Source organism: Gadus morhua, chromosome 23 (genome assembly GCF_902167405.1).
Source record: "Gadus morhua chromosome 23, gadMor3.0, whole genome shotgun sequence".
Taxonomy (NCBI): domain Eukaryota; kingdom Metazoa; phylum Chordata; class Actinopteri; order Gadiformes; family Gadidae; genus Gadus; species Gadus morhua.
In genome coordinates, this window is record NC_044070.1 from 4,346,040 (window position 1) to 4,418,128 (window position 72,089).

General features: G+C 42.7%; 3 protein-coding genes across 8 annotated transcripts in view; 2 read left to right on the forward strand and 1 right to left on the reverse strand.

Moving 5' to 3' along the window:
* Positions 1 to 34,392: 34,392 nt before the first annotated feature.
* LOC115537606 (beta-1,4 N-acetylgalactosaminyltransferase 2) lies at positions 34,393 to 39,953 on the forward strand. The gene is made up of 11 exons (XM_030349627.1): positions 34,393 to 34,578; positions 34,744 to 34,887; positions 35,564 to 35,670; positions 35,853 to 35,890; positions 37,147 to 37,213; positions 37,307 to 37,417; positions 37,629 to 37,715; positions 37,840 to 38,021; positions 38,241 to 38,384; positions 38,474 to 38,702; positions 39,469 to 39,953. The coding sequence occupies exons 1-11, from the start codon at positions 34,448 to 34,450 to the stop codon at positions 39,651 to 39,653; spliced, it is 1,425 nt and encodes a 474-aa protein (XP_030205487.1). The 5' UTR covers positions 34,393 to 34,447; the 3' UTR covers positions 39,654 to 39,953.
* Positions 39,954 to 40,698: 745 nt separating this feature from the next.
* Positions 40,699 to 55,599, forward strand: rbbp8 (retinoblastoma binding protein 8). 6 transcript variants are annotated; one of them, XM_030349471.1, is made up of 19 exons: positions 40,699 to 40,780; positions 41,699 to 41,869; positions 43,413 to 43,455; positions 43,586 to 43,681; positions 45,242 to 45,354; positions 46,661 to 46,733; positions 46,990 to 47,168; positions 47,259 to 47,363; positions 47,479 to 47,558; positions 47,728 to 47,795; positions 47,952 to 48,198; positions 48,600 to 48,702; positions 50,855 to 50,946; positions 51,262 to 51,403; positions 53,217 to 53,348; positions 53,688 to 53,727; positions 54,065 to 54,152; positions 54,709 to 54,850; positions 55,313 to 55,599. In XM_030349471.1, the coding sequence occupies exons 2-19, from the start codon at positions 41,749 to 41,751 to the stop codon at positions 55,408 to 55,410; spliced, it is 1,962 nt and encodes a 653-aa protein (XP_030205331.1). In that variant the 5' UTR covers positions 40,699 to 40,780; positions 41,699 to 41,748; the 3' UTR covers positions 55,411 to 55,599. The 6 variants fall into 6 exon arrangements, with proteins under 6 accessions (XP_030205331.1, XP_030205332.1, XP_030205334.1 ...); XM_030349472.1 differs by having other exon boundaries at positions 40,713 to 40,780; positions 41,696 to 41,869; XM_030349474.1 differs by having other exon boundaries at positions 40,726 to 40,904; positions 41,696 to 41,869; positions 54,728 to 54,850.
* Positions 55,600 to 66,723: 11,124 nt separating this feature from the next.
* acvr2ba (activin A receptor type 2Ba) overlaps positions 66,724 to 72,089 on the reverse strand; it is a 43,872-nt gene continuing 38,506 nt past the window's right edge. The window contains exon 11 of the mRNA XM_030349361.1: positions 66,724 to 72,089. This exon is cut by the window's right edge and continues 2,791 nt beyond it. The gene's annotated coding sequence lies outside the window, so the exon portion shown is untranslated.

Sequence of the window (72,089 nt, forward strand, 5' to 3'; positions counted from 1 at the left end):
GTGGTATGGTCTTCAGCTTATCTGCCGCCGATTGATCTATAACCTGTCTGACCTTGTCCATTGCTGCAGGTAAGAGAAGCTCTTCCCCTCTTGTGTGGGGTTTCTTGGTCTTTGCAATACGATAAGCTACGTAAGATGCGTGGAGTGCCTGTTATTGTTTGGAACATGATGATATTAAGCAATTCTGTGATGCCCACAGCTCATGGAGTCGTCTTCGAGAGGTGAGCATGGGGCAGAGCCAAAGTGCTTTCCTAGGAGTCCATAGATGGCTTCAGGGCCACGGTTGATGTCTATGGGTGCACTCAAACTATGCCATCTGGCCTTGGCCGTTGGCCGTTTTCACACCTAACCATGCTCAAATGGCCCCATTGTTCTCTGGCCTGCACTCACACTAGGCCATCTGGCCGTGGCCGGTGGCCGTCGCAACTGTGGCCTGGCCACGGTAGGCTCTTGTACATACGTCATCACGTCGTAAGTAACACGTCATCACCAAGCGTCCGCTGCATGGACCATAATAAGGTCTGCCGCCTTTCAGAGTTTTAACAACAATGGTCAACAACACAGAGAATACAGTTCGCACTTTGCTGAGTCTATTGCTTATTCGGATATATGTTTACCGTTTAATGGGAAAGAAGGCTCGTCGCCTTTATTATGTCCGTGGTCGTCGCATGGACTATACGTCATCCAGCTCAGGTTGCGTAGCCGTGCGTGTGCGCGTGTCGGCTCATTAGCATCTGTTCCGTAGCGGCCCGGACCGTAGCAGCACACCTCTCCCAAGTGGCCAAATTGGCCTGGTCTGGCCAGACTGGCCACACTCACACTGGCAGATTTGAGCATGGTTAGGTGTGAAAACGGCCACGGCCAGATGGCCTAGTGTGAGTGCACCCTATGTCATTGTTTCTAGTACCAACTACCAATCATGTCTTTAGCTTTACCTCTTAGGTGAACAAGGATCTCCTCAGCTTGTTCCTTAGCTTCAGGTTACTTTTCTTGATATAAGTGCTCATGAGATTCTTTTTATTTTTTCCTACACTCAAAATGTGCATACGACACAACAGTGCTCGGCTTGACCAGGAACAATGGTGAATCGACCTACAGGGAGGAAGTCCAGCACCTGGCAGTTTGGTACGCAAATAACAACCTTGCGCTCAACACCACCCAAACCAAGTAACTAATTGTCGACTTCCGGAAAGCAAAGGCAAGTATCCACACACCCAGTCAGATCAACGGAGCTGAAGTAGAGCGGGTCACCAGCCTCAAATTCCTGGGTGTCCACATTTCACAAGACCTCTCCTGGTCACTCAACACATCCACTCTGATCAAGAAAGCTCAACACCGCCTCTTCTTCCCCAGAAAACTGAAAAAAGCAGGACTCTCCCTTCAGATAATCTGTAACTTCTATTGCTGCACCGCTGAGAGCATCCTCACTAAGTGCTTCACGGTGTGGTATGGGAACTGCACAAAGGCTGACAAGAAAGCCCTACAGCGAGTGGTGAAAACTGCTCAAATCATTGGCACATCACTCCCTGCCATCGCTGACCCTCATCACTAACGGTGTTTGCGGCGTGCAGACAACATCATCAAGGACCACACACACCCCAGTCAGGGACTTTTCATACTCCCGTCTGGGAGACATTACAGCTGCCTCAGGAGTCAAAGCAGCAGGCTCAGAAATGGCTTCTCTCATAACACCGTAACACTGCTCAACACAAAGGCCCCATCACTGCTCCCGCAACTGCCACTGCCCCTGCTTCTGCCCTGCCCTGCCCCCTCTCCTTTTGAACAGGGAATATGGACTGTCAGACTACCTCTGACCACTGTGCACTTTATTAATGCACTTCAACAGTGCACTTTAATTGATATGATCATAATGCATTCTATTCATGGTCTATGGACTGTCTGATTCCTAATAACTCCATGCACTTTATAAATGGACTTGCATGACTTCAGTGTTTTATGTATGTTTTTGTTCAAGCACTTCAATAAGAAAAATCCCTTTTTAATGATTGCACTACTGGTTAGATGTATACTGCATTTCGTTGTTCTGGTTGTCCTTACTTGTGCACTGACAATAAAGTTTAATCTAATCTAACCCAATCATTAGTGTACCTTAGAATGATGCCAAATCATGTGCCTGTTTTAACAGTTGATAACCATATTTCCTCGCCAACGCAGGGTTAATAATATGTTTAGGGTTATTACCTGAGCAGTTCACAGTTTGGAGGCTTTAAAATTGTACATTTCGGGCAATAAACCTGTTCAGACCCTTAATTCAGACCATTAATTCCTTGTGTTCTAACGACTGCAGATCCTCCAATTTCAAAAACTGTTGTTCACCTCTAACACCGACCTTCCGCGATTCACAAGGTCCAGAATAAATTGAATTGCAAAATAGTTTTTGAGGCTTAACTCTTTGGTCAAAGTGCACAAGTTGAAGGCTTACTAAGCTTTGGCCACCCCCGTCTGATATCATCATCATTATGTTCAGTTTGGGCTTTCTCTTTCCTTCTTTCAACTTCCTCTTACTCGATTGCTGCTGGAATGAAACGTTTTTTCAATTCATTTACTTTTAATGTGAGGAATAGGCCTAGTTGTTGATTTTCAAACCTTCCATTTTGAAAACACTATGGTAGAGCGAGTACGGTTGAGACACTTTTGGCATTTTACACTACTGCACAAAAACTAGACACTGAAAATAAGTGATATTTGATATGCTGTTCCCTTTGATTGTATACTAAAATAGAATCAATCAATAATACCCCTAACCCATTTAATTTATTCATAATTTGCTCATATACATGAGGTGCGATTCAACCGTACCCATGGTGAGTACAGTTGAGACGGTACCCGGGTACAGTTGAGACACCCATTTAAACCCATTGATGGTGACTGACCAAGCATTGAAAAAACTTTAAACTTTATTGTAAAAAAACTGGACAAAATATTTAAGCAAGAAATTCATTTATTTAATTCCGTTATTTATTCACTTTATTATCTCACTCCTCACAGTGATGACAAACATACTGTTTGTCACCAGTGGTGCATTCAAAATGGGACCACAACCCACACCCGGAGCACGACACCCACTTCTCACCAGGCTTTGAGGCCGAAAACCGTTCAGCACGCACCAGACACTGAGTATCTGAATTTGTCTTCTTACTCCTTTTTCCTCCCTCCTTCGTTTCTATGATCTTCCGTTTTACTTTCAAAGAGGAGACTTTCTTCTCCTCTTCCAGGGGCTGCTTTTCCGGGGTGTCGGTTAAAATAGTGGAAGTCTTTTTCTTGCGTTGCTGCCGATTGGCCTTTCTCGGGGAAGCTTTCGGGTACGGCCGGACCGACTCTGGTGAAAACACTGCAGGCTCCTGGTTAAGATAAACACACAGAGATACACACACATGCACACACCCACACACAACCCCCCCCCCCCCCCCCCCCATCCCACACACACACACACACACACACACATAGACACACACACACACACACACACACACACACACACACATAGACACACACACACACACTCATGAATATTTTACTTTCAGAATGTGGCAGTCAATACATTACAAAAAAAAATATATATATAGTAAATATATTTTTTCTTACTTGGGTAGAAACTACTTCCTCTTCTAAAGATATAGGAACCAGGTTCAGAGTGACTTCTGGGACACCATCAGAGCTGACAGAAAAAATATGTTTGGGAAGCTCAGTAGGGATAGGGAAAAGAGGTGAAAGGTCACCCTCTGTGAGGGACCACTGAGATGCACTTGTTGCCAGCGTGGATGGCCCGGCTGTAGTGAGGGCAGGAGGGGACAACCCAGGTGGAAGGATGGCCAGCGTGGATGGCCCAGCTGTAGTGAGGGCAGGAGGGGACAACCCAGGTGGAAGGATGGCCAGCGTGGATGGCCCAGCTGTAGTGAGGGCAGGAGGGGACAACCCAGGTGGAAGGGTGGCCAGCGTGGATGGCCCAGCTGTAGTGAGGGCAGGAGGGGACAACCCAGGTGGAAGGGTGGCCAGCGTGGATGGCCCAGCTGTAGTGAGGGCAGGAGGGGACAACCCAGGTGGAAGGGTGGCCAGCGTGGATGGCCCGGCTGTAGTGAGGGCAGGAGGGGACAACCCAGGTGGAAGGGTGGCCAGCGTGGATGGCCCGGCTGTAGTGAGGGCAGGAGGGGACAACCCAGGTGGAAGGGTGGCCAGCGTGGATGGCCCAGCTGTAGTGAGGGCAGGAGGGGACAACCCAGGTGGAAGGGTGGCCAGCGTGGATGGCCCAGCTGTAGTGAGGGCAGGAGGGGACAACCCAGGTGGAAGGGTGGCCAGCGTGGATGGCCCGGCTGTAGTGAGGGCAGGAGGGGACAACCCAGGTGGAAGGGTGGCCAGCGTGGATGGCCCGGCTGTAGTGAGGGCAGGAGGGGACAAACCAGGTGGAAGGGTGGCCAGCGTGGATGGCCCGGCTGTAGTGAGGGCAGGAGGGGACAACCCAGGTGGATGGGTGGCCAGCGTGGATGGCCCGGCTGTAGTGAGGGCAGCCTGGTTTTCTGGGTTCGGCCTGTCAGTTACTAAAGCAGGGGCAAAGTCAGCTTCCTTAAAACCATTCATACACACATTCATAAAACAACGCGCAATACTGTATAGCAACCGTTATGTAAAGCAACGTTCTGCATAGCAACCGTTGAGGGCCATTGTGTTTGGGGTTCAATAAACAATTGAAAAGACACACACATGGTATGCAAACAAGTTTTACACGTTTAAGTCAATAGAAGCGTCTGCTAAATGCCCTCATATGTGAACATAAGGTAATTATGCAAAATTCCCCCAAGAGTTGATTTAGGCCAATTGCCTCGCTATCAGCCTTACAAGTAGAAAAACACCCAGTCCAACACCTTCTTGCACGTTGCTCTAGGTTTTGCGGATGCTGCAAGGCAATAGCTTTGGTCACTGCTTTGGTCAGTGAGTTTTTTGACTAACAACAAACTCAATAACATTTCTATGGAACAGACTAATGTAGATCGCTTACATTCGGTAGGAATGTATTGGTGTTTGAATGAAGTCTCCTGCCTTATTCACTTATTCACCAGGCCTATAGTAGAGATAATGAACTTTCAAACAAATCATTATTCAACATTGGGACCGATTCCGCCCTTATTGCAATTAAGAGGCTCCGTTATTAAACAATACGAGCCCAACTATTCAAAAGCAGAGCAAATGCAAAAATCCCCAATGATTGTTTTAATGCGAGATGAATGTACTTTAGGTGTAGTGACACCCCTCCCCTATATGTCTCAATAGGATCAACTCGGCCGGATGAACAGGATTTAAATTTCTGGCAGCTGGACTCCGTGAAGGGTAAGGAGATATTATGTTATTGAAGCTATTATGTAATTGTAGATGATTAAGCCTAGATATTATACCTATTGAAAATAATAATTGCTGAATTTGTTTATGGAAACAGCAAAAGACTCACTGTTTAGTTTTTTTTTAGGCTGTTAAATATGCCTACAGTTAATGCCTAAAGGTTTATGCCTTTGTGTCTTACACAAAATCGAACGGACTGAGATTTGGAATGGCCAAACTATAAAATAATTTAACCAAAGAATATTTATATAATAAAATAAAGTGCAAAAATATTTTTTTACAGTTTGTTTATAACCTTGCTCGGTTTGAATGTCCAACAGGAGGTTTTATTTATGCTACTAAATAATATCATGTCATTATGTGTATCAGAAAGTTTAATCTTTGTATAACAGGCTAAGTAAAAAAAAGAATAAGGTTAGGACGATTACTGTTATCATAAGCAAGTTCATGTGATTAACTTAGTCTTCGGGACATTTTTTTGCTTTTGCCCAGCGCCTACTCTATAGCACTGCTCCTTCAGCTCTGATCAAATGCTCGGTCTCTTTGGAAAGCTGAGAACCTGTAGAATTATCATCATCAGAATAACTGTATCTGTGTATTTAATTCAACCATCGTGGTTAAAATGTCCTCATATTGAACAATGACAGAAGACATAGGCTACTAGACATGCATCATGTTGAGACCAGCGGGTGTCGGAGAATTTCTGTAGGCGTTTATTGTTGCGATTGTTTGCATCAAGCACTGTAGGCGCTTCGGTGAGGCTGTGATGAAGTTTGACTTGATTTGATTGAAATTTATTAACATGTAAAAGAAAACAAAAAATATATATCATACAGAAATTAAGGATGTTAAACAAAATAGAAAGCATAATTAGATACATAAATGATAAATACTTGATAATTGTAACATGTTCGAAAAGGAGTGGGAAGAAGATTACACTTATTTAATCCCACCCTTCTCCGTAACTCATTGAAATTAAGATTCCTTATAGTCATAATAATTATTATTATTAACATTTTCATTTATTATTAATAAATACATATATATATATATATATATATATATATATATATATATATATATATATATATATATATATATATATATTAGATAAATACATTATTTAAAAAAAAAAAAGTATAACTTATATGTTCAAATCAGATATACCTACTATAATTTCTTACACATTTGTCAAAAAAAAAAAAAATGAATAAACAAAATAAACAAAAAACATTCATGAAAATATATAGATATTATCTCACTATTGATATATTTTAGTATCAAACGTATAATTTTAATTCAGAAAAATAATAAAAATAAAGTTCACTATTTATTGGACCCTATCTAGACAGTAACGAATATCCCTGACCATATTAATCGCGTTTGTAGTCCACACTCATAGTGAACTCATTATTGCATGCGGGTGTCTTCATTCATAAAAAAATGAAAACATTCGGGAGTATGCAATAATACAAATTATTCTAAAGAGGTCAGAGACTCCGTGCACAGCCCCGCCTTCCCCAGTGAACCAAGAAACCCCGCGCCGTGACGAACGGGGGATTTGACCCCCTCGGTTTTACACAGGAAACTTGAGATAAGAAGATGAAATCGCCGGGCGTGCCAAGCTGCGACCGAACCAGGGTTCGAGTTAGGTGGGAGCCAATGGAAGCTGAGCTCCCATAGAGGTATGGCTTCCATGAAAGTAGCAACTCAAATATCTGTGGGGGTCTCTGAAAATACAGCAGCATAATATTGTAATTACAAGTAAACTTATTTTCCCTTCCACATGCAGAGTAATATTGACGTTAAATGGGATAATCGAACGCAGGTCATTATCGGGAAAATAAGCCTGGACAGGGCGAACCGGATACCGACGCGAAACGGAGGTGCTTCGACCTGAAGGGGCTTAATTTCGATAATGACCCCCCCCCCCCCCCCCCCTCCGTCAAAATGCAGCGCAAGGCCGGTACGGTCTCCCCCCACCGTCAACAACTTGAGACCCCAAAAGAGATCATAACTCGAACCCTGCCTGATCTAGACCACGCTCTCCTAATCGGGTCAGCAATATGTTTGAATGATAATGAATGAGTGGAACGGGGGGGGGGGGGGGGGGGGGGGGGGGGTGGTGTAACTTGCCTGCCGTCGGGATTTGACGGTTAGGTGGTTAAAAATATTACCTATTTTAAATAGGCTAGATATATAATTCATACAATTATATCTATTAGAACATTACGAATGAATAAGCAGTTTGTTTCTCCGTTTTTGGCAACATTTATATTGACCCCCTCTTGACAGAGTTTGCTGGAATCCAGTCGTGCGCTTACAGGAAGAACGGATGGTGAAATGTCAGCAGATTAGACACGTCTTCGTCGAAGAAGTCGGGATAACAGGAACAAAAATTGAGGCAACAGAAACCTGAGAGGGTGAAGACAGTCAATCACCCATTTGTATCCGACAGTCAATCGTCCCAATATCTGATATAGATTAAATTCTACTTTGAAATCCATGAAACAGGAAATTAATGAATATATCGATATTTATCTCCATAGATGAATCAACAAATGTAGGAGACAAGTGCATAGACTGGTTACTGTGGTACGCGCACCAGTGGTACGCGAGCGCCCTCTAGTGTGAACGATTTTTTGAAGCAATATTTTGAAGTTGAAGTAACCGTTACTTTTTTTTTTTGCATGTACCCATCATATGCAATGATCTTAGACTTGCATTGACTAACAGCTGTGACGATGAGTAGTGGAAGCAAAAATGGTGCAAAATCGTCCTGTGACGAGACGTTGAAGTCTGCCTTCAGAGGCCAGACATTTCTGGACTTATGGGTGCAGCGACGCAGCGAATATCCTGCGCTTTCAGACAAGGCTGTGCGCTTTCGCATTCTATTTGCGACCTGGTATTTGTGCGAGAAAGGCTTCTCTTCCCTCGCCGTCATTAAGACTAAATATAGAAGCAAGCAGGTTGGATACTGAACCAAGTCTGAGGCTAAAGCTAACCTCAATCGACCCAGACATCACACCCCTCTCACTACGCATGATAGGCCCAGAGCCACCGTTACCAATTTATTTTTTATTCTTAATTTTCAATGTGTGCCTGAGTACATTCTCCCTCAAACCTAAACATAGTTTATATTCTGACCTTATGGCACTTACTGCAGTATTTTTTAATACTGAATATGTTGTTTTTCTATGATACACTTGTTCTTACTTATGATAGTTTGATTACAGTGTTTTCGCAGTAGGCCTACACATGATTTCTCTCTTTGCTGTGCATGATTAATGCTGCAATTGCTTATAACAGGATTTTTTGACTGCAGTATTCAAATATTCTTGTTCAATTCTTTGAATTGTTTGATGCAGTACAATTTACCTCACATGATTGGTTGACTGCAGTTGTTAAAATTAATATTCAGTGCTGTGAATGCTTTAATGCAGTATACTTGTTAATAACCTCACTAGATTGACTGGTATGTTGTATGCCAGATGATATCCCCATTTGCTGGGTTATAGACAGTTGGTTGCTTCAGTCAAGTAAAGTCACGTGAATAATAAACCGTATTATTAATATTAAGGCCTTCTGTGTAAACTCTATGTAGTTATAGGCCTACTCACTTTATTTTAATTCCGGTGGTACTCGGAGAGCCAAATCATTTCTAAGGCGGTACTCATGGTAAAAAGTTTGAGAACCACTGCCCTAGAGTATATGTGGTATAAAGGCTGGGACGAATTTCAAATGATAAATATGTAAACTTTGGACCCTATCTTGCATCCGGCGCAATTTACTTAATCACTGGCGCATGTGTCGATGCTAGTTTGCAACTGGCGCAGAGCATTTCTTTTCCCTCCTGCGCCATGCGTCGGTAAATTAGGGAATGATCTTGCGCCCCAAAGGGCGGTTCGGCGAAAGGAGGAGGCGTGTTCTGGCGCAAACATTCCCTGCTGCTATTTTGCAGTTTCAAAAACCACTTGCGCCACAAACCAGGAAATACCTCATTCAAAGTCAGATGCTATTTTAAGGGCGCATGCATAATGTTGCTTGTGCACCTCGCGCATACATTTTTCTTCTCTCACCTACCTAGCCACACATTCTTGGTAAATTATTTGGGAAAGAACAGCTACAGCGGTAATAAGTTGTACTTTTAAATTAATGCAAATGCAAACACCGTACAGCAAACACATAATTTCTTGACACAGACATCGTGTACATGCCCATAATTTTTAGGATCGATGAGTATTTGATTGTGAGAAAACATTGTTTTACCGCGAGTGAGTGTTAAAAAGAATGAATGAATGCGGGCGCGCGTGTATGCGTCCATCTGTTCAAACACATGCAAACTAAACACGTAACGCATAATATAGTCCATGGCAATGTATATTAGGGGGACACGTGCATATTAGGAACACAAGTCGATAACGATTATGCATACAATACTGATAAGAAACTAGGTTTATAATGTATTGTATATATCATTAAATAGAACCACAGTTACCGCATATTATATGTTATATCATATAAGTTTTCTTTGCCGAAATGTATTTGTGGACTCCATGTTATTCGGCCATAAAATGCGCTCATGGCTCTAAAAGGGGATGGGAGCTGAAAGGGGATACGCCCAAACCACACCTAGAAGTAATTAGGATACTTCAGACCAACCCTTTTTAGATTTGCGCCGGTAAAATATTTGAGTATTTTTTTCCGCCGGTAAAACAGCGACATTGCCGTAGAACCGCCCACAAAGCTACTTGCGCTTGGTGCTTCTCACTTGCGTTTCAGACCGTTAAAATAGGGCCCTTTACGTTGAAAGTATACCATCGAAATTTTAATTGAAATGAATTGCGCGGTGACTAGTCTTCACAACGAGAGCTGGTAGGTTGTGAAAAATGTGGTATAAAGGCTGGGACGAATTTTGATTTATAAATATGTGCAATGTATCCTTTAAATACGTCCATGCAACAGATGGACAATGTGAATTATAGATAGCTCCCTCACTAAGCCCATTTGTTTTTTCCCCAAGAAATCGGTTGATTTCGGTCTCTCATCGGCTAAAATTCAATGAGTGCGTCCTAGACTCAGTCCTAGAACAGCATACGATTGGCTGGCTCTCGTGAGTCGTGACGTCTCTCAGTCGGTCCCTCCTCACTCACACAGTGAGTGAACGAACTGTCAGCGAGTCAGCGACTAGTGGGTCTGGGAGGAGTTGAGTCTGAGAACGAACGAGACGAACGAGAGAGAGGAACCAGTTTGGTTCGTTCGTCTTAAAGATTCGTTCATTCGAACTGATTCGTTTGCGACCGAGCCAACTCTAGTAAGAAGAAAGTCAAAGAAGACTTGTGGTGCGTTCACATCGCTGGAAATTACGGGGAAAACATTTTCGCGACGTCCGAAAGTTCGCGTGAACGACAACTCATGACGTCGTTATGATTCTTCTTCCGTTCGGCAACTTGGGCCAAATTTTGGTAACGAGTTGCACAGTTGGTGACGTATGGTTTACTAGTGACACCCATGACCATGGCGGAACATGAACGTTTTACTCAATATAAAATAATCAACATCATATCACCAGTGTTGGGAATAACGCTGTTTAAAAGAACGGCGTTACGTAACGCCGTCATTTTTTCAGTAACGGGGTAATCTAACTAATTACTATTTCCGTCGTTACAACGCCGTTACCGTTACTGTACGAAAAATGCAGTGCGTTAGGCCTACTATGAATTGATTGAATAAACTGCGTAATCCGAACGCACCCCTGGCTCCAAACACAAACTGCTAGTGAGGAGACCGGGTGGTTTAACAACGAGATAAGCGATTATGATTGGCTAAGGCAGAGTCAAGTTTCATGGTAGCCAATCCGAGCCAGTGTTTTGGCACACAAGCCAGGACACGCGCGCCACACACACACCAAACCAAATCGATGAAGCAGCAGAAATGGCGAGTCCGGAGCAATCCGATGAAAAGTTGGAATTTTCTGTAGTAGCCTATCTGGCAGATGTTCCACAGCCTTTGCAACCAAGCAAATTGAAATCAAGGCCCCATCCACACTAACCCGGGTAAATGAAAAAACGCACATCCACAATGAAAATGATCACCGTCCACACTATCGTTTTCATATATAGTTTTCAGAATGTTTTGCATCCACGTTCCACACTGAAATCATTTTGATAAATAGTTGTTGCCATGGTTACGTTACTCCGCCACGCCTCTCTGTTAAGATTACAGGCGCACGATCAGATGATATTTACAGTTGATCAGCTGGTTAATCATTTTCGACCCGGTCTTGTCCAGAAACGCCGCTCCAAGTAGGCTACGGTTTGAACTAACCCATCACTTAAGAACATTAAGTGTACAGCGCTCGCCTCCGGCGTTGGAGCAACGAATATGTTTGACTTGTTGCATATTCTCGAAGAAAGTTGTCCAATCCCGGGTTGCTTTAACTCACTTCATCTATTATAAAGTCGTCGGCATGTTTCGGCATGGTAAGTGAAGCTATACGGAGGGAATTCTAGGAATTGGTAGAACACGTGTGAGAGATAATAACTCTGGCTACTATGGGCCACGGGCAGAGGCCCGTGACCCTTCGCGGGTGTCGCTGAAAATCTCTGGGGCGTTCACTCGACGTCCTCCGTACAGGACGTCAAGTGGGTGTGGCCTATGCAGTGGGCGTGGCCTAGTGGGCGTGGCCGGGGTGACGTTATGGCTTCGGCTTCTTCACTTAATTAAAGGTGAAGAGGGAGCAGCCTTCAATAACGTCATGCTCCCCTTGTGGCTATGTGAGGGTAACGCAGCTTATATGTTTGGTCCTACTTCCTAGTGGACAAGTGAGGGAAGCTTAGATTCTTAAAATACGTAACAATTAAAGGTGAAGAGGGAGCAGCCTTCAATAACGTCATGCTCCCCTTGTGGCTATGTGAGGGTAACGCAGCTTATATGTTTGGTCCTACTTCCTAGTGGACAAGTGAGGGAAGCTTAGATTCTTAAAATACGTAACAATCCCTCCTTGGTCATCTTAGATGACCATACAATAATATTTTAAATCATAAACACCATTTACCACACCGAAAATATAGTCAAATTAGGATCAATCATCAACACCATCAACCGGAGTGGAAACAACTCTTGAAGAGAGAAAAACCACTACGCGTCCCCATAACACTGAAACGGTATTCACATTGTGGGTCTCATTAGAAATACAGGTCATTATTTAACAATACAACAATGAACATGAATCTTGTTATCATACAATCACATGGCCAAACAGCACACAAACAAAACTATCAATAGAAATCCTGAGCTAATACTTTTGGTCATGTGCTACAAGGTCATACAATTTTCATCATGTGCAAAAGTAAAGTAAAAATTGGTAGTCATAATACAATATTAAAAAATTCAAGATTATTGATAGCCTAGCATGGATTCGGGTGGTTCAGGTGATCTTCGTGCATTGGTTCGCTGTTGCATGTGGGTGGTTTTGGGCGTTGTTATTATCGTAGCCATTGTTCCTTCTGTCGCCGTCGGGCCTGTAATTCATGAACCCAAGACTTGTCCCTCCTTGTCAAGGGCTCAACTCAGAGAGGTTACTCCTACATCATGGGAATCTCCAAACAGGTTCTCCGTTGTCGTCGTGTCAGCAACAGGTGGCCTGTAAACAACCGTCTCAAAGATCAACAGTACCATTATCAATGCAGCGATTCAGAAACAACGGGTTGCACTCGCAACCAAGCAACACTACACAATAACAAACATAGTCTGGTATGGTTGTTTTAAAATGTGTTATTCAAGTAAATCCGGGATATTGATTATCTTAAATACAGTCGATTCTACTAGAATAGTATAGGTGTGACTATTCTAGATATTACAGCTGGATAGGGTCGGGCCCCTCAGGTAATGTAAGCCTGAATGGCACTTGGCACTTCTGTAGCGCCCACTGCTGTGGTGATCAGCAGATGCAGTAGCCCTCGTGCGCAGGGAATACAACGGCAGCCGGTGACAATTAACACGGTCTCTGCATTTATTCCCGCGACGGGCACTTACTGGATTCTGCCTTTCCACCTCCCAAACATATTCTCCATCCATCCTGTGAAAGGGTCATTAATGCCGGAGTTCTCTGCCAATTCTAACCTGAGGGATTGTAATCATACCAGCGCCCTGGCCACCAACCCATCCGGAGCGATTCAAATCCTGCTGTTATTTGATCTCCTCATGTGACTGTTAGTCATTGCTCGGCGGTGGTAGTTTGTAGGCTCCGGGTGTGTCTGCATCTGGTTCTGGAACTTTTGTTTCTATTGCAGAAATACAAACTCATGTACAGCAGTTGGTTGTTCAAAAACATATTTCCATGAATTCTAATTTTAATTGTTTTACAGTATCTACTTTGATTTAATTTCACACTACATCCCTCCTTGCGCATTGCTTCAGCCATGCGCATTGAATGACAACCAAAGCTAACATCGTAGTGCCACCAAGTTGCTATAACCAAAAAGATGTAAAAGGGAAATAACAATGTTAAAATTTGCATGTTCAATATCACTTCTGTGTTAACCGTATCTCATAATAACAGTTACCTTCATCATACTACCCGATTGTCCTACACTAACTATGTATATTGGATGACCTAATCTTCATTTATTCTACCTATTGCTCACATTTGATGTTGTCCACACTTTGATTCACTCCTATGTCAAACGTGAAATGAACCGGGCCGAGAGGAATCAATCCAATTTGAACTCCCTGGCAAACAACGGCCAAGCCTCCGGTTTAATATACAACTAAGCTAGATTAACGTTAAAAACCTGACCTTTCCTCCCCCCACCGTAAGAGTTTGGAAGTATGGGCCGGTAATAAATATTCCTTATGGTGGCCCGGCTGAACTCGAAGCTTATCACCATATAACACTTAAGTTATCGTTGGGGAGGGGGGAGGGGGGAAGGGAGAGCGAGAGAGCGAGAGAGCGAGAGAGAGAATATTAAGTTCAATGCACACAAACACAGGTTGCAAAGGCTAAATTTACATCCTGGTTCCAACACATGGCTAGGTGTGAGGGTTTGAGGGTTTGAGGGGGCAAGGGGCAATTTAACTAACAATAGAGAGGCGAGTTGCCTTCTCTAAGCAATATGAATAAGGAAGGGTAGGGGAAGAGAACGTTTGCAGGGACAAAGGGTGGGGAGGGGGGGATCTGACTATCGGACTTGGGACAAAGGGTGGGGGGGGGGGGGGGGGGGGGGGTCTGACTACCGGACCTGGAAGACTGGGACAAAGGGTGGGGGGGGGTTACACGTGTGTAGGGGGCCTGGAGGGTCTTTTACCTTTAATAATTCATCGTCTTTAATAACAAAATACCAACAGACTTGAATGTAAAATGAAACATGCAGTCTAGGGTGGCATTTAGCGGATCGGCAGATAAGATAGTATGCACTCCGAACGTCCGCTATGGTGCTACTGCTTAGGAACACAGATCGTGCCGGCCTCAGCGGAGAAGTGAAAGATAACTCTCGTTAATATACTATTTTGGCCCGATCTATACAGAGACCGATAGTGGAGGGCTTCACCTCTCAACCAGTACCAAGAATGATCGTTAACGACGAGTACTAAAAACAACTCAAGTGTGAAGAAAGGGGGAGGTTGGGCCTTCAGTGTTCCTTGCAACCGTTGATCTACACGTGTTGTTATGCTAGGCCTCTGGAGCAGTACAATCGGACGGTGGCTAAAACAAATTTACACCTAATTGTTCTTATAACCAATCCTATTTCAGATTAAATCTTTAAGACAATGAGTTCTACTTACCTCAGACGTGTGTGGCCTGTTGAAGTTGTTTTAGCGTCGCGTCCGCCGGGATTCTCGGGGGACTTCTTCCAAACGTCGGTGGTCACCATCTATTCCATATTCTCGAAGAAAGTTGTCCAATCCCGGGTTGCTTTAACTCACTTCATCTATTATAAAGTCGTCGGCATGTTTCGGCATGGTAAGTGAAGCTATACGGAGGGAATTCTAGGAATTGGTAGAACACGTGTGAGAGATAATAACTCTGGCTACTATGGGCCACGGGCAGAGGCCTGTGACCCTTCGCGGGTGTCGCTGAAAATCTCTGGGGCGTTCACTCGACGTCCTCCGTACAGGACGTCAAGTGGGTGTGGCCTATGCAGTGGGCGTGGCCTAGTGGGCGTGGCCGGGGTGACGTTATGGCTTCGGCTTCTTCACTTAATTAAAGGTGAAGAGGGAGCAGCCTTCAATAACGTCATGCTCCCCTTGTGGCTATGTGAGGGTAACGCAGCTTATATGTTTGGTCATACTTCCTAGTGGACAAGTGAGGGAAGCTTAGATTCTTAAAATACGTAACAATTAAAGGTGAAGAGGGAGCAGCCTTCAATAACATCATGCTCCCCTTGTGGCTATGTGAGGGTAACGCAGCTTATATGTTTGGTCCTACTTCCTAGTGGACAAGTGAGGGAAGCTTAGATTCTTAAAATACGTAACAGACTCAATATGTCGAGTTGTTTCTGGAGATAAATTAGTACAATATACAGAGAGATCCTCATTTGCATTTCACCTGCCATTCTTTTGATGAGCTTCTCGGTCTATAGCGCAAGCTTGTGGCAGTGTCATGGCAGTGTCATGGCAATTGAACGTCATCGTTTCTGAAAGCCTCCGTCTGTCCAAACTACAACGCAAACCCATCGTTTTCACATTTATCCACCTCAGCGATCGTTTTCAGTGTCGGAATTCTCTGTTTTAGTTTGGACGGAAGGACTAAACGGATGAATGTTGATGCATTTGTAGATTTACCCGGGTTAGTGTGGACGGGGCCTCAGTTGGAAGCATATCAGGGCCTTGAATGGGCAGTTCAACCATTTAACGCATTAAGGCCAAGTGAAAACTGCTCAGAAAAATCCAAATCTTTCACATATAGCAACTTTTTTTTTTTTTTAAAGTAACGCAAATAGTTACTTTCCCTGGTGACTAGTTACTTTTATTAAAGAGTAATTCAGTTACTAACTCAGTTACTTTTTGGAACAAGTAGTGAGTAACTATAACTAATTACTTTTTTAAAGTAACATTGATTGACGTTGTAACGTCTGTTGGCATGACTTTGCTCAGTTTAAAACGTTGTGTACTGGTAAACCAGCTCTAGATAAGGGGAAGTGTTGCCTCCCATACAGTGACAATACTGTATGTGCTTCTCATAAATAAAAGCCAAAGGATAGTAGGTGATAGGCATCAAGGAAATAAAGGCGTGCAAACAGGATTCAGGATTCAGGAACACACCACTAGATAAGGGCAAGTGTATGTGCTTCTCATAAATAAAAGCAAAAGGATAGTAGGTGATTAGATAGGCATCAAGGAAATAAAGGCGTGCAAACAGGATTCAGGAACATACCACTAGCAGGGGCGCTGCCTGGCGGGGAAAAGTGGTACTGATTCTAAGGGCCCAGCCCAACGCAGCACGGCCCACGGCCCGCGGATGGCAATTAATAATATAATATTAATATTCTTGCCTTTTTTTTTTTTTTTTAAATGTCTCATTACAAAGAAATGGTAATTGGAAATGAACGTATTAAACTCACAACTGTCGATTTCCATAACGTTTTCGTTAGTTAATTAACATATTGTCATTTGGCCTTCCCCCTGAGCTCTTGCGAAATGGTTCAGCCGCAACGCACGATGCGTTGAATCGAACAGCATCCGAAATGTGAGATGCTGGCACTGGCAGCAGGTGTACAGAGCGGCTGGGCTGGCTGAGGTCAGGTCTTAACCACATGATGGTGAGCTGGTGGTGACAGCTACAGAAATGAAGTCAGGTTGGCAAAAACTGAAGGAAAGACGGGAGAAAGAGGAGAGGGCCAAAAGAGGCAGGCAACTGGTCACTCAATTATTCGCCAATAAAGAAGGTATGCTCACTCAATGACCTTGCGTTTTCAAACTCTATCAAATGGTAGGCTAACAAGCAGGATTCTTGGATTAGCCTCCAAGAGAGCATGCTAGTTAGCATAGTTTCCTATTTAAAAAATCCACCTTTATTGTCACAGCGAACAAACGGCAAATGTGGACGAACGACCGTGATAAACTAGTCTTTTAATACAAAATATTTTTTTCAAAAGAACCTAACGTGTCTTAAATATGTGCATTTTCAACTTCAGGAGCAGGACTAGATCCGCCCACGGCCACCACGACTGGATTCCATTTCGGAGAAGGAGGTAAGCAACATTAGTTTGGTAGGATGTTAGTTGCTTTAGGATGAAAGTTTTGAATGAGGGTGCCTTCTAGGCTAGATCATATTTCAGTATTTAACGGTCAGTCGTTAGGTTCGAGAAAACAGAATGTTTTTCTTTCTTTTACTGTAACTCTTGTTACTTGTATATTTTTATTGATGTCTACAATGTGGATCCATTGATATTGTATGCAATTGCACTGTAAATTATGTTCTTTGTTTACATTTTGATTGTTACTTGGAGCTATTTTTTGCACTTTAGACTTCAGCAATTAAACTTTTTATTCATGAACAGTGTAAATTGAGATTTTTTTTCATATTGTTTGAAGCTGAAGTGTAAATATTTGTGTTGATGTCAAGCAATTGTAATGTTAATTCAGTTCCTATAAGAGTCTATCTTTTTAATGTATCTTTTTTATGTACTATTTATGGAATTTGAAATTGTACTTGCATAATAAATATGTGTTTAAAGTAAGCAGAAACGGTGGATTTTTTTGCAGTGCATCATGTCTTCTGAAAAGACTATTGCAGTTATACAAGGTATGAAATTGTGAGTACTCTTATGGTTTCTTGGGGCTCTGGCTGTGAAGCATCCACAGGCTTATGCTGCCATGTACTGGTTTAACATTGTAATGTACTCTCAATTACAAAGCAAGGTCACTAACTACATGAATGGGTAATCAATAATCAAACTGACAATTGTAGTACAGTTTCAAGCTGCTTACAGACAATTTTAGCATAACAATCAAATTTCTGTATTTGTGAATCTGTACACACAGCTTTATTTTCAACACAAAATTCCATTGGATTTCCATAGGTATTTGTGTTGTGTGGAAAACAGTGTGTTTGGATTTGCTGAAAAGTTGATGTGTTGAAACCAAACTGGGTCAAGTCCAATTTTAGCATGAGAGAAGGACATTGTTGTAAAATTGTGTTTAAGCAGCTATTGGACAATATGTATAAGACTGCTGCCTAAAAGACAGTAGGCTATAAATACTTAGTTTATTACTTGAATTACATGATGTCACTAACTGAATGAAATACGTTTAATAAGTAAGTTCATACCCTTATTTAAAGTCACACAAACCCATACTCCATGAAGGGGCAACGAAAAGTCTAACTGAAGTGCTATTGTGATGCTGGGCCATGTTTACCAAAACAGTCGATAGATGTTGGGGGGGGGCCCAAAATTAGAATCTTTCATAGGGCCCAAAATTCCTGGCAGCGCCCCTGACCACTAGATAAGTGAAAGTGTAGCCTTCCACACAGTGGCAATGCTTCTCATAAATAAAGCAAAAGGATATGGTGATAGGCTACAATGAAATAAATGTGTTAGAACTTTAAACAGATCCTACTAAGTTCTGGTTAGTTCTGACTTTTTTTATCGTATAAAATGAATCTGCTGTGAGGAACTTTCCTCACAGCAGTGCAAATAAACGGTCGCTATCGGGAAAACGCGTAAGCGTTATCGTCAACACTGGCAAGCCGTTGTGGGTACCAGATGTGTTCGGCTGCCAGATCGGCTCGGCGGTCCTAGATGCGCAATAATGACGCACTTCCTGTAAACGATGTCATTAAATGCACATGCGCATCACTCAGTAGCCGGTGTGTCAGATATGTTAATGTATTCATTGCTAAGAAGTAAGTAGTTATTTAGCTGTTGATAAAAGTTGCTGTTGATTTTGCTTAAAAATGGTAAGTTAGATATGGGCCTATAATTGTTAATGAGTGATGTATCTATGTTGTTCTTTTCTTAGAAGTGACTTGATGACAAGTTCTTAATTTTCAGTTAATAGAAACTAGAAAATACTGTCTTAAAGGTCCCATGACATGAAAATCTCACTTTGTGAGGTTTTCTAACATAAATATGAGTTCCCCTAGCCTGCCTATGGTCCCCCAGTGGCTAAAACTTGCGTTTGGTGTAAAACGAGCACTAGCTGTTCTGCTCGCCTTTGAAAAAACGGAGGCTCAAGCGCGCTGATTTGGAATGTCTGTGCTCATGACGTCATGAGGAATCTCGGCTCCTCCCCTTACTCTGCCTGGCCCGCCCAGAGACGTTGGCCCGCCAATGAGACTCGACCGTGCGAGCGCCACATGTGTGTGTGTGAATACACACTGTAACGCAAGTGTTTCTTGTCGGTTCTTTGACGTGTCTTGTATTTCCACAACGAGACTGTCGTGGGGGTTATCTGAGCCATGTTTGAGAAGGAATTGGGGGAAAGGAACTTTGGTTTGACTCGCTGAAGTACATGAACTGCGACATGCCGCCGGTTGCCGCGAGGCACCATCGCCCGGCAGCGGGCAGCTGGCAGCAGGCAGCGCGCGGTTCAGTCGACTTCAGGTTGATGTGAAAGTGGAAGAACCAGAGACGTCGCAGAACCCGACAAAGTCGTTTGTGATTCATAATATCGTCTGGAGGCGCACACAATATATTATATGATATAGATATCTATGTATTATATGATATTATTTAGATATAGAGCTCCAGGACTGTAACGCAAGTGTTGTACACTTCCTTGTTATTTGGCGCATAACGCGTCGGACTCTCGTCTCTGGTATTTCTACAACGAGACTCGTATTGGGGGTTATCTCAGCCAAGGTTGAGAAGGAATTGGGGGGGAAAGAACTTTGGCTTCGACTCCCTCAAGTCAAGAACATGAACCACGACAAGGAGGAGAAAGGGATCTTTGCCGGGCAGCGCTTAGGCACCTCCGCCTCCGGCGGTGGTCCCTCAGCGGGGCTCAAGCGGGAGACATTCGCCGCCAACAATCCCTTTCTCCTCCATGTCGTGGTTCATGTTCTTGAGGGAGTCAAAGCCAACGTTCCTTCCCCCCAATTCATTCTCAACTTTGGCTGAGATAACCCCCAATACGAGTCTCGTTGTAGAAATACCAGAGACGAGAGTCCGACGCGTTATGCGCCATCACACCAACAGCAGAACGGTTATCCAAATAACAAGGAAGTGTACAACACTTGCGTTACAGTCCTGGAGCTCTATATCTAAATAATATCATATAATACATAGATATCTATATCATATAACATATTGTGTGCGCCTCCAGACGATATTATGTATCACAAACGACTTTGACGGGTTCTGCGACGTCTCTGGTTCTTCCACTTTCACATCAACCTGAAGTCGACTGAACTGCGCGCTGCCTGCTGCCGGCTGCCCGCTGCCGGGCGATGGTGCCTCGCGGCATGTCGCAGTTCATGTAGCCTACTTCAGCGAGTCAAACCAAAGTTCCTTTCCCCCAATTCCTTCTCAACCATGGCTCAGATAACCCCCACGACAGTCTCGTTGTGGAAATACAAGACACGTCAAAGAACCGACAAGAAACACTTGCGTTACAGTGTGTGTATTCACGTTGATGTGGACGTTGAAGAACCAGGAACGTCGGAATATCGGCTCACACAGCTTTTGGCCGTGATAATATGTATTATATGATATAGATATCTGTGTAGGCTATATGATAATATTTAGATATAGAGCTCCAGGACTCCCGTGTGTTCTAGAATATTTACAGAACACGGCTAAAGGCTGTGTGCGCCTCGCCATTGCGATACATCCACTGTAAACAGAGCGCATGGTACCGTCCCTGGCTGCAAGCTGCTCAGGGCCACACCCCCACCCTCCTCCTTGACACGCCCACCGAAACAGCGCATTTGGGGGAAGCTCAATGTGCGACTGGCTCGGAGTGGCTGTAACTCTGCACCACGGCTGAATTTCAGGAACGTCTTTGAATACTGTGTTAGTTGCCCACTAATACCTATATTAAAGAATACATAAAATAGCATGTCATGGGACCTTTAATATCTATCTTTAACAATGCCAATCCTTACTTTAACATATGTGAAAATAAAAATATGCATTCATCAGTGCTTTTAGACGTGTTTCTAATGGCTTTGTGAGATAACGGGCTCCGTTCAATGAAATCAATGAGCACCGTTTATGAATAACCCTTCCGGGTTTTGTCCGTTGGCTTGTGTCGATGCGTCAAGTGTCGATACGTGATCTGTAAGCGCAGGACCCCGAGCTGATCTGGCAGCCGAACAAATCTGGTACTCACACCGTCTCGTTATCAAAAGGATTGTGAACGCGCCTTTAACCACTAAATGGCGGAGTATCAACCCAATGGCGGCTGTCATTCCTATGGAGAAAGTCATCGAAAACTATTGAAGACTGATGTCAAGCCTTTGATTAGTTCGCAATCACTTTGTCGTTTTGTATTTCTGTGAAACCTTTGAACTCAAACAAATAATTAGTTTAGGCTACTTCTGCACCAGTGGCGATTTTTCTAATAAGCCAACTGCAAGGGAAGCTCGGCTTCCCCTAAAATTAAAAGAATGAAATGGTCAAAAATATACTTCTGTGTTAACATTTCATTGACTAAAAATGTGTTAGAACACGTCCATCTTGAATACGAGTTCGTTCAGAATCAGCTGGTTATGCAGGTCGACTGACATGATTTCCTTCTCATACTTTCCCGTAGTGTCACAGCGCATTTGCCTGTTGAAGCTTAGCGTCCATCGACTTCAATGGAACCGCATAGAACAGCTTTTTTTAGTGCGTCGAAAGTCGTCGGTCATTGGATATTCCTGCGATTATGTCCCTCCCACGGACGCTCAGCGCCTCTGGGGGTGAATGGAGGAATGGGCCCGGCCTGGACGCTGGGCTTCTGCGTGATGATTGGAGGGTCTGTGTTGAGACTAGGGTAGTAAATTGAGTGGCAAAAAAAGAGCTCTGCAGTCTTCTGCACCAAAAGTAACCATTTTATTTTCTACATACTAACACAAGAACAAGAAACAAGAAAATATAGTCTAAATAAGTTAGACTGACAATAAATAAGTACACTTGCAATTGAACATGCTAAATTATGATTTAACACTAAACATTTATGTACATATTTTAGATGTAATAACTGAGCTTAACTAAGCTTAAACCAAACGTCATTAAATTAAAGTTTAACACTTTTCTAGGAAGGGTTATAAAAAGTAAACAAAATAGTGAACATACGTACATCCCCTATAATTAAATAGGCATGAAATGTATGCCTTCATAACATCTTTTAGATTATTTTTTTTACTGAGCGTCAACAATTCTTATGCAAGAATATAAGCATATCTGCCTTTTCTGGGAGTGAAAGGGGTAACTTGAGCCGATGTCGAGGGGCCAGCTGCCTGAGAGCGATCATCTAAAATGCATGAAATTTGTATAGGTCGGCATAATTAATAAAAACTACGACACTACTACTGTAAAAACTGCAGTTGCAAGGCGACAGTGGGCTGCTAATGCAGGATATGTAATGTGAACGTTACCGTTGTCAACGGAAGACACAGTGGAGCTTGTTTGACTCGTATGCAGGCTTTTGAACTCATGGCATCCTTGGGACTTAATTCCATGCTTGGTAGACAAATGCTTTAGCGTGTTGCTGGTGTTTGCACCCTTACACGAAATGATAGCATTGCACTGATTACATACGGCAGAATTGTCATTGCGTTTGGTGAAATGGAGCCAGACTTGCGATCGCTTCCTACTCTCCACGATGCTGACTTGTTGTTTGAAGGTTGTCGGCGCGCGCAGGGTCGTTGCAAAATTTTTGCGTAAACCGGAAAACGTGGTGCGGAATCGTTAAGAAGAATCGATAACGTTGGAGGCGTACGATTCTGATGGAATTAGTTAGTTGGAACCGGTTCTGAGTAGGAACCGGTTCTCGATTCCCACCCCTAGTTGAGACTGTGTTGCCGTTTGAGTGAAAGTGATTTTGAACTATAAACAGTCGCCGGAGCATTCTTTAGTCCTCAGTAGTGAAAGATTTCATGATTCCTTTCCTTGATTCAGTTTGCGTCGGTCAGTTCAACAAGAAGAATCGTTCAGAATCATTTGTTCGTTCGTTTCTTTTCTTAGTCACGATTCCGGTAGCGGAGAATAGAATCATGGAATGCATGGGTATCAGCTGAGTCAGTCAGACTCATGCTGCGTTCGAGTATTCTCTGCGAACCGACTCGGATCTCGGATCTGACGCCACGCCCACACTTCAAGTGTTTTATTATTTCACTCGGTCGTTGGAGGAAAACATGGCCGCCACCCGGAAAGCTGTTGTCGCGGTAGCATTAGGAGAGGACAAAGCGCTCCAAAATAGTAGGCTATAGGCCATAGGCAGAGATACGGACGCAGTAAGGTATTGCAGTAATACCAGCGATTGAAATTGCCATTTAAACCACCAAAGTGGTCCAAGCACAATGAAAACAGTTCATACTTAAAGTCACACTGGGCGCAGCCATCTTGAATTCTGTCTCGGAATTTTGCTCGGTCACCACTGAGTTCAACCGAGATGGCGACTTCGCCGTCCGTGGAAAAGGGGCGTGTTTGTGCGTGTCGCTAGGCAACGTCCTCGTACCTCCGAGACGGATGGATATTAAAACGCAGCATGAGTTCAACCGAGGATGGCGAGTTCGCCGTCCGAGGAAAAGGGGCGTGTTTGTGTGTGTCGCTAGGCAACATCATCGGACCTCCGAGACGGATGGATATTAAAACGCAGCATCAGCTCATCCCTCGTTCTCATTCTCAAACGATTGTGGAAGTCGGTCATCAATCAACACAACATAACAAAATAATAGACTTGATTTACCAATTATGTTGGGGGTCCCGGGTCGACTGCGTGAAAACGAGCCATGAAAGGATATGACAAATTGACGAGACATTCAAATATTTTATTAATCTGGCATGATACAGAAAATACAAAGACAGCATGCATTTACCATTTCACTGAAATTGATTTGTATAATCATACGCTCGCTCCAGTGGCAGTTGGTGAATTTTATTTTAGGTGGGGCTGAAAGTTTGAAAACCAAACCCCTGTAGGGGGGACTGGGGGCATCCTCCCCCAGAAGTTTTTTTTTTAGATTTTCACGTACAAACGAAGCATTCTGGTGCATTCTGACAAAATAATAAAGACACAATAGAACATTTCCTTACAAAGACGAATGGGGCCGGGAACTAAGTTTTAAAATAATTGATTAAAAGTGCAAATACATCAACAAAATTCATATAAATGGGCAACCTTTTGTGTGGTTGTTCAAGACACACTGAAGGCATGATGCCACCATAGGTTTGCAGAGAACTATATACAATATGCACACTGAAGGCATGATGCCACCATAGGTTTGCAGAGAACTATAAACAATATGCACACTGAAGGCATGATGCCAGCATAGGTTTGCAGACAACTATATACAATATGCACACTGAATGCATGATGCCACCATAGGTTTGCAGAGAACTATCTACAATGTGCACACTGAAGGCATGATGCCACCATAGGTTTGCAGAGAACTAGATACAATATGCACACTGAAGGCATGATGCCACCATTGGTTTGCAGAGAACTATATACAATATGCACACTGAAGGCATGATGCCACCATAGGTTTGCAGAGAACTATATACAATACAACTATGCACACTTGAAAGGGGTGGGGTGGTGGTGGGGGTTGTGAAAATATGTCGATTTTTGTCAACCTCTTCGTTGTGTCGTCTTACCCCTATTCGATGACCCTCATCCAGCTGTGTAGCGATGCTCATTCTGCCTACCATGGCTAGTTTGACGCATTTATTCATGTGAATCATGGATCGTTCATGTTTCTTCAATCTATCAGAGAGATGTTTGAGGTCTGTTATTCCAGTTTCGGTCCAGGAAGAATCAGATTAAGATTTGAAAAGCAGACAAGGAAAGCAAAACAGCGCATTATTTGATCTGCATACAGTTAGCCAAGCCTTTTTGTCAAACCAAGTCCGCGTGAAACTCCTTATGTAGGACTTCTGCTTCTCTTTGGAAGGTTGTGTAATATGAATGTTCTTCGGCCTGTCTGGTCCGAGTTGTTTAATTCGAACCTTTTCAGCGTACGTTCTCCTTGCAAATGGGTTTTCTAAGAGCGATTGAACCGAATTCGGGGGAAATTCTTCCATATTGAGCACAGCTGCAACACAACTAGCCATTTGTGAAACAATTCACGCGCGCAACGCAACTGTGTGTGTTTTTGACGTTGTCGTTGCTAGGTAACCAGGGTTTGGGGCTCCAAGTGCCAGCGCCCCAAACCCTTAATTAAAATGAATGGCATCAGAATTGCTATGGCCACTCTAAGTGAACGACGGTTTGGGGCGCCATGAGCTGGCGCCCCTAGAAGTCAAATTAGTCTGTTTAGAGCCTGAATTTTGCCATGAAATATAAATACAGTGCCAGAATATGAGTGTGCATTCTTAAATAAAATTAAATGGTTCGAGATTTTATTTATTTTTTATTTTATTTTCTTTGGTGGGGGAGGGGGGGAGGTGCCCTAGCGCTCTCTATGGGCCAGCCGCCACTGGCTCGCTCACTAAGCCTCTTCCTTCTTCACCACTCACAGTCAGTGAACGAACAGCGAGTCAGCGACTATAGTGGTTCTGGGAGGAGTCGAGTCTGAGAACGAACGAGAAGAACGAGAGAGAAGTATCCGTTCGGTTCTTTTTTTTTGCTAAACATTCTAAATGATCCCAAACTACCCATCACTAGAAAGACAAACTGCAAACAATTTTCATCGTACATTTCATACATTTAAACATAAAATTCCTTGTTTCAGTTTAACAGAATTCCCACATTTCCTTGTTCGAGTTTAATATCATCATTTAGTTTAGTTTATTCATGCTAAGGTGCCAGACAATACAAGAGCATAAACATAATACATACATCCAACACGCATTAACAACAACAAAGATGGCAGCATGAAAAGGCGATCCCTAAGAAGCAAGAAATGCTTGTAGCGGGGACCTGTGACCCCCCCCACACACACACACACACACTCACACACACACCCACTCCCACACACACACACACACACTCACATCCATAGCCTCATCCCAGGTACACACTTCCACAGAGAACACGACACATACATCTCGCATACATACTGACAACACTAGGTTGTAACAATACATTCCACCACCGTCATATGTAGGTGGATAACAGCTTCTGTTTTAGATTTTTTTTTGAAAGCCAAGAAGGACTGGGACATTTTTATGAAGCCTTCAAGCTTATGCCATATCTGTGGTCCCCTGGAAACAATACTTGAGCTTGAGGAGACCATATGAGTGGAACAGTGAGGCAGTTGGAGCATTGAAATTTGACCAGGATATTGCACGTATAATCTTTTTCTGAAGGGACTGTAACTTTAAAAGATGACTAGGATATGTATTGCACCAGATGATATTGCAGTAGGTGATGTGGGGTTCAAACAGAGATTCATACAGTGTAAGGAGCGTTGAAAGTGGGAGGAAATGTCTTATTTTTAGTGGTGGGCCGTTATCGGCGTTAACGGCTGCGTTAACGCGAAACTTTTATCGCGCGATAAAAAAAAAAATCGCCGTTAATCTATAACACTTCCTTGTTCGGACCCATCACGTGACTGAACTAACCAATCAGAAGCTAGAATTTAGACTGAGGTAAACGTGAGGGAATCAGCGAGGCAGATTCAACAGAATATCCTGACTGTGTTAAATATGTAAACATGTATATGTAATATGTAAATGATTAACTGACTAAACATTGTAAGTAAATTTCTAGCAAATTAACTCCAATATAAATCATATTAATTTATTCTACAACTTTCAAATATTTAACTTCTAAACCTTACATTATTATGGATTATTACACGGCTCTTCTCAATGCTGCAGACTGCTCCATTCACTTGCATGGGCCTTCCCAACGTTCAGCTGACAATTATTTTTGTTAATGCTCCGTTCACTTCACCACTTCCGGCGTTGAATTATATTTGATAATTCACCGTTGCCAAGTATAATTGACAGTTGTCAAGGTAAACGAAAGGATTTTTTGCCGTTTTAATCTAGATTAATCTAGATTAATTCCAAAATTAATCTAGATAAAAAAAATGTATCTATGCCCACCACTACTTATTTTGAAAAAAAGTCCAACATATTTGGAAAGTTTATTTAATAATTGATGAGTGTATAATTCACCGTTGCCAAGTATAATTGACAGTTGTCAAGGTAAACGAAAGGATTTTTTGCCGTTTTAATCTAGATTAATCTAGATTAATTCCAAAATTAATCTAGATAAAAGAAATGTATCTATGCCCACCACTACTTATTTTGAAAAAAAGTCCAACATATTTGGAAAGTTTATTTAATAATTGATGAGTGTGTCTTTTAAAGTTGATAAATTCATCGAGTTCTACACCCAAAAACTTAGTTGATTTTACTCTTTCAATGACATGGCCATTGATAGAGAGACAGGTATTTTCCACCTTACTTGTATTTTTTGTGGAACGAAATATAATGTAGTTTGTTTTATTGATATTTATTGATAATTTGTTGCACTTAAACCAAGTGTCCACTTTTAACAGCTCCTTGTTTGCAGTTTCCTGCAAGACAAGAATATTTTTGTGAGACAGGATCAAGTTGGTATCATCTGCAAATAACACTTTATGAAAGGCATCAGAGACATAGTCTAGGTCATTGATATAAAGGATGAACAGGAGAGGCCCGAGAATGGAACCCTGGGGGACCCCAAGAGTGACCGTTTTCTCTACTTATCTATGATCATTTATAAGTACGAACTGCTCTCTATTATGGAGATAGCTCTTGAACCATCTCCATGCTGTGCCTCTGATCCCATTATGATGTAGCTTGCCAAGTAAGATATTGAAATCGATAGTATCGAATGCTTTAGATAATTCCAGAAATATCCCAATAGCCTGTTTGTTGTTGTCTATGGCATGACTGATGTTTTCTAGGAGATCAAGGATAGCCATGCAGGTAATGCTTTGTTTCTTGGAGCCGTACTGAGAGGGGACAAGTAGGGCTACAACAACGAATCGATAAAATCGATAAAAATCGATTACTAAATGCGTTGGCAACGAATTTGGTCATCGATTCGTTGTGTCGCGCGATTAATAAGTTACTCATAGGCGCAGCACTGTTTACAGCCAGCCGCCGACAGGTTGGTTCACGGTTCATGCATGCCCACAGCGAGCTTTAGTGTGAGCGACCACAGCTTGTATTTTGGTCATATCTTAAAACTGGACTGTAGGCCTACTAAAGTGTTGTACCTTCACTGTCTTTGGGTTAAAAAAAACTCCTTCAACTCAGTATCCGTCTAGTCCATCCGGAAAACTCTGTCAGCTGCTGCTGCTGCAGACGTTGTGCAGACGGGCTCGGAGTCGGCACCGCATGCATCAACAGTCATTCAAAGCAGCGGTAGTAATCACACAACCGGAAGGTGTAGAAAGTCCCGTCGGTTAAAAATGGTAATGCAATCCATGTTAAAATCGGCAGGATATAGAGCTAGTTAGCTTAAAAAAAAAAACACTAACCAATGGTCACAAACAGTGTCAAATGTGATGTGTTCAGGTCGGCTCAGTAATATGATTGATGCGTTGAAATGCAAAAAAAAAAAAAAATTGAGATTTTGGTGAAAACTTGTTATCCCAGTAATATAAAATAGATAGTAAAGAGAGAATTATGACCTGTTTAATGTCCTATCTTCAACTATCATCATCTTATCAGCAATTAAATTAAAGTTCTATTTCAAGGAGTCTCGAATATGGTATCAATAGGTTTGACCGGTTAACCATGGACCTCCCTTATATACATATAAAAGTATATCATACATTGTATGTTTTTTTTTGTGCTATCCCAGTTATGTTTTTTTTAATCTTTTTATTATTTAATATTACTTTTAATAGTTCCGGGACGGTGGAGCAATAACCTGGTGTTTTTACACTTCTGTGTAAAAACACAAAAATACCTTCTTTTACACGTCTCCACTGTGAATTTGAAGTAATGTTCAGTTTTTGAATAAAGATGCGGCAATTCCAAAAATAAATATTATTTTTTTCTATCCGATTCATCGATTAATCGAAAAAATAATCGACAGATTAATCGATTATTAAAATAATCGTTAGTTGCAGCCCTAGACAAGTATGTTATGTTTATCAAGGTAGCCACTCAAATACCTTAGAGTGTAGGCAGGATTGATATGGGTCTATAGTTGTTTATGTCAATTTTATCTCCTGATTTATAGATGGGAATGATTCTTGCTGTTTTTGCAAGTTTTGGTACGATCCCATAGAACAGGGAGAGGTTTACACAGTAAGCAAGTGGCTCTAGAATGAAATTTATAATGGCCTTAAGGATAACACTACTAATTTCATCATCTCCTGATGTCCTTGAGTTTTTCATGTTCCCAAAGATCGTACGGATTTCATTTTGATCTGTTGGGCGCATGAAGAATGAGTTTGGGTACTCCCCATATAGATATTGGGTGAAGGACGCTCCACGGGGTGGGCTAATGGTGCTAGCTAGATTCTCTCCAATGGAGACAAAATTGTTATTGAAACGGTTTGCAAGGTCATTAGCATCTTGACCAGAAGAGCTACCAGTGTCAGGGAGAACTGAGTCTTTCCTGTCCCTACCAAGGGCTCTATTGAGAACCTGCCACGTTTTCTTGGAATCCCCCAGAGATCGTTTGAGGCAGTCGGTGTAATGCTCTCTTTTACTTTTCCGGATGATATGTGTGAGTTTGTTCCTAAATTTGGTGTAATTTTCCTTGTTACTAGGTTCCTTTATGTAGCATTTATAGAGTTTATCTTTGTGGTTGATAGATTTTAAGATACCCTCTGTCAGCCATGGCTTATGGACTTTAGTACTGCTTACAACCCTCTTTTCAGGGATGGTACAATGGATAGAATCAGTTATGATATCAGTAAGGGAATTGTATGCAGAATCGGGATCACTGGAGTGATAAATAGCGTCGCAATTTTTGTTTTGTAGGTTTTGGCACATTTGGTTTATTGTTCTTTCATTTATGGTTTTAACTTTTGTTTTCTGGGTTGGAATTAAATGTTTGGTCATTAGATCAATGGATACCAGAACAGGAAAGTGGTCAGAAATGTCGGAGATGATTACTCCAGATGTTAAGCTCGTAATTGGTATGTTGGTGATAATGTTATCGATGATGGTCTTAGTATATTGTGTGACTCTGGTAAAAGTGTTAATAGTAGGAAAGAAGGAATATGTGTGTAGGGTGTTAATGAAATAATTTTTTACCCTATCATTTTTTGCTATATCAATATTGAAATCTCCAAGTATTATGCATTTATTTTTGTTGCTATTTAAATTAAGCAAGAGTTATTCTAGTTTCAGCCTAAACAGGTTAAAATCTGAATCAGCGGGACGGTAGACCACTCCAATTACATATTTTTTGGTATTACTAGTCTTGATCTCAATGAATAGAGAGTCTGAGAGACCATCATCGATAATCAAATCCTCACACACTATAGCGTTGAGCTTGGACCTCACATAAAAACAAACACCACCTCCAATTTGATCTGATCTAGTTTTGTTGATGAGTCTGTATCCCTCAATGTTTAGAGATTCTGTGATCTCTCATTCAGCCATGTCTCACTACAGCCCACCACATCAAATCCATGGTCAGTAATAGTCATGAGGGAAACTAAATCATCGTGATGTTTTTGCAGGCTTCTAGTGTTTAAATGGAGAAGAGAGAAGTTATTATTGTTAAGGATGTGTTTCACCAGGTCGGGAGAGTAGCTTTTGCAGTTTAAACTATCCACATAGTCAACACAAGGATGGCTATCATCGCTATAAGTATTCAAATCCCATAGACATACATCCAAACCACTGTATATAAAGGCTATGCTACATAAGGGCAACAGATCAAAAGGTGGAGTCATATGATCTCCTGCTAGGGATAGTGACCAGGATAATATCCAGGGGGTAAAGGAGGCAGTACAGAAGACTAGGGCATGGGTAGGGTATTAGCTCCACAGTCAAGTCAGTAGTTATGACCACATTCCATTTATAGTCCAAGGTGTAATGTAAGTGTGGGAATCTAGGGCATTCAATGACCAATAGTCTACTTTTCAAGCTTGCAATAACTTGTGCAGAAACTATGCCCACACAAAACACATAACACCATAGCACACACTCATATCCCCATACTCAGACAATACATGCAGACACATGGATGTGGTACACAAGAACGTACACAAGGTCATAAAAATCAGAACTCCTTCCAATAACTCTAGAGTGGTAAAGAGTGTCCTAAAGTTGTTTTCAAGAACAACTCGCTTTGATTCAGGGAGCTTGAGGTCTGAACTTCAAGTCCTGTATTCAGATCAGGACTTGCAGGGTGACAGGGGAAAGCTGTGTGATTTCTTCGTGATCCTTAAAGAGGACCTATTATACTACTTTTCTGGTCTTCATTTCTTATTAATGACTCCTATAGCGCAACCAGACACGAATCACATCACAAAAAAACGATGTAGATTTTCGGGAAACACTTCCTCTCATCTGGGCGCTTTCAGCATTCTCTGTCAACGCTCGGTTTCGTCCTTCTCCGCCCCCTCGCCCCCCTCCTGCCCGGCTTCCTGCACACCTTCCTTGAAGCGTGCGCGCTGGCAGGTTTGACCAGGCATATGGGGGCGTGAGGTCTACGTAGAGGCAGGAGTGCCAAGCCTGCAGGAGTGCAGGCTTGGAGTGGAGTGCCTCTACGTAGATGATTTCCCGGAAATGTGAACAAGTGAATCGCAAACGTTGTCCCGAGTGTTTAGCGCTCTGCACAGCCACCCCAGACTGTCAGCAGGGAATACGCCGAAATGCATGTACGTCATTATGTGACGCTTCAGTATGGTTAAACATGACTATCAATCATTATAACAACGTTTATAGGTCATAAAAGTCGAAAAAGCATAATAGGTCCCCTTTAAAGACATGGAGTTGGACATTGCAATGCCTCAGCTTTACCCCTCCAATATCATCCCACTGCAGACACAAATGGGCGTTCTCATGTGGTGGGGGTTCTCGTTTACGCAGAATGGAATGCGCCTTCTTCTTCGTCGCCTTTCTCGCGGAACTGTATTAAAACGTCAAAGTATAAAACTCTGACTCCTTAATCTGACTCCGTAACTACGGAGTCCCCTCAAGCATTCAAAGTTATCATAGTCTCATACTCGTAGTGGGGTTGTCTCAGCCATGGTTGAGAAGGATTTGGGGGAAAGGAACTTTGGCTCGTAGTATAGTCAGAGTAGTGTACTTTGACATTTTAATACAGTTCCGCAAGAAAGGCGACGAAGAAGAAGGGCGCGTTCCATTCTGCGTCAACGAGAATGGATGCACAATGCAATTCGCTGGCCAAACAATCTTATATGTTTTTCTACAAACCATGTAAATAACGTTGTAAATAAACTTCTAAACTTTTCAAATCTTATTTGGTGTTGAATTGGTCTTTAATGTGCAAATGTAAACAATCTCCCCCCTCATCTCATCTCATTTCCGTCCGCTTATCCGGGGACGGGTCGCGGGGGGAGCAGCTCAAGCAGGGGGCCCCAGACTTCCCTTTCCCGGGCCACATTGACCAGCTCTGACGGGGGGATCCCGAGGCGTTCCCAGGCCAGTGTTGAGATATAATCTCTCCACCTAGTCCTGGGTCTTCCCCGAGGTCTCCTCCCCACTGGACGTGCATGAAACACCTCCCAAGGAAGGCGCCCAGTGGGCATCCTTACCAGATGCCCGAACCACCTCAGCTGACTCCTTTCTATGTAAAGGAGCAGCGGCTCTAATCCGAGTTCCTCACGGATGGCTGAGCTTCTCACCCTATCCCTAAGGGAGACGCCAGCCACCCTTCTGAGAAAACTCATCTCGGCCGCTTGTACCCGCGATCTCGTCCTTTCGGTCATCACCCAGCCCTCATGACCATAGGTGAGGATAGGAACGAAGATCGACCGGTAGATCGAGAGCTTTGCCTTACGGCTCAGCTCTCTTTTCGTTACAACGGTGCGGTAAAGCGAACGCAATACCGCCCCCGCTGCTCCGATTCTCCGGCCAATCTCACGCTCCATAGTACCCTCACTCGCGAACAAGACCCCGAGGTACTTGAACTCCTTCACTTGGGCTAAGGACTCATTTCCTACCCGGAGTAAGCAATCCATCGGTTTCCTGCTAAGAGTCATGGCCTCAGATTTAGCGGTGCTGATCCTCATCCCAGCCGCTTCGCACTCGGCCACCAGCCGATCCAGTGAGTGCTGAAGGTCACAGGCCGATGATCCCATGAGGACCACATCATCTGCAAAAAGCAGTGACGAGACAAAAGTAAACAATGTACAAAGTAAATGAGGTGCAAAGTCAAACCGGAGATGTGATTCCGGAAATGATTTTGTTAGAGATAGAAGATAGTTAATCGATAAATAGTTTAAAAAATATTGGATGTGCGGGTAAACTACGGGGAGGGTCTCCGACCGGCTCTCCGGCTACGGAGAGCATAGTATGCCTTGCGACTATGCTTCGCAGTATGCCTTTGAAACACTTTGTGATTGTTCGATGAAATGCAACCAGGAACGCCTAATTGGCGTTCTTGTTTCATGACGGAAACGCCCAAGCCTGCAGCTGGACCCTTCTTTTACAAACGGTTCCCATTAGTGGCAACAATTGGAGCTACATCTGCAGGTGTAGAAGGGAGCTTCTCCTGTTTAAAGCGGCTCAAGTCCTACACCCTTAACACAATGGGCGAATAGGCCGCAAATGAGATTCCCCTCTTTGAAAGACCAGCAGCTGCCACTGTTATGCACATGTGTACACTTGTTACACCTCCATTTATGTAGGAGAAGCACCTGTAACTCCAGGACTAGCTTTCAGGGATTAATACATTTTTATCTTATTTGAGCTTGTTTGTGGATTAATCTACATTCTCCATCAATATTGTTAAATAAAAGGATACAGTTTAGGTTAGCCCAGAAAGTAAAAGACTTTGGTCAATTTAAACCAAACTTCTTTATTCATTTTGGGCTAATCTGTGGCTTTGTCTTTATCTCCAGATGCCCTCATTTGGCAGAAGAGAATTGCTGCTGCTTCTACTTTCTTTTGTTATCTTCAGTGGGATGAGCTTCCTCTGGAAGTCTTCCAACTTTACAGTAGAGAAAATGATTGTCCCCCCAAAGAAAATGTGGTAGGTCTCAAAGTTTATTTGCATGTGCACGTGTGTGTGATTGTTTTTGTCACGCCCAGTACAATGTTCATGTTTTAACTCGAATGTTAATTTTTTTTCTGGAATCCTTGCATATATGAAAAGCGCTCTATAAATAAAGTGTAGTATTATTAATATTACCTATAGGACCCCTCCTACTGGTCTAGTTAAGCCTCCGGCTTCCTGCACATGCCCAGCGAAGTCATTCGATCTGGCAGGGAGCATTCCCACTGCCAACCGAGCAGACATTCAGAAACGACGGGCAGAGGAGTACAAGAAGCACCAGGCGAGGTATGCACGGCCACCAGTACCAGGAACACAGGATGGAACAAAGTGATGGAACAAAGCCTTGTTCAATGTTCCAGGATGGAACAAGGCGGGGAGGAGAGACACTGATAAAGAATGTACCAATTTCTTAAAGAATACTTTCTTCAATATTTCAATTGAATTTGTAAGAAGCTAGTTAAAGCATTTGTTTGCCTGTTTGCTAAGACCCAAAGTTAATTGTGGACATCATCTATGTTAAGGTTTAAATCAGCCAGGGCTTTTGTTCGACTCTCTCGCGGGGACCTCGTGAAATTGGGTAGTGGTCCATTCGATTAAAAGCCAGCGCAGTTTAGCAGCTCCCATAGCTGTAGCTTTGTTTTTTCAACCCAAATTAGCACATACAAACTGCCCTGGATAGGTAATAGTGGCCACAAAAAGTTACAATTTTGTTTTTGTTTGCGACTGCGCATGCCCACCACAAATTGGAAAGGGAGAATAATTTGGTGCCATCATAATAGACGGAGAAGCCAGTATTGGGCTTGGCATGTTTCCTTATTGTTTGACGTCATATCATGGTCATTTAATGACTTAGTGCAGTAACTGTTGCATAGTGTAAGTGTTTTATTCAGTTAGAATATTGTTCAATTGACATTGGTTGATTATTGGTTAAGTGGCATATCGTTTTGTCTCCTGCGTCCAGAACAAGCTCCATTTTGAACACACTCCTCTTTGCTCAATCCAACTCTCCACTGCAGTATCCCATTCAGGGTTTCACAGTACGCCCCTTGGTCCCCACTCTCATTCCAGGTACAGTACGCTGCACTTCAGTGGTTCAATAAAATCGTCCCGATACTGCTCTTTAGTTCAGTTGCTTTGCAAGTGCACTGCACAGATATACATATAGAGTGCAATGTGCTTTTTCGGTCTGCTTTTTATGTTCAATGTATTCCTCAGGAAATAGTTTCACCCTGAAAGATAATTTGTTTCAGGTTTAGCGTTGCACGGGGTTCAAAGAAGCGGCTACAAGGTTGGTAACAAAACTCAAGTGTCAAGTCAACATCAGGATACAAGGGATATTTGTGGATGTCTTTGAGCTACAGGTTAAATTTCCCTGGTTCCCGGTTACTGTTATGTCTAACCAGCATCAACATAGGTCCCCCTTACCAACATAATCATTTGTTTCTCATCAAGCAATAGTTGAAATGTCTTTTCTATCCCTTTAATGACATGGCTACGGGTGTCTCTTTATCAGGGTTTTCAAAATGGAGCTGTTGGGGACTTTTGGGTTTACTTGGAAGCACTCTTTGACTGGGAACCAAACCCCCTCACATCAACCTATTGAAGGCAGGCCTGTGCACCTTCAAAAGGTGTTTGCAGATGATGCCATGCCCAGGGTCAAACAACAGTTTTCTTCTGCACCAACAAAAACATAAATATACAATGACTAAACCAGACTTTTATTTTAATATTATATTCCATTTCTGCCAAGCCCAGCTACATTTTCCCAGCTACATGTCACTATATTCTATACATCTCACCTTTTTATATTTTGTGTTGAATTAATTTTTTCTTTCGAACAATGCAGCTCTTTTCCAATCTGCTGTAGGCCTATTTCTGCCTTTCTTACACTTCCTTCATTTGAATCCATGAAGCTTGAATAAACAGAGTACTGCTGCTTGACGTTCTGCAGTTCCCTTCCTGCCTTCCATCTCATGTTTGGGCAACATGGGTGACTGCAAACAACCAATTCAGTTTGTGGAGGACAGGAGTGTCCTATCAATGTTTAACCAGTGGGTGACTCGGTGGGCCAGTCGGCCATTGAGAGAACATTCAGGCGATAGCATACAAATCCCTCCTGAAGTGTGTGGGCTGAAACATTTTGCTCAACGATACTTAAATGAGACTCTACTACTGGGCCATTTCCAAGGCTTTTCGACATCCGCATGAAGTGAAACCGGCGGCTCGGCTACTCCAGCCTCTGACGGAACTTAGTCACAACCGTGCAACAGAGACGCATTCTAGTCACGTTGTCGACTCTTTGTCGTTGTCAAATTTGAACTCATGCCATCTGAAAGGTTGTGGGATTTTTTTTAATCATTGAGCGAGTAATAATAATATTTTGGCAGTCTGATTGAACAAAGCTGATTTAGCCAGTTAGGAAAACGGACAACAACAGACAGGTTGTGAAAATTATGAATATTCAAACAATCCTTTTTCATTTGAGCACGGCTGAGAACTCGCTCACTCACTCACTCTCAACAAACTTCCTCTTGTGCTTAACAGGTATCACTACTGGTCACCAAGGGTGTCCTCTGTCTAGGGAGCCCAAGTGACGTACCGAGTGTGGAAGGTGATTCATGAACTCCGCCCTTTCAATGTGTAACCAAACCACTTGTCACTGGGATTGACTTGTATGAAATATGATTTCGAAAAAAACCAATAGGTGGAAAGAAATGGCTGATCTTGGAGACGCTCAGCTTAGAGGAACTCAACAAACTACTGGCGGATGTCACCTACACCCTCCCTGTGTACCACATACACACCGGAGACCTGGGTACTCAATGACTTTTTAAGTTATGTATGGGTTAAATAATGTAACTTAAAGATAAGTACTGAACAGATGCTCAGGTTTAAAATAAGTATGTTAATGTGATGTTCTCATTTTGCACTCAAAGCCTTCTGATATTACAGTGGATTATGTAATGTGCGTCAAATCTTATTTAGGCTGGGTGTTTTTAATTAGTTTTCACTTCTTTTTCAATCAGTTCACTTTTCGTTTGAGCATCATGAAGCTGTGTTCCCAATCGCTATTCGGCAACCATCCGTACCTGTGCTTTTCGACATGGGAACAAGTATAACAACAAAAGTTTTTCCTATAAATCTTCCATTTTTACCGTTGAGTAGAATCATGAACCCTTACATTCTTCCTCTCTCTATTCCCTGCCCCCCCCTCCCTCCCCTCCCACTCTTTCAAAGACGTTAGCGACCAAGTGACAATCACCACCAAGACCTTTATGCGCTACAAGGAGTTGAAGGTGCTCATAAGAAGCCTAAGACAATTCTACAAAGACGTGGTGCTTGTTGTGGCCGATGACAGCTTTACTCCAGAAAACATCACAGAAGAAAATGTTCTGCAATACGTCATGCCTGGGGGACAGGTAGGCATATATTGGAACCATGTGCGTGCGTGCGCGCGCACACGTGCGCGCACACACACACACACACACACACACACACACACACACACACACACACACACACACACACACACACACACACACACACACACACACACAACATAATGTCTTTCTTGTGCTTGGACATCATATAAGAGTAGTCAAGCATTCAAGTTGATTTGAAATCTTTCCCTTCCACAGGGCTGGTTTGCTGGCAGAACCCTGGCTGTCTCTCAAGTCACCACCAAGTACTTTCTTTGGGTGGATGACGACTTTCTATTCACTGAGAAAACAAAGATAGAGGATCTGGTGGAGGTGATGGAGGCAACACCAGAGTTGGATGTGGTGAGAATCATATTATTCATTGACTATTTTTACATTATGAATAAAGCATGAGTAGGTGTGAGGTTATAATGTCTCGTTATCCTTCATAGGTTGGGGGTTCAGTTACTGGAAACCAGTTCTACTTCTCCATCGCCTATGAGGAAGGCGATGGAGTTACTGGAGGCTGTATGGACAGGAAGCCCAACATAAAGTTCCAATCACTACCAAATTACCCACAATGCTCCATAGTCAATGGGGTGGTCAACTTCTTCCTGGCTCGTACCGATGCTGTAAATCGAGTGAGATTTGACCCCAAGCTGAAGAGAGTGGCACATTCAGGTGTGTCCCCGGCCATATCTTTAACATATAGCCTTTGGGGGTTGTGTGCATGCGTCCACAATAAATGAGAGTTGTGAGTTTTCTTTTTGCTTTACTGGTAAAGACATGGCAATCCAAAGTAGGTCTTCAGTCTTTAATTGCTAGCTACCATCAGAGCTATTATAGAGGGTGCTATGCCGATCCTGGATGTGAAGTTACCTCATGTCTGGAGGAGTTGCACAAGCACTAAGGCTACACGGCATGATAAGCAAGGCTGAATCTCCTTCAACTTTTGCGTAAATTAAAAATAATTGTTCTTTCAATTCAGCAAGCAAAATACTTTGCATGAGTTGCATGTTTCTGGCTTTGAGGTATCAGATGAATTGGACAGCAGTGCTTCGTGTTGGAAGCTATTGTGACATGGGCAGCAGGTCAATTATAAATATTCCCTTTTTGAATATACCATAAAGATTGTCTGCTCGTCCACCGTCAGAAAAACACTATAAAAATGAGAAATCATTCAGTTGTCGTATTGTCACTGGTGCGAGGACTTGTAGTTCCGTAATGGGGCAGATATCACATTCCTCCATTAACAATATTATCCAAATATGACCTGCCTGGACCTGGATTCATTATCAACACCTCACTTTTTCTGTTTATTATATTCAGTTTTCCGTTATGCTCCCCCAAGAGTACAAGACGTTTTGGATGTACACCGGGAGTGCTCCTGCTACTTTATTATTCTCCTTTACATCTAATCATTGTTGTTTTGTTTTTTTCTCTATAGAATTCTTCATGGATGGTCTTGGCCAATTGATGGTTGCTTCGTGTGGCCATGTTTCCATTGGCCATCAGCCGAAAGGGGCCAATGCTCAATATGGTCGGTTCAGACACCCCGGGAAGGATGATGTGCAGTTTAAATTACAGCTGCACTACTACAAAAACCATCTACAATGTATCCACTACGGATAGGAAGAATCCCGACAGATCCATTCGCTATAAGAGGAGGTCATCTTCCAGTACTATGTACGGCTAAATCCTTTTCAGGGTTAGGTTTATATATATATATATATATATATATATATATATATATATATATATGTGTCATTCAGCAAATACCTGTAGAAAAGTGACAAGGTGCGGGTTTAAAGCTGTAGTATGTAACCGTGTTTCATTAATGCATTTTTTAAGAATGTATGACTTATTTGTAAGACTTATTTGAACCTTCTCTTTCTAACTTCAAATAAAAGAACAATATGATGTTCAATAAGATCTCCCCTAAATAAGGCCATGTATTGGGAATGTCTTGTCGGTGCCCTGAATCTGCTCCTTCTGCAATGTTTGTTTAAGGACTGGTAACACTCCTGTGAAAATTCTGCACAGTTGTCTTCAGGGCTTTAACTGAAATGGTTGAATCCTTCTTTTTGAATACGTATTGAAATAATTGTGTGCTGACAATGAAAAGTCAAAAGGAAATATGTTGGCAAACGAAAGAATATCCTCAAATGAAAATGAACGAGCTTCATGTTTAAAAGAGAAAATGTAAAAAGAAGCTTGAGCTTAATGTCCTACAAACACGTCAAAGTACTGGTATAAGGGTTAGGGTTTGGTTTATAGTTTTGGTATCAGGGTTTCCTTTTAGGCCTGATGAGGTTTTATGATAAGGTTTGGTTTTTGTATTGGGGTTTGGTTTGTTTTATCCCTATAAATGAAAAACAATATCTACACTTAAGATGAGCTGGCTCTTCAGAAAAAAAAGGCAAATTCAGCCAGATTAAGCTAATTTAACCAAGGGAAATCATAGGTTTTGGGTCTCACACCTGACTCCACCCACACTTCCTGACTACCAGCATGGACCTACCTAGGGCCGACTGTGACGCAGAACGTTGAAAAAAAGACGAAAACGCGACCTGCCACACCACAGGCCCGTTGCCACCACACAGGCCCCGGCTCCGTGGATGCAGCTGGATGCTATTGGGTTTCTTAGCCAATGGGAAGCCGCGACACAAGTTCTCCCAGCATGCTGTGCGGCGCGGGTCCGCTTGCGTTATTTGGATTCCTCTCCCTTCCGTCCTGCTGATCACAACACAGTTCAACATGTAAGTTTGTTGCTCATAAGCTTATTTTGCTATCACGAAGATGGAATAAGGACGCTAAGGAGGTCAAGCTGTGTTTGTTCAATACCATTTTAGCGATACGTATTATTGGCCAGCGAATACCGTAGTAAGTGTACTAAGTACTAAGTAGTAAGTATGTGTGCCGTGATATATTTCCATTGCTGTTATTATATATATATCCCATGCCTTTACTGTACTCAGTTTTACTGCCGTGCTATCTATTCATTGCTGTTATTATATCCCATGCCATCTGGTCTTAATCCGTGGATGTTTCATATGAACATACACCTGTTGACTCTTCTCTTAGTGGTGTTTGACCAGAGTGACGGCTGTAGCCCGTACTGAAGCTCTTACTTTGATCTGAAACCGAACTTCAAACATCATTGAAATCGTATAGACAGATGGATAGATAAGTATTTGCACTATCTCCGCGGTGCAAACGTCTTGCTAGACGTCTTTCTTTCATCTGTTGTTTGTATGTTGATTTCTTCTTTGTTATATGCTTTTCCTTTTTTATCTGTGGTTTGGTACGTTGTTTTCTTGTGTGGACCCCAGGAAGAGTAGCTGGTGTCTTTGGCATCAGCTAATGGGGATCCGAATAAACGAATGAACGAATAGACAGGATAAGACAAAAGAATCAAAGCACAGCAGACGACAGGAATACACACATTCTTAAAGATTACTAGTGATTCTAGTTTCGGGAGTGAAAATAGTTAAATTGGTGGATAGAACTTCAGAGATGTGACATTTGAAAGTTGTCAAAGCTAAATATAGTATGCAGAAAATAATAATATATAGGCAGATATATATGTACAAATGTAAAGGCTGTATTTTCCTATCTAGGTGACTGATATTAATGAAAATTCTCTATCTATCTATCTTTCTATCTATTTAAAGCAGTTTTTGAGTAAGAGCTCTGCCTAGTAGCTGGTTGGTGGCAGTGAGGGGACATGAGCAGCAGTCCTGGTCCCAGTAGGACCTCTCCCTCCTGCAGTGGGGCGGCCCCGCCGTGTGTTCTCTTTGAGGAGCTGTGGACACGCCTGAGGGAATGCCACCAGAATGAAATTCAAGGTGGGGAAAAGGAGAGCATCTGAATTATGGCTAGGCATCTCGTGTAACAAGACTGTAACAACGGCGGAACCACTGATTTGTTGAAAACGTAAGATCCAGAATGGACCGGGCAAGCAACGGCGTCCCGCAACCTAGTTTCCACCCACCCCAAAGGGGGTCCGGGGACGGTGCTCGAACTGAATGGGAGGTCCTAACCTCACCGTGTTACCCAACGTGTGTGTGTGTGTGTGTGTGTGTGTGTGTGTGTGTGTGTGTGTGTGTGTGTGTGTGTGTGTGTGTGTGTGTGTGTGTGTGTGTGTGTGTGTGTGTGTGTGTGTGTGTGTGTTTTATTTATATATACGTGTATTGTAGCAACCAGGCTCTGAGAATGCCCGCCTTCACCCAATCAACACACAGTTCGGTCTGTTAAAGCCGTAAAGGCGCGTTTATTAAAAATATCTATGTATTAAAAAGAATCTAGGATCCGTGAGCCTTCGAGGAATATCCGGTTGCGTTCCTCTTGGTTGGACCATGTCGCTCTGGGCGGAGCCACGTCCCTCTGGGCATTCCTCTGTCTCGCCCCCTCGAGGACCGGTCCACAGACGACGCCCTCCCCCTCCACGCTGCCCTCTTCCACCTGGATCAGAGGAACACGTATGTGTTCATTGACGTATACATTAGAACGATTCATTGACTATAGTTCAGCTCGCCGTGAAGCTCGGGGACCTCGGGCTCAACACGGCCCTCTCCTGAGCTTCCTGACGGGCAGACCCCAGGCAGTGCGGATAGGAAACGCCACATCATCCACGCTAACTCTCAACACCGGCGCACCCCAGGGCTGTATGCTCAGCCCTCTCCTCTACTGACTGTTCACGTTCGTCATCGGCCTGATCCCCAACGGCGACGAGACGGGTAACTGAGAGGAGTTGAGAGCCCTGACATCTCAACCTCAGCAAAACCAAGGAGCTGAGTGTGGACTGAAGGAAGTTACAGGGAGTAGGACATACCCCCATCACCATCAACAGGACGACAGTAGAGAGAGTCATCAGCTTCCAAGTTCCTCGGGGTCTACATCAGCGAGGGCCTGACCTGGACTCGGCACACAAACGCCATCACAAAGACGGCACTGTTTATATTGCACTGTCGAAGGAGCCTGAGACTCAAGAACTTCATTGCCAGCGACCGCTTCTCTAATTGTTTTGCATATGACAATAAACATCTTGAATCTCGAATCTCCATATGAACCAAGAGAGCCGGTCACCCCCACTCGAGGATCGTTCTCACCAGCCTTGAGAGAGTCTTGAAGCCGACTATTTAAGCCTTGCTTCTCCGCCTGCGGCTGAGGTGCTTTGCATCATACTGATTGGCGCCAGCGCCCATGTACTCACTGACGCCACCATGTGGAAAGGGGCGGTATACCCCGGCTACCAACTCCCCCCTCGGATGCCAGGGGCCCTGTGTCTGAGCCGGGTCGCCAAAGTCTATGTATGTATGTGTCTATGTGTAGATACATATATATAAAAATGAAAGTAAAGAAGCCTTTATTCTCCCTGGTTCATTTCAGGATTGGAGGCCAAAGTGGGCAAGCTGAAGAGGGACCGTTGTTTGTGAGTGCTTTGTGCTTTCTGTTTACCCCTGCTGACCACTTCATCCCCTCATATCGTCCTCATTGTTTATGCCGATATCATTTAATCCTGGCTGTTACATTTGTATCATTGATCTGTTCGGATATCATAGAGACGCACAGAGACTGGAGGAGTTTTACAGTCGCAACCAGCAGCTGAAGGAGCAGAACAAAGCCCTTATTGATACAGTCAGCCACCATGAGGAAAGGTAAGGGACGGTCCTTAAGCCTGTAGCTCACCTTACTCTTTTTTTTTTTTTTTTTTCCCTATCTTTCACCTGGATTACATCAACACCATACACAGGAACAGAGAATATAAGGACTGTGCCAGGACAGTTTGTGTAAATGTATGTATATATACATATCCTATGTATATTTATGTATATATACATATGTATGCGTCGCTGATCAGAGCTTTACCATCCGCTCACGTGGTGTATTACTATTCCAAAAAACTAAACTTTCTCTCAGACGCCGCAGTCAACCGCTGCGGAGACAGAGCTCCACACACACCGCCCAGACAGAGCTCCACACACACCGCCCAGACAGAGCTCCACACACACCGCCCAGACAGAGCTCCACACACACCGCCCAGACAAAGCTCCACACACACCGCCCAGACAGAGCTCCTCACACACCGCCCAGACAGAGCTCCTCACACACCGCCCAGACAGAGCTCCACACAACCACAGACACACCGCCCAAGCAGAGCTCCACACACACACCGTCCAGACAGAGCTCAACATGCTGGGCCACACACACAATGCCGCCTCGGCCCTTGGTCACTAAAGAACGCCACCTGTGTGCACAGCAGATTGGAACGTTCAGCGTTCTGTGCTTTTGGGAACAACTGCATTAATATACGATTTTACCCTTAAAGAAGAAATCCGGTGAAAATGGATCTGGGATATGTTTCGTTTGGGAGCAAAAAAACATTCTTAAGTTGGCTGTTTTTAGCCGATTCAACCAAAACGCTATAAACTTGGGATGATGGGGGCATTTGTTATGGTAAAAACTAGATCATTATTTTAAACCACTTGAAATTAAAAAATAACATTTTATACACAGAATACCATCAGTGTCAGAGTTTGCGTGTTGTTCACGGATGTCACAATCTCTGTGTTCGTCAATCTACTTGTCGAGTTTTAAAAACAAGATGCGTCGACGGGTGAACTACTGATGGTATTCTGTGTAAAAAATGTCATTTTTTAATAAACAATCTGTATCCTTAAAATGTTATCAATGCCTCGTTTTATATTTTAAGACCCTTTTTATACTACCAAGTGTCTAGCCTTTTAAGTGGTTTAAAATAACGATTTCGTTTTTTGCCATGACATATGCCCCCATAGTTCCAAGGTTATGGCGTTTTGGTAGAATCGGCTAAATACAGCGAACTTACGAATGCGTCTATACGGGCATTTTTGCTCCAAAACTAAAATTCCAACTCGTTATCATACTAAACGTATCCCAGATCCATTTAACACCGGATTTCTCCTTAAATTGGGGACATATTTCAGTAAAGGTGATAAATTGGCTAGATTACTTTGTTGATGATCATATAAGACAAATGACTGAATTTAAAACTAAAAACTGGTTTGGGGTTATCTTGCTCTTTAAATTCTTCCTTTGTGTTGATTCTACATTAATTCCATCATTTTACATTTAATTATTCATTGCAAGCTAAAACATCAACAAAAGAAGTGTGTGGGTATATGTGTGTGTATATATATATATTTTTTTCTGATAAGATGTGTTTTCTATGTCTTCAGGCCCAGGGCAGAAGGGTGTGACCGCTGTGCTAACCTACAACAGAGCTTCACAGCCAAACAGACGGAATTCGAAAACCTTCGTCAAAAGAATCTTTACCTTATCGCCTCCCTCAGTGAGTATTGAGACACAATTGAAATTCACAATAGCCGCGTTTAAATGGCACATCTGATAGATTTCTATGCGGAATAGATCTGTTCCTAAAATGTGATCCGAATGTACTGTATACATGGCAGTAACAAAAGTGTCTGTTATGTCTCTCGCGCACACCTGACACATCTCTGGACCGGCGGTGACATAATGGACGTCTTATCACTATTTGGCATTGTGAATTTGATTTTAATGAAAGCACAGCAGGAGAGAGCTTTTCTCTGCCTGCTCCTTCAATTAAGAAGGAGGAGGACAGCAAAGCGACGTCAATTTCTCGTCCCATCTTTATCTTTACTCCCACCTCCGCCGCAAACAAGAGGAATTTGGATGCGAGTCCGCAGCCAAGACTGGTGGGAGAGAGTGGTCTTACAGGAATTTAGTGACCAGGAATCCTTGAAGGTTCAATTGCGAACTATTGCAGCTGCCATCTCTCTAAATTAAGAAGTATTTTAACGTTCAGCCTGCAAAAGTACTAGTAGTAGCCTGCTCATTTACAGTTATCCCGGACGCGCGCGGACACTACGATACGCGAACACGTCATTAATAAACACCCATGTCCCGTCGCTTAGCAACCGGACACGCTTACCGGACTACTAACGGAGTGGTATCAAAGACGTGAATCAGGCAATAAATCCACTTTCCTTGACAGCGGTCAAGTTCGGTGTGCATGAAAGTACAGACGGAGCTCAGTGGACCAATTGCGAACTACTGCAGCTGCTCTAAGTTAAACCCCAATCTATTCGGAATAAGTGCATACATGACGATTAAAATGGACTACACCACCTCTTCTATTTGGCATAGAATTCTATGCCGAACAGATAATTGTATTCCGAATGAGGCGTGTATATATCATTTTCTATTCCGCATAGAAATCTATGCGGATCAGATGTGTCCATGTAAACGCGGTTAGTGTGGTGTAGCTGCACCAGAAATAATGGTCGGTTAAATGCTGTTTTTGGGGGCAGGGCAGAAAAAAGGCAAAATATGAATCAAGGGATACAGCATACATTAATGAGTGTGTGTGTGTTTGTGCGTGCGCGTACGTGTGCGTGTGATCACACCAATTATACTCATTGGCTTGCAGTGTTGAGCTAGCCCTGTTCTAGTTTCACAGTAAAGAAACCATTATGATGCATATCATATATCTGCATTATAATATACACTTAATGTGGCCAATAAAGAAAATTGATATTTAGCCGCTATAGGATGAGCAGGTGAGTACTGGATTCCAGATGGTACCTGATGATATTTGAATGTATGTTTTTGCGCAGAAAGTGAAAAGAATAGTCTTCGGGATGAAAACCTGAGGCTTATCACAGAGTTGGAGAAACTGAAAGCCTCTATGTAAGTTCCTGATTCAGCACTTTTTCATTTGTCTCTGACAAATTCTGACAAATGCATAATTTTCTAAATAATTACTCAATCATGTTTCAATAGAGAGAAGTAGAGATTGTAGATAGAGATTTGGTCTGTAACCGTTGTGTATTATTTGGTGTCCCTTCCAATCTTTTTCCTGCTTTATAGCATCCCATCGTTTCATATGACATACTAATCTACAACTGGTAGGTTATTAAATCAGGTATCTTACTATCTTTTCCAGTTCGGAGGCCCTGCGGTCCATGTCACCGGACCCAGAAGACGGCATGATCCCAGACTCTCCCATCATGCCCAGCTCACTGCCAATGGCCAACAAGCTGAAGAGAAGAAAGAAGCACTGTGACACCAAAATGCGCTTTCCAGGGACGCCCCTGCCCGAGTCTAACTGCTTGCCGTTAGATGGTCAGTCTCCAGCGCTCTATGGCCCACATCACTGTGCTATATGTAGAACACAAGGAGTCCACCAAGTTTTTTTGTTTTTATTCCTGTCAGACACAGGACTCGCTCAGGGCCTTCTGAAGGCATCCTCCAGGAACCACAAGAAAGAACTCGTACTCGTACCTGAAACGTGTGAGATGGACGCGTGTCAATCCACACGTAAGCCTTCCTGCAAATCATTCTAATGTTTACGTCGTTGTTGTGAATTAAATTCATTTGAAATAAAGGATTCTGTAAACGGGGCAGAAACAGAGCTCTTCTTCTCTGGTTTCAGGAGACTTTGATCCCAACCTTGAAGACGTGATAACCGAAACCTGCGCACAGGATCTTCCCTCAAGACCGATGGGCTACAGAGTAATGATGCAAATATCCACAATTGCTCTGTTCGTAGACTGATCTATGATGTCATGTCTTGCACAGCCCAAAAAAAACGACTTACCGACTAAATCTTTCAAATATCCATAGTATTTTTGAGATATGAACTTTATTTTCTTTATTTTCTAATTATTTCCATCATCTGAAGCCTGAAGAGGAAGCCGCTATTTCCCAAATCAACTTGATTCCTCCCTCAAAGTGCAAGCTTGGCACAAGGTAATGTCCTGTATCTTACTGTGGGGGTATCTTCTGAGGTTGGCAATCTTTTAAGATCTCCTGAAGATCTGTATGTCTATGACTGAATTAGAAATGTCTATTTTATGCTTGGTATGGAACAAAGCTTGTGATGCCTGTAAACTGTTCTGCCTGCAGGCCACACAGTGTCTCTGCGCCGATGTTGTCCACTTCTGTCTACCTCCCGAAATCCACCTTGGGAGAATCGCCATCCCTCCTCTCCACCAGCAACAGGCCTTCTGGGGATCGCCTTGTTTCCAGACCCAAGCGCACGAAAGTGGATTCCTACCATGAGGAGGCGGAGGAAGACGCCCCATTAACCCCTCCTCAGGCCGCCTCTCCAGGCCGGCCACATATCACGCAGCCACCCCACCCACCCACCAAGGTCCGGTTGGTTTACAGACATATTGGTTTGCATGTTTAACGTAGCTTTTGCCATTGCATTTAAAAATAAGGAAAGGGGTTGAGATTTGGTCACAGAATATTTTACATTGTCAAGGGGGAGAAAATGTGTGGAATAATAGGTTCATATTTTTGCATAAACCAAGTGGTCGATTACAGTGTCCTGAAGTAATGGCTAGTTATTGATGAAACACTTTTGCCGTGTGGCAAATGATACAATTGTAAAACAATAACTAATAGACTACTACCAACTTACTCATGTCTGCTGAAAAACAAAAGTATGTACTTGCTTTGTTTCAGAACCTTAAGTATGTAGATGACATGATATTCTATTACATCATAATTGTTATGAATGCATTACATGCTTTGGTTGTAATACGATAGGTCTTGGTGAGACCTGCAAGAGACCCCTCCATTAGGGCTTTTCAAGAGGCCAGCAAAGATCCAGATCAAGATGTGACCACCGGATTACCTTCCCCAGATCATGGTGAGCTCTAACTGAAGTACCTGGAAATCTACTTGTCTATCAGCAAGCATTTATGTCTGACACACTGGCGTAGCCAGGATTTTTCAACAGGTTGGACTTTTGCGATGTAGGGTGGGCCACTATATGTTATGTTCAATTATTTTGATTTCGATAAAGGCAGTATAGCAATTGTCCTGAAATTTGAACAAAACACATGATTTCATCACAGATCAGACGATTAATGGCAAACAATAATAGGCTACATTGATAAATACATTCTACCGTAATATTCGGACTATAAACCGCGCCTTTTTTCCCATTTTTCGATTCTGCAGTTTAAATAACGGTGCGGCTAATCTATGGATTTTTACAGCTAACGGCCTCTATGGGACCTCCTAGTCTATGGATTTTACAGGTTACAGTCCACCAACTTTAACTCTATGGGCTCTATGACCGGTCCGCGCCCCCCCCCCCACCTTTAAGCGGCGGGCTCCAGTGCGGCTTATATATGTACACATCATTCAATGTAGCTGCTGCGGCTTATACTCCGGTGCGCCTTATAGTGCGGAAAATACGGGTACATTTAATCTTTGTGACATCGTGATACTTTACTATTTTTCGTTCCTTCAATTTCAAGTTAATTCCGGGCACTTCTGATAGGGTTGGCCAGCTGTCAATCATAGTGGTTATGGCCCACCTTGGCCCTCATGTGACTACTGCCTGGTGGGACGACCTTTGTCTACAATATAATGGGTCCCAATCAGGGGCGGAGTTGGGCACTAAAAGCCACCAGGAGAATTCTGACCGGCCCGGCCCACCACCGGCCCTCCACCAAGTCTACGCATTTGGGGAGGACTTAACGAAATATGAAATGTAACCACTAGATGGCACTACGCAAATGCACAATATTGACAATAAAGTGTAGTTTTAAAGTTTTTATGGGTTTTCTATTAATAAACAGATGCTGAAATATAAAAATAAAATGATACAACTACTATTATATATCATAAACCCTGCTCGCTTGCATCGGCTAACATTACTTAACTTCTGCTAGTGGAGGCTTGGCAGCTCTTGGTCAAATTAATTAGCCTACTTAGCTTGACTTTCTAGCAGTAGCAGCAAGGCTATAAAGAAAACCGAACACTTACTAGTAGCCACTGACAAACAAAATGTGGTCAGTCAACGACTATTTAATTGGCTAGGTCATTAAATCGTCTGAAATATACCAGCACATAGACATTTGACTAGCTTGTGCTAGCTCCCGCCTAGCAATAACGTCAATGATTGAGCTCTGGCTAACTGTTTTTCTGTCAATTCACCTGCACGACTCGTTGATGCCTGACTTCGGAATAAATCTGTTATTTTTGAGCACTTAGTTGCATCCTCCTTCACCATCCACTTCTTCTTTATTCTGGCCTTTTCAGCCCCTCCTTTCTCCTTTCTCATCTGGCCGTCCATGAGTGCCATAACAAGCAAGCAACCACGTAAATCCTTCCACTGTCTTGAACTCGCGCGCTTTCTCTGTCTAACGTATCTTAGGTCATGTCATTAGAAGTGGGGCCACTCATGTATCCCCCTACATTTCGGAAAATAGACTTGACCTGCAATCTGTTTATTGGATACAAACATTTCCCAATCCCAGGAGTCTTTGCTCCATTCTAAGTCAATTCAAGAACAAAGAAATGAAACTGCAGCTCGTATTTTTTATTTATGACCATGAAAGTTCTGTAACGCCTGAATAATGAAGAATTAAATGAAGTAAAAAAAAAAAAAAAGATTAAAAGATGAATGCGATATAGAGAGTAAGTGGTATAAATATTAGTTGGACGTTTGCTTACATTATATAGTATATCTCGGGGATTTTCACGGAGGGTAGAGCCTTGAAGTGGTTTAAATAATGCTCAGGGCCGCCCTGTAGACGTCTCGCGGCCACTCAAAGTGATTGTGGGCCGGTCCACCTGACTTCACTGGCTGACCGACCGGGAAAACTCCCGATCGTCCCGACGGCCACTCCGCCTCCGGTCCCAATGGAAACTCTCGCCTTTCTTAAAAAAAATAAAGCTACATTTAAGACCATTTTACTCGACAGTACTCTCTGTATTTTCTGCATGAAATGCTTTTTCTTGTTGTGTAATGGTGATGTTAATATTGGATTTTCTGGTGTTTTTTCCAGCTGAAAGTAAGCCCACAGTAGAGCCTTTGTGGAGCATGGACCCTGCGTTGGCTCTCTCCATGTATTGTACGCAGTCCGTGGCAGTTGCAAAGGTACCCTCAATATATGGCAATATACTGCCATAATGTTTTAAGTGGATTGGCCTTTGTTTTTTCCAAACTAAATGTATTGTACTGTGCAGGGGTAGGCATGCATTTTCGACAATGAGACAGAGGCAAGACCGTAATAGACAATACATTTGTATCTGGGTCCGTCACTCGACAGTTTGTCATGTCCAATTGTTGATTTGAAACCTCTACTACAGAAATATTATTCTGAGGTAGGTGGGACCATTTTTGGCATTGGTACATGGAACAAGTTAGCGTTTATAATCTCATATTATATACAATTTCTATGCACACCAATAGGAAGAGCAAGGAACTGAGAATGAATCTGCTAACCAAGACGAGACTTTCGTAAGTCACAGCCTTCTCCAACGTCAAGGACACTGTAGCCAATACAACAACGAAGACTCTGATGATGACGACGACGAGGAAGCCCTTCCATCAGGTAAATTAACAACATTCCATAACGCTGTTGCCTTTCATTGTCGTTTGCTTCAATTTAAGGGCCCATGGCATGCTGCTTTATGGATGCTTTAATATAGATATTAGCGGGCCCCTAACACAGTATTTGAAGAAGTTTCCGAAATTCAGCCGTGGTGCAGAATTAAATCGGTGCAGAATACAGCCACTCACACATTGAGCTTTCCCCAAACGGGCCCTTTCGGTGTCTGACGCTTTAATGCAAATGAGGAGGAGAGAGGCGGGTCAAGGAGGAGGGTGGGGGTGTGGCCCTGAAAAGCTTGCGGCCACGGTACCATGCGCTCTGTTTACAGTGGATGTATCGCAATGGCGAGGCGCACACAGCCTTTGGCCGTGTTATGTGAGTATTCTAGAACACTCCGGGTGCTCCGGCGGGAGTCCTGGAGCTCTATATATCAATAATATCATATTATACATAGATATCTATATCATATAATACATATTAACACGCGCACGCACGCACACACATAATTGTGGCGCTTGCACGGTCGAAGCTCATTGTCTCATTGGCTGGCCAAATTCTCCGGGCGGGTAAGGCAGAGGAAGGGGAGGTAACTTGGCCCCTTATGACGACATATGGGGCCACACTCCAAATCAGCACCTGTGAGCTTCCATTTTTTCAAAGGCGAGCTGGATACCTAGTGCTCGTTTTACACCGAACGCAAGTTATAGCCAGTGGGGGACAATAGAAAGAAGAAAACCTCATGAAGTAAGATTTCCATGCCCTGGGACCTTTTAACTTATTACAAACAAAACAAGATTGATCTGGTATTTCAGTAACCACTATGATAGATTGAATCCACAATGCAGATAGGAAGAGTAGTGGGCCATTCTGAGTTATTCGGAAATCTAGACTGCCTCTAATGACTAGGGAGGAATTTTGGGGCAACATCTTGGTAAGGACTCCTCTAGAGTCGACTGAAAATGCTCCAATGATGGAAAGTAACGCCACATATGATGGAGTTTTGCTAAATCTTCGGACCACAGGGTATGTTTATGAGTATGAAGTACCTTAGCCTAACCAGCATGGCTGTAAACAGACATTGCTTGAGCAAGATTTTAAAATGTGTTAGAGTGGCACTTAATTGCTGCTTTATAATGGCAACATATAACAGCAATTCATTTAGATTTTTATGTATTAATAATGATATCTTTATAAATTACAGAATCTGCAGTAGTAAAAAACTGCGAGGATACAACTATTATTATTTTATATATATATTGTATCCGATTAATTGCTAAATTCATTGATGTTATCATTATAAAACAGCAATAAGCTGTATATATATATATATATATATATATATATATATGAGGGCTGTACGGTATGGACTAAAATTAATATTTCGGTGTGATTTGAGAGAAAGACGGTAACGGTATTATATCACGGTGTGGGGGTATCGCTGTCAAATCTGTCCCTGGGAAAAGTAAGGTTGCGCCGAATTGAAAAATGAACTACATTTCGTTACCATATGTTCAATTGTTACGCATAACTTTACTTTTTACAGGAAAATTAGTTACGTAACTGTAATTACTCACTACTTACTTTGTAACGCGTTACATAAAACACTATCTACCGGACACACCGGTCTCACTGTATCGTCAAAATCCATACCGTAGCGCAAATTCACGCCGGTGTACTTTCTATTCCGTTTATACCGTAAACCCCTAATATATATATAACTCTAACTAACTAGCTAACCAACTCTGGGCTACTTGAGTGTATGTGCCTGCTAATGGGTACATCCCATCTTATCATTGTTCCTGTCATTAATCAGGGCGATTCCAGAAGGCTAACAACAGTATTGACAAAATGTTTGACGTCACCGCCTTTGGAGAATACAACTCTGATAACAGCAGAAGTTTTGACCACAGCCAGCCGGGTCATGAGGAAGCAGAGGAGGGAAATGGTGAGCCTATCGCTTCATAAAGGAACGCACCGAAAGCCAAATATGGTCATTATTCAAAGAGTTGTTCAACCAGTTGGCAAACAATTCAGCAGAATGTGTACATTAAATCGCAAAGCTTCTTCTTGCAATGCCTTGTTATAATTTCAGCAAGGACTGACGTTCTTCATTTTAAGATTGGCCGGAACTGTAATACTGTATTAAAGTATATGTGGGGAGAAGAGGAACAATGGTTTGCATCGTTTTACCATGTAAACCACGTTAGTTCATACTGATCGGGAGTTTTCAAGTAATCATCTCAACTCCTGTGTCTTATCTTCTCTTACCTTTTTAAAATGAAAGGGCGCCTTCAAGGAATTGATAATGAAGATCAAAAAGAACGGTAATAATACCTTAATTTTTTTACCAATCATGAATTTTACAAGGAGATTAGGAGAGAGGATTTGTAGTTACATTTCACACAGGTTTGCACACATACAGTACACTGTAAACACACACACACACACACACACACACACACACACACACACACACACACACACACACACACACACACACACACACACACACACACACACACACACACACAGACAGTATATAAGAACAATACCATTATTCAACCTAGTAAGGGAAAACTGTTTTGAGAATCTACCCACAAATGCAAATCAGAAGATGCTGTTTTTTTTTGTCACCCACTTTTCTCCCCATCTATGGTCAAGGAACCCAACATTTGCTCACATAGCGGTAGTTCGCAAGAAGGACGAAAGGCAGAAGCTGAAGGGCAGCACATGCAAGGAGTGCGATATTGTGAGTGTTTGCTTGTTTACCAGACACATACAGTCACACGCCTGATTAGTCAACAGGCCTATTCTTGTAGCAGGGTATTGGTTCTGAAGGGTATTGGGCTACAACCCGGTATGTAACTATTAAACGTGTCCCAGAGCGAGATCGTCCGACTTTTTTCGTGCTACAAAGAACGAAATGTAAACCAATGAATTTAGAATAGATGAATTTCTCTGAGTTTTACGACATTTAAACCAATGCACAACACCCTGGATTTTCTTCTCTATTTTTTCTCCAGCAACATGTCACATTTTTAGAGACGTTATTTTAATGTGTTTCTGCTGTGTACCAACGTAGTTATACTACATTGTGGTGTGAGACTGGGTTTAACGGACGTGGTTCATTTCAGGTTTTCAGGAGGTCTGCTTAAAAAGTTGGAAATCTGATTTTTATTTTGACATAGCCATAAATATAGCGTGCGCTGCATGCAGAGCATGAGTATTAAATCGCGTGATACCGGGTTGCAGGGTAAAACTGCATTCAGGATTGTGTTTTTTAACTTGAGCTGACTCTTTGACAGTATTATGCCCATCTCCCAGAGGAGGAGAGACAAAAGAAGCTGTCTGCCTGTTCACGCCACCGCTTCCTGTATATCCCGCCGTCTACCCCGGAGAACTTCTGGGAGGTTGGCTTTCCGTCCACACAGACCTGCATAGACAGAGGTAGAACCACAGCCTGTTTTACATGTTTGACACTCATTTTTTCCTATCGTGACCTGAAGAGAGATTCAAAACAAAACACCTCTGTTATCCTAGAAAGCATTTTACAAGGTCACTGCCAATTGGGCTATTTCATGTAACAATCCAACTCCTTCTGCATATAGTCATGTTATGATAATCCAACTCTTCCTATGAATAGTCATGTTATAATCCATCTCCTCATAGGTGTATTGATGTGATAATAATCCAACTCTTCTTGGGTATAGTCATGTTATCCATCTCCTCATAGGTGTATTGATGTTATAATAATCCAACTCTTCCTATGTATAGTCATGTTATAATCCAACTCCTCCTATGTAAATTGATGTGATAATTATCCAACTTCCTATGTATAGTCATGCTACAATCTAACCCTCCTAGTTATATTCTTCATTTGTTCAATTCATTGGTGTCTTTTCCTCCCAGGTTATATAAAGGAAGAGATAAATCCACAAGCCCGCTTGCGGAGAAGACAGCCTCTCACTGCATTGTTTTCGCCAAAGCGTAAGGAGAAGGACACCTGAAAAAAAGAAACAACATACTGCTCTGATTGCATTACATTTAGAAAGAGAATGACTGAATTTGATCAGTCTTAGGAAACGTACTATCAATCTCTAGACATACACAATCAATACAAATGATGCAGTTTCTCGACAAAAACTTTGTAAATACAAATCAATAAAATATATATATCTAAAGATCTAGATCTATCAGTATGATCTCCTAACCTTTGGTATTTCTTACCTTATCACTGAAAACAGTTATGGTTTAGGAGCCCAGAAGGTCCATCATTACTCTCAACACCTTTTAGAATCGGTTTTATGTTCTGTCTCTGTTCCAAACACTCATTTTGTGTTTTGGCGTACTCCTAAATCTCTTAATTGAATATTCCTTGGATACAGTATGTACTTTTAAATTGTAAAAGTACCGGCCATGGTCTTATCAAGCAAAATGTGAGTGTTGAATAGCAACTCGCCAAATTAGCCTTAGAGGTAGTACCTTACTCTGGATGTGTGACAGATTATTGGTAAGTGTGCGTATGTGTCTGAGTTCAGGTAAACCAGTTAAAGTCTTTATTTCGTTAATGATTGTAATATTACTGTTACTCAGGTCTGCGTCTGTGTCCTAGTTTGATCTGATGTGTTGTTTGTTTGGTTTGTTGTCTTTTATGTCTCCAAACTCAGAAAAGCGGGAGAAGTTTTCTTCTCCTTCAAAGCGTTTCCCAAGCTTATTTTTTTCCAGTTGTATTCTGATACTTCAGTGTCCCAGGTTTTCACCACAGACGATACCAAGTACAGCAGTACTTAAGCCCCTTGAAGTCACTGGGACCTGGTGGTTTATAGCTTGATATTGACTTCACTAAACCGTTGCTTTGTCTTATGGTATCACTTCATTAGTTATGGTTCCGTGCCCTGATGGAGACCTTTGGAACATAAAGCATGTCGATGTTGTTAGCTGTTGATCAAAGTCTCCTTCCTCATTTGATCTGTCTTAACTGAGGAGCTGCAGCAGCTCAATCTTTACTCTCAGAACCTTGAGAACCGTGTTATTGTTCTGTCACACTTCTAAACACTTCTTTGATTTTGGTGCAAACCTGAATCTCTTCATTCCTTCCTTGTCTTTCCTTGAATTTGTGCTTCTATATTTCCTTACTACACGGGCAGCACACGTTTCATCACAGAGAAGCTAAGGTACAGTTTCCTGAATTCATGTTTTCTTCAGATGACTGGTGACGTATTCTTACCATATTAATATATTGTTACTAAATTAATCTGTTTTCAGTCCAAGGTTGGTGTTCCCTGGTTTGTGGTGTAAAAGTGACGCTGATCTCAGTGAGAGAACCTGCTTAAATTAAGGAACATGGGACATAATAAAGTCAATACTTTCAGGGGGGATGAGTGTTAAACAGTTATGGCCGGGCCGATAGGCTCCGGCGTTAACTGTGTGGGGAGAAAACAGCCGTCTTTAGTAAAGAGGTGTTTCTCGCTTTCACAAGTTTCTCCCTCGCCCCGTAATAGCCGGCGCTCGTGGGAGGGGACATCGCCCCATGGGCCCGCTGCCCGAGGCCTTTGCTGGCCGCTCGCCGCAGCCTGCGATGGAGGCGGGCAGGGCCGGTAAGCCGGGCGAGGCTGCCTTCGTAAAGGTAATGAAGGGCTGGCTCGATCAATAACACAAGGTTTATTGACGACCTGCCTATATGTGGTGGGAGATGCGTGTGAAACAGTTATGGTCGGGCCGGTAGGCTCCAGCGTTAACTGTGTGGGGAAAAAACAGCCGTCTTTACTAAAGAGGTGTTTCTCGCTGTCACACGCTTCTCCCTCGCCCCGTAATTGCCTTCGCTGGCCGCTCGCCGCAGCCTGCGATGGAGGAGGGCGGGGCTGGTAAGCCTGGGGGCCAGGAGGAGGAGCTGCAGGCGACCCCGCGACAGTGGCTGCCGGGGGCCTATGGCGGCGACGGGGGGCTTGGAGCAGAGCGCTGCCGCCGGGGTGGAGGCGGAGGGCGAGATACGTGTCTCTGGAATTTCTCTGCCTCCTCGGAAGCGGCCTGCATGTCATCCACCATAGATGACGGACGGGGCCCGAACAGCACGTCCGGGCTGATGGGGCACTCCAGTAACTGCCGCCTCATCGGCTCAGGGATGCCCGGGGTCTGCTGCAGCCACAGGTTCCTCTGTATGAGGTGCTGCCATGCCGCCGTCCGGGCCGCTGCAACCGCGCCGGTGGAGCAGAGGCAGAGGATGACACCGGCGGTTTTCGCCACGTCGACTGCCTGTTCGGCCAGACGATGAGGGTCAGCCGCCATGGTGGAGATGTTATGCGCCAGCAGGGCGATGTTATTCATAACAGCCTCTTGCTGCATCATACACCGATGCGCTCTGTCTGTAAGCTTGGCCGTCAGCAGGTCTTTGGGAGTGGGGCAGCGGTCGCTGAGCCCCGTCTTCACTCCAAAGACAGCACACAGAGCGGGATCCAGCGGCGGTACCGCCCTGTAACCCCGGTCTATCACCGGGGCACCGAGCCTCCCGGGCTCCGCCGCAGCCCCACTGAAGTACGGGCTGATGGCGGGAAACATCGGCCGGATCGGGTCGAGACGGGAGGGGCGTGTCGCGGCCTCGAGCCCCCAGATGCCACGGAGCTGATCCGGGCGTCGGGGGTCCTGAGGCATGGGCACCGCAAGGCCAAGGTTTGCGGCTGCCCTGGCAATAAAGTCCGGTAGCTCTGCCATCAAAGCTCCAACCATTGGAAGTGAGGTGGCGGCAGAGACGGGCAAAGCTTCTGCCCCGGGCCTCTCCATTCGGAGAGGGGAAGCCGGGGGAGACGCCCCCTCCTCGTCGCGGTCGGAGTCGTCTGACTCCGAGCTCACAAGGAGAGAGAGGGCTTCGTCGAGCGGGACAGTAAAGTCATCGGCCCGTTCAGCAATGGCGGCGGCAGTGTCGGCTCTGCGCTGTCTGGGCAGCGCAGCATAATGCCGACACAGGCAGGGCGGCGAGAGCGCCAAGACGGCATGTTCATGCCCAAGGCAGCCCTCGCACACCTCATGGCCGCCATACGGCAAGATGTAACCCGTGTTACATGTCTTGCAGATGCCGTTCGCCATTGAGTCCATAATATCTATTTATTTACTTCAGTATGCTACAGGATCGTCCTGAAGAAAATGGGAGCAGAACGTCCGCCGGCGCCCGACTATATCTGCGGACTGCGGACGTCGTCGTTTTCAGTGCTACGGCTCACGCCTAGGGATAAAGGGATAGCCTTAAAAGGCGAAGCCTATACGACATAGAACTTGGCAGCTTTACGAACACCTTCCTGTAAAGGGTGAAACAATATGATGAAAGAAAAAAACAAAGAGAAAAATCCAACCCAACGAGGTTGAATCATTTAACTAAGAATATAATTGAGGGAATAACCCGGCCTATTATAGAAGCATAACCCATTATAAGGATTACATTACATATACTATACTGTTCACTGCCTATTTTCAAAAACTGGTGTTCATAACCTTTGATGCTATAAAAACAAGGATCAGTTGCAGTCATGTAGAACATTTTCCACCTGGGTAATTTTTACCGTGTTTTTTTGTCTGTTTCTGAATCATGAAGGGCAATAACAATTCTATACTTTTATGTGAACAAGTTTGGACACGGACTTCCAACTGTGTGTGTGTGTCTGATTGACTGACTGACTGACTGACTGACTGTGTGTGCACGATGGCTGACATGGCTGTAATGGAGTGAACATCCCTTCCCGCAGCCACTGCCAGCGTTAATGCAGGGGATGTATACATTGAAATGGCTGGTTTAATGCTACTGCTTTTTGCCAATGTGCCTTGTAACGACAGTAAAATGGGCTTTCAAGGATGCCTTGCACAAGAAAATAGAACATTTCAAAGCAATTCAGATAATTCCTAATGGCAGTAAATAGCCTACCCTAGTGCTCCGGCATGCGCAAATAATGTCCAAACTATGAAAAACTATTACAGCTCAAAATGCGCAACTGAGATCTCTGAATGTATCTTGAACCCGCCTCCTTGTACAGGATTACTAGATCCAGTGGAATATACGCAACTCGACACACCGCTATTTGCTACCAATGAAGTGTGGACTAGATGACTAGATGGCGTCACATACATAACGTTGAAAGCCACCAGACAAAATACATGACCAATCCTGACCAACATGTTTAACACATGGGGGGTTTGATTCACAGAATCCCCAAAAAGGATAACATCCCCGTCCACTCCCCTTGGAGACCCCTGGCTAGTAGACACGGGAAAGCTCTCCCCATGTGGGAAAGCATTGACCTATCAAATACCGTTAACGACTGGCATCAAGACTGGGTGCCCATGGATCGGCATACATTTCATCCTCGCTATTAACTCCTGGTTGAAATGGTTGTGCTAGTGTGCAGGCGTGCGCTTCCCGAACCCGGTGCAAGGCTACGCGGACGATGTATAAATCTCTTCCAGAGATGAAACTGTAATTCACAGCATGCTCCTCCATACAGAACGGTTCATCAGATGGTCAAATCTGGACATTAAACGTACAAAATTTGCGGCATTTTATGAAAGAGTGAGGGGAGGAAATAGATGGTATAAGGCAAAGCTTGACAAACTTCCCAGCTTTACAATAATGCAAGCACCCATCCGACTGTATGACCGGCATGAAACCTATCCTTATTTAGGACATAAATTAAATATCGCTGGCGACTGGGAGGAACAGGTCACAGAGTTCTGCCAAGAGTACATCCATCGAATCACACTAATTGACTCTGCTCCCCTCCCTGTACACATAAAAATCGAGGCTATCAAGCAGATTGCATTAGCCAAAATCCAACATCTGTTCCACAATGTACACATTTCACAACAAAACCTGACAACGATGAACAACAAAACAGTGAACCTTGTGAGGAAATGGCTCTAAATAGCCGCACAACCCGGGAAATTCTCTTTCAGCTGCGCAAGAGCGGTGGCCTTGGAGTCCCTAACATTGAATGGCTCTAAACCTCCTCCAGGATAGGTCTTCTGCTGAACATGCTCAATAATGACGACCTGACGGTTAAGGGACTGGCACCAAAATCATTGATTCTACATCTACTGTACAACGGCGCAAGATACCCATCCCTTCCCAGAATTAACACCAGCTCCTCAGGTTCAAATTGACGCAAAATGGAAAACTCAACATCAAGGACGCCGGATTCAGAGTGCACTCCGTGCACTCCGACTAGATCTCAACGATCTCTGCCACCACATCGGATTACATCTTTCCTGGCGAGGCCCTGACGAAGCGACAGTCCCTGACGGAAGCTTAGGTCATATCCACAAAAATGTGATTAGAGGACTGCGGTTGGTTGGGTTACATAAGAATTAAGCCAAAAGATTGGCAACATTTTGCTCTGTTTCAGCCACCATTTCAGATTCAGACAGGTAGTCTGCATATCTGGAGACAAAGATGTTTGGTTTATACATCAGTGTTCGGGGTAATATCTTATCAACTTATCATGTAGGTCTCGTAAAGGCATGTAAGCTTCAAACCTGTTACATTAAACATATATTTCTTCCCAAAATGTTTGGATCTTTTTCTCTGTAAATCTGATCCAAATAAAAGCATTTAAATGTGTGTGTGTGTGTGTGTGTGTGTGTGTGCGTGTGCGTGGTAGAGGTAAAGACAAAGGGAACTAATAAAATATTTGTGTCATGTTACATTTGTGATGCTGTTCATTGATTTGATATATGATAACCAATCTTATACCACGGTCTGGGGGAATACTCGATTCTGATTGGCTGCAGGGTGTGCATTAACCCCTGATATACGGACACCTGCTAAGTAGTTCTAGTCTAATTTTCTGTTCAGCCTTCAAAACGAGAGCTGGTAAATTGTGAAAAATTAATTAAACTGTAATCAGACGACTCGGTTATATGCTATAGACTCTAGAGTATCTTTGGTATAATGGCTGGGACGAATTATAAATATGTACAATGCATAACGTTAGCTCTCTGGCTCATATCCGTGTGTGTGTGTGTGTGTGTCAACACAAGGAGAGGTCAAAGGTTACCAGTGCTCTATCTGTACAGCAGAATCAAGCAGAGCTGATCACGATGTGTAAATGTCCAACAAGACGTGTGACTTCAGCTCTATACAGGGCTGACCTAAGGGGGTTCAGTCTTGCATGGATCCAGTTTTCAAAATGGATCTAGAGTCTTATGCTTGGTGCGCTCACACAGAGCAAGTGAGCGGAGCGCCGCGTAATTCCCGCTCCCCGCTCAGGAGGATGTCCGCTCATTCGCTCTGCCGCTCAACGTTGTGCCAGGGCGCTCCGCTCAAAACCGCTCCGCGCTCATCTTAAATTTCCTGCCGCTCCGGCGAAATCGCTCCACGCTCTGCTCAAATTTTTAGGAGAAATTATTTTCTGACATTTTCCCTTCATGTAATTATGCCAGGGCCCTGGGACTTGATTTAATGATGTCACCGATACATGTGTCAAGTCTCATTCAGTTACTCGAAATGATGCAGCAATGATGTCGCCACATTCTTCCTCATGCTCTACATCTTCCTCTCGCTTTTTGACCTGAATTTTGCATTTATATGACCTATCACCTTGCTTTTCGAAGTACTTCCCAAACTCCATCTTGCTACTCTCGCGGGCACACGAGCCAGTGTTGCGGGGGGGGGGGGGGTGGAAGGGTCTCACGTGACGCGTTTTATCCAATCAGGTCCTTGGATGCTCCCATTGAAACCCATTCTATTCTACGTGAACCACCTACATGTAAGCCGCTAGAAGCAGTTAAAATCTGAGCGGACTGGAGCGGAGAAATCCCCGCTCCGGCCTTTGAATTTAAAACCGCTCTGCGCTCCAACCCGCTCCAACCTATTTCTTCCTCTCCGCTCCACCACCCGCTCCACGCTCCGCTCCGCTCACATGCTCTGGCTCACAAGCAGAAACGATGGAGAACAGCCTGTCAATATTTTGACATTTCATTCTTTAATAGGGTCCAAATGAAGAAAGATTATTTGAACAATGGGTTGAGCTATTGTTTATCATTGGACCAGCTTCAGAATTGACACATGTCTTGTAGTTGTACGTGTCTCTTTGGTCTAGTTTCTGTGATTCTCGCTTAGGGTGAGAGAGGTCCCGGGTTCATATCCCGCTCAAGCCAAATGAAGAAATACTTCGATGGCTTGCATTGCTCGGACCAACTACCACCGATTAGGAGACTTCTTTAATTTCATTTCAAAATTCTGATTCAAAGCAAAGGATTTACTGGCAGGGGAGGGATTTGAACCCACCCCTCCTCAGAAACTGGGGCCTTAATCCAGCTTGTTGGACTGCTCGGCCATGCTACCAAACATCCAGCATTTAATTAAATGGGCTTCAAAATTCAGATTCAACGCAAAGGATTGACTGACAGTGGAGAGATTTGAAAAGATGGCTACTCGGACCAGAGCCTACATCAAGCCCCTTGAACAACTCGGCAAGCATTATTAGTTGTGTACGTCTTTTATAGAGTGACAATTGCATAAATAACGCAAAGCAAGCATCTTTGTATCGACTGAATATTACATTCCTTATTATATCTTACTACTATAATAGCAGGCCTGTCTCACCAGTTATTCAAGTTAGTCATGTGCGCATGGGCCAAGCAGCCTGCAGCTCACACACACACAGCACACGCGAACGCATACATACACCGCAAGCACGCACATGCACACCGCATAGGTTGTCCGATCGATTCCATCTATTGAAAGATTTGCGCTTTTGTCAGATTGTCACGCTTTTATGATCGCAATGCTTTTTAGTCAGCAAGCCAGACCTCCTGTGTCATAAGTTTCAAATTCAGTGCCAAATCAGTTCAGCAGATCAGATCTCCTTTGTGACAAAGTCTGCTTAACTTACCTAGTTTTTCGTAGGCTAGGTTACGATTTTGGGTGATAGGCCGGAAATTTCCCATAAATTAACTAAATCCCTTTTCCATTCGTGGTTTCATTTTTTTTTGGTTAATACTAAATTAATTTAGGAGGATAGTAATTACACAGCTGTAACCAAATATTCTCCTATGTTTATAGCCTAGTTATATCCTAGTTTTGTAAAATGATACATTGTATCCTATTTTTATATTTTATGTGGCATCTGTATTTTTATATAGGCTACAGCATCTGTATTTTAAATGTAACTTATGTCTTCTTTTAACATTTTACCTTTTGCCTAGGTGGTAGCTGTATTACTTTACAGGCTGTTTGTATTTGTGTGAGAGTTGTTTGTATTGTGTAACCTGCTGGATTGTGAAATTTAGTTTGGGGTCAATAAAGTGTCCGTCCGTCCGTCCGTCCGTCCGTCTCTGTCTCTGTCTCTGTCTCTCAAAATGGTGCACAATGATCCAACACCACTGTTGGGATGGTCAGTGGCCACCTTGCCCAACACAGCTGGAGGCAACAGCAGAGGCAGTCCTTCTATGCCAGAATTTATGAAGAAAGTTTGGCTATTGGCCATTGAGGGTAATCAATGCCTATAATCGTGTCAATGCCTCTGCGTTTCAAGGAAAATGAATGGATGGATTTTATTTTTAATGTTTACACCACATATTCTAGACTAGAGAGCACATTTAGATCAATGCTATAGTTGTCACACAGTTGACATTTTTACAATTTTGGCTTACAGAGCAAGCATCGCTACCGTTTCGGCCACGGTGACCACACGGTTGACTGCGGATTCAAATATTTTCAACTATATGACGCTACAACTATCAACAGAAATGAGAGGAGAAATCGTCACAAGAAGATCTGTGCTGAACTGATTTGGTCTGCTTGTCTTGATCATCGATTGGGCGCAAACACTTCAAATGCATTGGCTGAGAGAAAATAAGGCCGGAGATTATTAGCATACTAGAGGACGCCGTTTTTTACGTGCGTTGTGATGTGCACAAACACACGTTTTTTATGCACGCTCCTGAAGGACTTCATTGCAGCATAAAAAGCGGCACTTTTTTTTTGCGCATTACGGCGTAAAAAACGTATTTTTTACAGCGTAATGAAGGTGATACGTGACTGAATGATGTCGTTTTCTGGCAGTGTTGGCTTGCCATAGTAATGCTGGTCAGAACGCCGTTAATTGTAGGCGAATTGTGGCAAACTCGGCTTGCCATACACCGCAGTGACACTCGCCCATGAAAGTCGGTATGTTTTTAAAAACATAACGGCTCCGCCATCGATACACACGCAGGTAAGAACGCACGCGCACTCGCACACACCGCAGCGACACTTGCCCAGGTTAGACGTTATGTTTTTAAACATGACGGCTCTGCCTTCGACAAACTTTCCCAGATATGACGTTATGTATATAGACTGTAACTATTGCGATAGAAGAAGGGAAGAGACAATTTCCCACCTCGACAAGCATCGGCAGGTCGTTCATTTTGTCATATGAAAAACTTTAAATTCAAACATCGCGCCGACCGGCATATCAACACACAAGTCACGTGATCAGTGTCAGTGTCGCAATAACAAAACAAAAACATGTCAATAACACAATATGATGAATTATGTCTATGGAGTCCACCACAAGACGTATTACGAGATGTAATATTACGCTCCCCCTTGAGCCTCCCGAAATGTCTTGCGATATTGATATCCCCCTTCCCCCCTGTGGACTGCTATGTGTGACTGTAGGCTACAGCTGCCTGTCTTGGCCAGGACACTGGAAGAGATTTTTAATTTCAATGATGATTATTATTTTCAAGCATTTTAAAATGTCAATGCACTTTTCAGCCCTGAATAATAGTAAAAGCTATTTGATAATTGATTTGCATGCATAGTATACTAGCCTTTCCATTGAACAATTACCCCTGTTACCATAAATTGACAAATTTTATAATGTAATCAAATACTCACACACTAGTCGCTTTCAGACACGCGTGTAAGCCCTGATATTCTGCTGATGGGCCGTAAGTGTGTTGTGGAAAATAACCGAGATCTAACACTTCGACTAACTAAGAGAGCAAAAGAAATCGGGGGGTCCGGAGCAAGTATGACAAAAAGACTTTATCGTTAAAAAAGGCAACAACAAAGCTGAGTACTTTGCAAAGCACTGCCGGTCAACAGATCCCGGCGTCCTTTTTATCCACACATACAAAGCAGTTTCTTGTTTGGGGTGTCCGCCCACGGCCGATAAGTCATAGATTCCTTTAAGCGAGTGGTCAACAACGCTAATCTAAAACACCAGGCTGAGGTCAGCACGCATTGACCCCATAGCCTCCGGCTCCTGGGGGGTGGGGGGGGGAGTCTAATTTACGCTCTGACCCCAGACTCCCTGGTACCGTGTCAAGCCTTGGATTAGAACCCAGAGGCGTTTCAGATGTTTTCTACCATTAGATATTTAGGCCTAATAATAATCATGGTTTACCATAGAATATAATCATTGATTTCTTCCATAAGTGTGAGAACAACATAATAATAATAATAATCTATTTAATTTATAGAGCATTTTACATTCAGAAATCTCAAAGTGCTAACATAACCTCACATTTGTACCTTGAAAATCTCCTGAATAATACTACCCCTGAGGTAATATTTTCTCAGTAGGAAATGTAAATTACCTTATGTGTGAATGAGAAGTAGAAAGTCAGTATTTATCACACCACATCAGTGGGTGTGTTGATGACGCTTCTGCATGTCATTGAGTGGCCCCCAAAATGATAATGAGCCTGTTGCCTTTTGTTCGCTGAATGGTTATAAATATTTAAATGTTGGCACTGGTTTTAAGAGTCATTTTTGGTGAACGAATGTTATACGTTGTAACATTATAGGCAAAATGTTATTATATTATGCGCTCAGAAAATGTTTACATTATCGACGGGGGTTTCCACATTATTGCTATGGGTTTAATTACAACTAGAAGTTGAGCGCGCCCAATGCGCGTGCAAAAACTCTAGTTATATATAATGTCAAATACCCCAAGGCCAGACATCAAAACAAGAAGGCTATTTCACAGAAAGGATATTTTTTTATTTTCAGCCTTCAAACACTGTTAAGCACAGGCTAAAGCACATATCCCAATTGTAATTAATATTGGTTTAGATTTGGCATTTGCATTAACTAGTTTTTACCCTAGTAGGAATAGTGTTACACAATAGTTTATTTGTTGAAGTGTGTGAATATTGAATAAACATGAGAGATTCCCCAGAGTGTTCCTGTGTACAGGGTCTACCATTTGGGGCTAGGCACATGAGGCCAAGCACACTGTATTAAAATACCTGCGTGTAAACAACTGAAATCTATATCATATACCTTTTTTTCTACAGAGGTGGACTTGCAACAGGTGGGTTAAAACATGACAACGGGCTCCAGATGAAGTTAATTTACATTATTTTATTGTTTTATATACAAAAAGATAATGATGCGATAATCCTTTTTTTTCACTGTTTTTTTCAATAGTAATTAGTTGTGTGTGTGTATGTGCCTCCTGTGGACTAGCACTACATTCGTTCATACAATGGTCCTGGCACTGTGGAGAGAGAGAGAGATAGGAAGAGAGAGAGACCAAGGGAGGAACGCACATACACACATCAAGAGTACAGTTCCCTCATTGTATTCAAAACTAGACTACCTCGTCTCTATAGCCTGGTCGTCTTTTTTGTTTTTCAATTTGAACCACTACAAAAGATAATCCAAAAGCATAAGAAACATAACAAAGGCATGTTCAGTCATTGTTGCAAATTATATGGATATGTTCGAAGGATCTTTGCTGGTAAAAAACAATATGAATCTTGTCTAACCGTTATAACAAGACTAGGTTTCTACTTCTCCCTCAAGGAGGTGGTGGGGGAAATGGTGTTGTCTCTTAAATGCATGTCGCAAAAGTTTTTTTTGGAGAAAAAAAATCCATCTGTTCATATATATATTATATATATGCATATATCTACAGAAAACCGAAGCTCCATACGTACACTTGAGATTTATTTTTTAAACCTGAACCAAAACCAGTTTTCACCATGTCAAGGTTGTTAGTCATAAAGCATTTTTGCCTTCTTTCTTTTTTTAAATTCTTTATAGCATGTTGAGAATCAGTAGTATAAGAATTTCTCGGCCGTCTACAGCTCAGCTAAAACAGGGAAACGAGATACAAGATTAACATTTCACAAATTCATCCCCATTGTGATGGAGAAGGACTGAGTTCTGCAAAGACAGCAATATCCTGATTTGGCATTTCACCTTTAAAAACCTTTTTTCTTATTTCTAATTACAATCCCATTCCTTCCATGATGTGGATTCTGAATACAGTTTATGCAATAAATACAACAAATATAACCTATTGAAAATGTTTCCATTTCTGTGTCTATCACAGATCCCTTCCGTTGCTTTTTCGAAAACAAACCGTGCCTTGCTTTTTTTTGATTAACATGTAAAGTTTGGGAATGTCATTCAAATCAGGACTCAGCCAGCCTTGCACACCCCAATCCACCAAGGTGCAGAGACAGATGAGTCAAATCCGACTGCTTTTATGTCGTTGACCTCTCTCTCTCCTCCCCTGAGGAAACAGCACTTTATTAATAAGAACGATTGACAAATAGCTGGGAGACCCCTTTGTTCATCCAACCCCTTGACAAATACCAAGGAAACCCATCAGTTTGCATTGGTGGTCGAAGACTGGGATATTCGGAAATGTCGAAAAATATATTTGTGTGTGCATTGCGTTTATACCGTTTTTATGTTGACTTATAATGTCCGGCATTACTCTTTAGTGGGATTCTCCTTCGATTTATGATTCAGAAAAGGAAACTAAGAAATACAGCCAGACAAAAAGCCTAGCTTAAAATGCTTAAATAAACTGACAATAATGACTATATGGTCACAAATTACAGGAGTTATGTAATGTATGTATTATGGAAGCTTTTGGTATGATATGGTAATAGAGGAGATTAATATCCACACTGAATGACTCCCCTCTCCATACAGGTATAATTTGTATAAACTTTAAGTCCTTTGAATCCAAGTCCTCCAATTTATCCAGAGAAAATCCAAGCCGAGCAGGTTGGGGTTCACATTGTCATTGTCAAGGGGTGCACTTTGGGAATCAAACCTAAGATCAGTTATTCATCCACATGGCTGAGCAAATTAAAATCGTAGCATATCTTCCCCATGCCTCTTAAAATAAAATGGGCTTGACTAGAAACATAATTTACATTGAAATTCTCATAATTACAGCATTATTTCTGACATCGACCATCATCCCAGTGTCGTGGATTGTTACAGGAAAAAACAACAACCATGGACTTTTCACTGACGTTTCACTTGTTAAAAAATCTACAGTTCAGCTGTAGATTTAGTTCACTCGGTAGAGGCCATTTTGCACAGGATGAGGTTACTGTTGGTTTTTGATATAATTCACAGGTCTGTTAAATATTTGAAATATGTTGCTACTGCATCACTTGCCGGTAGAATGGAAGCATAACTTGCCAGGCTAACTCAACCGAGGCTAACTCAGCTGAGCGTCCCATCCATTGTTTGACCCGACAGGGCAATTGAATATCTCACCCCACGCCAGTTTAGGCTTGGAAGCATGTTTGCCCACACGTTGATAAGGTTTCAGAGGCTACATTTAGTCGTAGATTGCAGAAGGACATCACATCCAACAACTAAATAAATAAGAACAGCTGTGTTTTCAAGAGTCTTTTCAATCTATTCATAAGCTGTTGTTAGGTATATATATATTTATCTCATACCAACAACTTAAAAGACCCAATGGAATTGAAATTGTGTTTATTTCCAAATATTTTAAACGTTATCAAGTGCTATAGTACCATTTCCTGTCCGCTATGGTGCTCTTGAGTACAACTTTTCTGCCCGTCAAGCTGTAAATTAGGTAATAGGTTTCTGAAACACCTACCATCCAACTCATTAAGTGAGTGTGCTTGTTGATGGCATCTGTGTATGTCTCACTGTTCACTAACTCACTGTTGTTCTACATCAAGAGATGAATACTGGCTGGGTTCTGTTAATATGTATCATAAAAGTACACATTCAGGTCAAATAAATTAATTCTGATTCAGGATTATCTTTCTTACTCTGAATCCTATTGACCGTGAGTCTGAGAGAAGGATGTTTTCGGACAATTTTGTTAAATCGCAACCAAATGCATATTCACATTATTGAGTATTTGAAGGATTTTGTTTTCATCACTCAATTGTAAATTGGGACGATTAACAAATTAAACCACTAAATACAGGCAAATCATTGAACAACTTTTTTTCTCATTTACTGATGATCAGGGAAGAAGAAGAAGATGCAGAAGAAGAAGAAGTGTAAAGGGAGTTGAGTGAAAAGAAAAGAGAGATGAAGAGAGGCACCAACAAAGACAACCAAAGACCCAGATCAGCAGATAAATATGTTGCGAGATACTGTCATGCTGCCATACTGTGGTGGACATTAAAGCAGTAATACTTATGGAGTCACTTAGGGAATTAACAAACCTATAATGCCATTTCCAAATGCTTCTGTCCAGTAGGGGTTTGAATACATTGAAGGATTTGCAAAATGTTGGCAGAATTGGTTTTGTTAGTGAAAAAAACTTTTTCTGATTGATTCCTTTTGGTAGCCAAATATATAAAGTATGCTTTCTATCCAGATATCTAGAAGTTATGTCTGTTACATACATATATTCATCACAACCTTATGTATGGCTGATGTTATGGGGTTCACTGTAGGGCGGAACTTGAGGACAATATTGAAGGTACCACCTGTGTTTACTTTCCCATCCATCTTTCCTTTTTGTTTCTGCTTTGAGACAAGGAACAGACCCCACAGATATGAAGAATGGAAGATGTAAATGGAAGAAAACATGAGAGAAAAGCAAGAAAGATATTGCAGAGACAGTGAAGTTCCCCTTCCGCCTCCCTTGTGGCATAGTAACACCGCCGTGGGTATTCTTATGATCTCAACAGCACTCCCAGCATGGCAGTCAACACAACCATATTCTATGGCACTGTACCATTTCAATACAAAAATAGTGGTTTCAAAATGCTGGTTAGCGAATTTATATTAATTTAAGTTGAACTCGACATGTAGAAGGAATGCATCAACTGACTAATATTAGTTAAAGATATGGCACAGTTTATATCATGTCAAGGAAAAATCTAGTTGCTTGGTTTTCAATGGATAATTGTATTATAATGTGTTATGTCTTCATCTGATCACTTTTGACTGTGATCCCAGACACAGATTATCAAGGTAAGTCTTATATAAAATATGAGGGTTACAATTATTTCCCTGAACTTATGTCGTCTTCTTTAGAAAATCTTTAATATTTTCAAAGACAGCCTGGTTTCGAAAAGGAAATAATTACACTTACAACATCAAATGAGAAGTGTATAATTCAATTCTTTGTATAGAATTTACAATCGCTATTCTCATTTCCTTTCCTTCTCCTGCCTCCATTCAGGCCTATCGTACAAGCAGAGACTGTGGGCTGAACACAATGCTGTGAGGGGTCCACGCAGGAGAACAAGGAGATTCCAAGGTCCCACTGTATAGAAAAGAAAGAGAAGAAGGAGGGAGGGGAGTGGCAAGTAGAGGCAAAACCAGCAGATTGTGATGAAGGAAGAAGAGGGATTCTGGAAAGGCGAGGAAGAAGAGGGGAGGAAGCAAGAATAGCTTTGACTACAGCAAAGAGAATAGAAGAGAGCAGCTAGTCTAGTCGAGGGAACAATGTCTAGAAAGAGGATCAACAATTCGGTTCAACGGTAAAATACTATTTACAAGGGCCATGGTTCCAGTATGCTCTATGCAACAGCACCACGCTGAGACAAACAGCATTAACTACAAGGGATAAAAAAATAAACCAATAGGTCCACGGCCCACTTGAGACTGCAGCGTTTCTGTATTTACCATCCCTTAAAGTTACCACCTTTATAATAATTTTTTTTCAGACTTAGTGGGGAAACATTGACCGGGTAGCACATCCTTCAATAAAACCTATTGGAAACATAATGTATACCCTAATTATATACTGTAAAATCTACAAAATAAAAAAAAGTACAATAAAATATGTTTACTACAAGTCGTCAACACAACTAATAAAATATAGAAACAGGACTTACAAGACGTAGAAAAAGTCATCTGAGGTATATCTGTGTGTTTTGTTTGAGGTGATTTGTGGTTGATGAGCAGTAATCGTTCTGACTTTTTCTTGTTTTTCCTATATTTTTTCCGGTCATGTATTATTATGATTATTATAATTATAATTATTATAATTATTATTATCAATTTTTTTTTTCTTTCACGCATGCAATCTCTTCACTAGCTTTAGCGCCTTATTGTCCCTGACAATTTTGAATATTTTGACACGTGTGGCTCTGCAACGCACCCCTTCCCCGCTCTCTGCTAACCTCACAGAGAGGGGGGAAGAGAGACTAAGAGAGCGAGAGAGAGAGAGAGAGAGAGAGAGAGAGAGAGAGAGAGAGAGAGAGAGAGAGAGAGAGAGAGAGAGAGAGAGAGAGAGAGAGAGAGAGAGAGAGTTGTTGCATGTGTTCAATGCACTGAAAGTAAAAATCACAACTAATAAAAAAAAAAGAAGATACAGAAATATATTCATCTTTGAGTTTTTGAATCATCAACAGCAGCATGTTGGACATTCATGGTTCCGTGTATGGCATCACAGAAGGACAAAAAACACATTCGGCTCCCAAGCTGAGTGAAAGAAACACGAAAAGACATAAT

Bases quoted from the DNA above. Each gene is read 5' to 3' on its own strand.
- rbbp8 (XM_030349471.1), top strand. From the start codon at position 41,749: ATGAGCAGCAGTCCTGGTCCCAGTAGGACCTCTCCCTCCTGCAGTGGG. The intron at 48,703-50,854 runs GTGAGCTCTAAC...TGTTTTTTCCAG, and splicing joins ATTACCTTCCCCAGATCATG to CTGAAAGTAAGCCCACAGTA. The intron at 54,153-54,708 runs GTGAGTGTTTGC...ACTCTTTGACAG, and splicing joins CATGCAAGGAGTGCGATATT to TATTATGCCCATCTCCCAGA.
- LOC115537606 (XM_030349627.1), top strand. From the start codon at position 34,448: ATGCCCTCATTTGGCAGAAGAGAATTGCTGCTGCTTCTACTTTCTTTT. The intron at 34,888-35,563 runs GTATGCACGGCC...TCCTGCGTCCAG, and splicing joins TACAAGAAGCACCAGGCGAG to AACAAGCTCCATTTTGAACA. The intron at 37,214-37,306 runs GTGATTCATGAA...AAAAACCAATAG, and splicing joins TGACGTACCGAGTGTGGAAG to GTGGAAAGAAATGGCTGATC.